Source organism: Hevea brasiliensis, chromosome 11, assembly GCF_030052815.1.
Source record: "Hevea brasiliensis isolate MT/VB/25A 57/8 chromosome 11, ASM3005281v1, whole genome shotgun sequence".
Taxonomy (NCBI): domain Eukaryota; kingdom Viridiplantae; phylum Streptophyta; class Magnoliopsida; order Malpighiales; family Euphorbiaceae; genus Hevea; species Hevea brasiliensis.
In genome coordinates, this window is record NC_079503.1 from 46,772,247 (window position 1) to 46,844,335 (window position 72,089).

Here is a 72,089-nt window from a genome sequence, read left to right on the forward strand (position 1 = left end):
TCATACTGGTATCTTGGGTTCTGGCAGATTTTGATCCAACTTTGGTCAGTAATTTGATCAAGTTAAGTTCATAATTTGGTCTAACTTTCTTCATATGAAATGTTCTACTATGTCTTAGGTTTCCATCAGTTAAGAATCGCCTAAATCCGAGTTTCCTAGAGAGAGTTATAGCCATCCAAACATTACTGCTCAAACGAAAATCTGCAGAGTTGCAGGTTTGGTAACTTAACTTTGCTCAATAATTTGAATGGGTTAATGGCATAATTTGGGGTGATGTTCTTCATGAAAGTTTTAGATCTATATCTCCTCTAACCCCTGGCCAAAGTTTAGGTCAATTTGACCTGTCTAACTCGAGTTATGACCAAATGAACAGTTACTGTTCATTTGGTCAGTTTGGTGCAGTGGCAGCCTGCTCTCATTTCACTTTGGTCAATTGTTTCACCCAGTTTTGGTCAGTTTTTGGGCATGGTTCCTTAATGAAAATTGTGCCCTTTTATGTCTATTTTCATCCCCAATTGGTGGCATATCAATTGGACTTGTAAAATTTGAATTTTGGTCCTTCAAAGTGGGTTTGGTCATGCTACCAGCAGCATGACCATTGGACCTACGAATTTGGTTTTCATTCCAACAATTCCCACACAACTTATTTGGTCATAATTGACCATTATTTCATTTCACAATAGGTCAAACATGCCATTTATGCATTTCTCCAAATTTTGGTTCATAAACCCTAGCATTGAAACCCTAATCTCACTAACTCTTGCATTTAACCATTTCAATGCCTTTAACTATCATCACTTAACTCATTAAGGTTCATATTCCTATCCAAGCCAATCAAGCCATGCAAATTACACTCTTCACAATGCTGGCCGAAATTTCCTCTCTTCCTAAACATGCAATATTTTTCAATTTCTCCATATAATCTCATTCATTTCTACCCTAAATCCATCATATATACTAAAAAGAGAAGTTGGATTAACTTACCTTAAGTGAGCAGAATTTGTCTATCCAATTCTTCAACTTTGCTTGATTTATTTGCTCCCAATCTTCTTACCAAAGTTCAAATACAAGTTTTAGTTATGGTATGTAAAGATTTCATGGAAAGATTTAGGGTTTAAGGGAAGATTTAGATGGCTTCAATGGAGGTTTTAATCATGGTGAGGGAGAGGGAAATGGGAGGCAGCAACCAAAGGAAGGAAGAAGACTTTTTTTTTGTTTTTTTTTTCTTTTATTTTCTTTCATCTTTATCACTTAAAGAAGACCAAAAATCTAATTTAATAAATAATTTAATAAATTTGTTTGTTACATCATTAATGATGTCATCAACTTTGACTTTTCCATCTTTTCCCTTTTTTTTCTATTTATTTTTTTTCTATTAGTTCTTTAATTTAATTCTCGATTCCGAAATTTTCTTTTCTCCGATTTTATTGGACAGTTAGGTCAGGAATCAGCTCTCGGGGTCAATTGACCAAATTGCCCCTCGCCGGTTCATCCCGGTTTGCAAATAATCCAATATTTCTTTCGGCTCCCTGACCTAATTATTTGACTGGCTTAACAGTTCTTTTTCGTGATTTTCTCTTTTCCACTGTGTTTATAAGGGTCCTAAGGACCGCAGCGTCACTTTTTACGGTTCGAAATTTGAGTTTAAAACGACTTCACAGTCGTTCCCGAGGAGGTCACTCATCGCTGTGACTCTCGGCTCGTTTAACCTCTTATGTTCTGTTTTTCTTATTTATAGTTAACTAATTAAACATTATTAATTATTTGTGTTTATGGCTTTTCAAATTGTCTTAAGTGTGGCCCTAATCCCATTAATTGTCTGGACCAACACCGGTCACCGAAATATTAAAATATACCAAGCTATACCAATAGGGGTGTTACAATTCTCCCCCCTTAAATAAATTTGGTCTCGAAATTTTACCTGGTATCAATCTCTGAACAGCTGTGGGTGTTGTCTCCTCATGTCCTCCTCTCGTTCCCAAGCAGCTTCTTGGCCCGAATGATGGTTCCACAGCACTTTTACCAACGGTATCTGCTTATTCCGTAACTGCTTCACCTCATAAGCCAGAATCTTTATGGGTTCTTCTTTATATGTGAGGTCTGGATTCACTTCTATTTCTTCTACTGGTAGTACATGAGATGGGTCTGATCGGTACCTCCTCAACATAGACACATGGAAGACATTATGTATCTTCTCCTACTCTGGAGGTAGTGCCAACCGATATGCCAAAGGACCCACTCTTTCCAGAACCTCATATGGCCCGATAAAACAAGGACTTAGTTTCCCCTTTCTGCCGAATCTCATAATCCGCTTCCTAGGAGAAACCTTGAGGAAAACTTTCTCACCCACTGCATACTCAATATCCCTTCTTTTCAAATCAATATATGACTTCTGACAGTCTGATGCAGCTTTAAGTCAACCTCTGATCACCCTGATTTTCTCTTCAGTCTGTTGAACTATTTCGGGTCCAATCATTTTTCTTTCACCCACGTCATCCCAACATAACGGGGTTCTACATTTCCTGCCATACAAAGCTTCATATGGAGGCATCCCAATGCTTGATTGGTAGCTGTTGTTGTAAGCAAACTCAATCAAAGGCAAGTGTGTATCCCAACTACCCTCAAACTCAATCACACAAGCCCGTAGCATGTCCTCCAAGATCTGAATTACCCTCTCGGTCGCCATCCGTCTGCGGGTGGAATGCAAGATCTTGAAGTTCAATCTAGTTCCTAGGGCTCTCTGAAGACTACCCCAGAATCTAGAAGTGAACCTAGGATCTCTGTCTGATACAATGGATACTGGCACTCTATGAAGTCTCACAATCTCATCAATGTACAACCTAGCCAATCTGTCTAAAATGTAGTCCATTCGAACTGGCAGAAAATGAGCAGACTTAGTTACTCTGTCGACAATGACCCATACTGCATCATGACTCTTCTGTGTTCTCGAAAGTCCCATCACAAATTCCATTGTTATTCTTTCCCATTTCCATTCTTGCACTGACAGTGGATGTAATAACCCAGTTGGCACTTGATGCTCTGCCTTTACTTGCTGACAAGTTAGGCATTTTGATACAAACTCTACCACATCTCTCTTCATACCCATCCACCAGTAATGCTCCTTTAGCCCTCTATACATTTTTGTACCACCAGGGTGCATAGTAAAAGGAGACTCATATGCTTCCTTCAAAATTATCTGCCTCAAAACAACATCATTAGGAACACATATTCTACCCTGCTGTAGCAGTAAACCATCATCTCTGATTGAGAACTCTGGTTTCTTGCCCTGCCGAACTTCTTCCAACAACTTCTGATACTTTTCATCATTCTGAGTAGCCATTCTGATCTGATCAATCAACACTGGCTGTATATGCCATGCAACTGCTGCCTGCCCATCATCATTAATCTCTAAACTGGCATGTAATGATCTCAACTCATGTATCAAAGACAAAGGAGTAACTTGTAGACTTGCCATAGTCTTGCGACTTAGGGCGTCAGCCACAACATTAGCTTTGCCTGGCTGATAGTCTATCAGATAATCATAGTCTTTTATCAACTCTAACCATCTCCTCTGTCTTAAATTCAACTCTTTCTGGGTGCCCAAATACTTCAAACTCTTATGATCTGTGTAGATGTAACATTTCTCCCCATACAAATAATGTCTCCAGATCTTAAGAGCAAACACAATGGCTGTAAGCTCCAAATCATGTGTCGGATAATTCCTCTCATGAGGTTTTAGCTGGCGTGATGCATAGGCAATGACATTTCGATCTTGCATCAACACACAACCTAACTCTGTGAGAAGCATCAGAATCAGTATATTCTTTACCCGGTGTGGGTAAAGTCAGGACTGGAGCCTCTGTCAAACATCTTTTCAATTCATCAAAATGTTGCTGGCATTTGTCCGTCCACTGAAATTTCACATCCTTTCTAAGCAGCTTGGTCAATGGAGATGCCAACATGGAGAATCCCTTCACAAATCTACGGTAATATCCAACTAAACCCAGAAAACTGCGAATTTCTGTTACATTTCCGGGTGGCCTCCAATTAAGGACAGCTTCAATCTTACTTGGATCTACCTTAATGCCCTCTTCTGATACTACATGCCCCAAGAAAGATATTTCCTTCAGCCAAAATTCACACTTTGATAATTTGGCATATAGCTGTTTCTCTCTCAAAGTCTGCAGTACAATCCGCAGATGTCTATCATGCTCTTCTGCATCCCTCGAATAGACCAATATATCATCTATGAATATCACAACAAACTGGTCGAGGTATGGTCTGAAGATAGTGTTCATCAGATCCATAAAAGCAGCCGGAGCATTAGTTAACCCGAATGGCATAACCAAAAACTCATAATGGCCATAGTGGGTTCTGAAGGCAGTTTTAGAAATACTCTGCTCTTGTACTTTCAGCTAATAATAACCTGATCTCAGGTCAATTTTGAGAACATACCGCACCCTCAACTGATCAAACAAGTCATCAATGCGGGGCAATGGATATCTATTCTTTATTGTCACCTTATTCAACTGCCGATAATCAATACACAAACGAAGAGTGCTATCTTTCTTCTTTACAAACAACACTGGCGCTCCCCAAGGTGACACACTAGGGCGGATAAAGCCCTTGTCAAGCAGTTCTTGCAACTGCACTTTCAACTCTTTCAATTCTGCTGGTGCCATTCTATATGGCATTATGGAGATTGGGTCCACACCAGGCATAACATCAATTTCAAACTGCACTTCTCTTTCTGGAGGTAATCCTAGCAATTCATCAGGAAACACATCCGAAAAGTCACACACAGTAGGAATGTCCCTCAGTGCTGGACTCCCCACTTGGGTGTCTATCACATGTGCCAAGTATGCCTCACACCCTTTTCTAATCATTTTTCTGGCCAGTGCAGCTGAAATGATGTTTGAAGGCAATAACTGTCTCTCCCCATGTATTACTACATCACCATACTAAGGAAGACCAAAAGTGATTGTCTTCAGTCTACAATCAATCATGGCGTGATGCTTGGCTAACCAATCCATGCCCAAGATAATGTCATAATCTCTGAAGGGCATTTCAATTAAATCAGACAGAAAAGTGTGTCCTTGGATCACCAAAGGACAATCCCTATATAACCTATTTACCCTGACCTCCTGGCCTAATGGACTAGTTACTAGAACATCATAGTCCATTGGTACACACTGAATAGCAGTAGAGCACATCACACTAGCACTAACATATGAATGTGTGGAGCCAGGATCAAATAACACATACACATCTTGGTCAAGGATGGAGAAAATACCAGCTACAACATCTGATGTTTCAGCCTCTTCCCTCTGATGCATAGTATACACTCTGACTGGTGCGCCACTAGGTATTGGCTGGTTAACAGTGCTCTGACTTCCAGGAGTGTTACCAGGACCCCTACCTCTGCCTCTACCTCTACCTCTAGCGACTGACGGTGACCCTCTAGGTGCAGAGACTTGGGTTGATCCTTCAGATGTGGCAAAAGATCCAGACCGGCGCGGACTAGTGCAATCCTTAGCGAAATGTCCGCTTCCTCCACAGTTAAAACATGCACCAGTAGCCTTGAAACAAACCCCACCATAAGTTCTACCACAAGTTTCACACTGCCGAACTGATAGAGCTCCTCGAGGTGTCTGCTGGGTCTGCTGACCGGACCGGGGTGGTCGTTGGCTAGAAAATCTGCCTCTGCCAGATCTATGGGAGCTGGATCCCCCAAACTGTTTCCTCTTTCCAGAACCACTCTCAGATGCTTGTCCCATAGTCTTTTCAGTCTTCTCTTTCTCTTGTGTACCCTTTTTTACTGCCCCTTCAGATTCTATCCTTTCCAGTTCCAGGGCCTGTGAGATCAACTCAGCAAAATTCTGATGTATGAAACCCACAACTTGCATTCTTAGACTCTGCCTTAGCCCGGACTCAAACCTCTTGCATCTGTCTCTGGGGGTGGAGACTAAGCTTCCAGCATAGTGGCTTAGCCTTGAGAAATCTCTCTCATATTCTACTACAGTTCGGTTCCCTTGTTTCAAACTCAAAAATTCTTGCAACTTCATATCCACATATGCATCAGGAACCCATTTCTGCCTGAATTCCCTCAGGAAGTCTGTCCATGTCAGCACAGGTGGCTCAACCAGGCTGTGGGGGATGGTCTTCCACCATTCAAACGCATCCCCTTGCAACAAGGAAACAGAATACTCAAACTTCAATTCTTCTGTACACTATAGCTTCCTGAAAACTCGTTCCATTCTTTCCAACCACTGTTCTGCCTCCAGTGGATCCACAGTGCCTTTAAACTCGGTGGCCCCAAATTTCATCAGTTTTTCATATTGCCGAGCTGAGGGCTGTGGTTGTGCTACAGTGCATCGCATCCGAGCTTGGGGTGGCACATTACCCGCCATTTGTTGAAAGAAGGCGACCATCTGCTGCATAAATTGAGCAAGAAATCATGGTCTTGGAGCAGGAGCTGGAGTGGCTGACCCACTCACATTCTGGAGTGCTGGGGCTTCGCCTTGAACCTCAGCCTTAACAGATTGTTCTTCGGAATGATCTCCTCCTTCCATTCCGTTTTCTCAAAATTTCTACTTCCTGAGATTAAACACAAGGAGGTTAACCTCCGTTAGTGCATATTCATGATGTAAATATGTCATATGTATCAATTAAAGACACTTGAGCAGTTGTACTTATCAATAAAATATTTGTACACAGAGTCAAAACTTATTGCAAAATCATGCTCTGATACCACTAAAACATGTCATACCTTACGCCTCCGTAAGGCATAACATGATCCCGTAGAATACTTAATGAACTACCGAACTTCACCTACTGATAACTCATTAAGTACCCTACAAGGGATTTTAAAACGATTTTCAAACGATTTTCTTACATTTTGGAAGTGGTGAGCATTTTAGTGAGAATTAAAAAGTCATTTATTCAAAGCTTAAGGACTAGTAAAAATTTTTGTCCATTTAATTTTTGCTGCAAATTTTATAAAAAATTTGACAGAGTTTCCTCTGTATTTTGAGAAACCAGTTCTTCAAAGACCTGAAAAAAAACACTTCCAAAATATTTCACAACTCCCAACCACCAATAATTCTCAAATCAACTCAATACAAGGCACTTCAAATAATTTCACAATACAAATCAAGATTTCTCATCTCAAAATATTTAATATCTTCATTAACAAAACATAAAGTAGTAAATTCATATGTACAAATATTAGATTTACAGAAGAAAATCAAAGAAAAATATTATTACAATTTATTTACAACTGCTCAATTTATATTGATACTTATGACATTACAGTATTTACATCAAAATAACCATAAGGGTATAAAACAATACCCGTACAAAAGGGATCAAGAAGTTCTTGTCAATCCCGCAGCTTACTCTGCTGCTTTCTCCTTGTTCTTATCTGCGATAGTAAATTAAACTATCGCTGAGTATAAACATACTCAGTGGTGCACAATAAAAATTTAAAATGCGATACATAAATCATTTATTGATGAAAGATAATTTGAATACTTAACAATCACATTTCACAAATATCAAAGCTCATAACAACTCATTTTGTCAAATAATTTATTAAACACAGTTTAGTCAAACAATTTTATAAACACAGTGTTGCCAAAATCATACACAGCTTAAGCCATGACACAAAATTTCCGATCAATGCCTTGTTGTACACCACGACAAAGCAATCTACAACCCCATTAATCGAAATCAATGAGGGAGGTGGCTAGCTAGCTAATGAGTACTCATCCGATCTACAACCTCAACTGGCAAGCCAGAGAGGGAGGAAAATAAATGATCTCAACTCCATAAATGGAGGAGGAAATGTGATACAGTCATGCTAAGTGTGAATCCAAAATCAATTTAAAACAATTATTTTCAATAATTTATGAGAGATCCCAAACAATTTTCAAGTCATTTTTGTCGTCACAAAGTGGCAACACAATTCATAAATAACGCAGAATAGCAATTCAAATTTTCAATTGGAAAACAATTATATAAATTTATTATGCACAAACCTGACTAGAGTCGCCTCTAGGCCTTCACTCAGTCTCTCCGAGCTTCCAAGTATTTTTCAGCTGAAACACACAATTTCATAGTGTTTCAGTACCATAACTTAACATAAGTCCAAAAATTAATTTAACTTCACTTTAACTAGCTCTATTGCGTTAAATTCGATGTTCTCAAAGTTTTTGTGTTTCGGGTTACTATTCACTATACTATTCAAGTCAAATTGTTGACTTTTTAAGGATTAATAGGTATGGGAACTCCAACTTCACCTACATACCACATTTTGGTCACCAAACTTGTTGGTTTCGGTCATTTTTTTAAAGCATAGATCATTTTGGCAAAATTGCCAATTTTTGGTTTTGGTGCTCCGAAGTTGCACTGTTCCATTGGTCAATCTACTGTTGGAATTTGCCAAAACTTCCTTCATAGAAAATGTTCCTTATTGTCTTAAGTGTATTCTCATTTTTGGATCACCTCAATCGGAGTTTTTTAGCTCAAGTTATGGCCAAAATAAATTTATTGTTCACGTGTACTGTTCATACTGGTATCTTGGGTTCTGGCAGATTTTGATCCAACTTTGGTCAGTAATTTGATCAAGTTAAGTTCATAATTTGGTCTAACTTTCTTCATATGAAATGTTCTACTATGTCTTAGGTTTCCATCGGTTCAAGAATCGTCTAAATCTGAGTTTCCTAGAGAGAGTTATACCCATCCAAACATTACTGCTCAAACAAAAATCTGCAGAGTTGCAGGTTTGGTAACTTAACTTTGCTCAATAATTTGAATGGGTTAATGGCATAATTTGAGGTGATGTTCTCATGAAAGTTTTATATCTATATCTCCTCTAACCCCTGGCCAAATTTCAGGTCAATTTGACCTGTCTAACTCGAGTTATGACCAAATGAACAGTTACTATTCATTTGGTCAGTTTGGTGCAGTGGCAGCCTACTCTCATTTCACTTTGGTCAATTGTTTCACCCAGTTTTGGTCAGTTTTTGGGCATGGTTCCTTAATGAAAATTGTGCTCTTTATGTCTATTTTCATTCCCAATTGGTGGCATATCAATTGGACTTGTAAAATTTGAATTTTGGTCCTTCAAAGTGGGTTTGGTCATGCTACCAGCAGCATGACCATTGGACCTACGAATTTGGTTTTCATTCCAACAATTCCCACACAACTTATTTGGTCATAATTGACCATTATTTCATTTCACAATAGGTCAAACATGCCATTTATGCATTTCTCCAAATTTTGGTTCATAAACCCTAGCATTGAAACCCTAATCTCACTAACTCTTGCATTTAACCATTTCAATGCCTTTAACTATCATCACTTAACTCATTAAGGTTCATATTCCTATCCAAGCCAATCAAGCCATGCAAATTACACTCTTCACAATGCTGGCCGAAATTTCCTCTCTTCCTAAACATGCAATATTTTTCAATTTCTCCATATAATCTCATTCATTTCTACCCTAAATCCATCATATATACTAAAAAGAGAAGTTGGATTAACTTACCTTAAGTGAGCAGAATTTGTCTATCCAATTCTTCAACTTTGCTTTATTTATTTGCTCCCAATCTTCTTACCAAAGTTCAAATACAAGTTTTATTTATGGGATGTAAAGATTTCATGGAAAGATTTAGGGTTTAAGGGAAGATTTAGATGGCTTCAATGGAGGTTTTAATCATGGTGAGGGAGAGGGAAATGGGAGGCAGCAACCAAAGGAAGGAAGAAGACTTTTTTTTTGTTTTTTTTTTCTTTTATTTTCTTTCATCTTTATCACTTAAAGAAGACCAAAAATCTAATTTAATAAATAATTTAATAAATTTGTTTGTGACATCATTAATGATGTCATCAACTTTGACTTTTCCATCTTTTCCCTTTTTTTTCTATTTATTTTTTTTCTATTAGTTCTTTAATTTAATTCTCGATTCCGAAATTTTCTTTTCTCCGATTTTATTGGACAGTTAGGTCAGGAATCAGCTCTCGGGGTCAATTGACCAAATTGCCCTCACGGCTCATCCCGGTTTGCAAATAATCCAATATTTCTTCCACTCCACGACCTAATTATTTGACTTGCTTAATGATTCTTTTCGTGATTTTCTCTTTTCCACTGTGTTTATAAGGGTCCTAAGGACCGCAGCATCACTTTTTACGGTTCGAAATTTGAGTTTAAAACGACTTCGCAGTCGTTCCCGAGGAGGTCACTCATCGCTATGACTCTCGGCTCGTTTAACCTCTTATGTTCTGTTTTTCTTATTTATAGTTAACTAATTAAACATTACTAATTATTTGTGTTTATGGCTTTTCAAATTGTCTTAAGTGTGGCCCTAATCCCATTAATTGTCCAGACCGACACCGGTCACCGGAATATTGAAATATACCAGGCTATACCAATAGGGGTGTTACATTTGTAATAGTCTTAAGGACCGCGGTGTCACATTTTATGGTTCGAAATTTGAGTTTCAATTGACTTCGCAATCCTTCCCGAGAAGGTCATCCATCACTGTGACTCTCGGCTCGTTTAACTTTTTATGTTCTGTTTTTCTTATTTATACTTAACTAATTGACAATTACTAATTATTTGTGTTTATGGCTTTTCTAGTTATCTTAAGTGTGGTTCTAATCCTCTTAATTGTCCGGATCGACACCGGTCACCGAAATAGTGGAATATACCAGGCTATGCAAATAGGGGTGTTACACAATGAGTTTCAGAATTTACCTGAATTACTTGTTTCGACTGTCCATCCGTCTAAGGATGATAAGTCGTACTGATATCTCTAAACTTATAGCAATTACTGTGGTACAAGTAGTTCACATTATTATAATCGAGTTACTGACTCCAGCTACCTTACAAGTGTAGTCTTTCGACAGGCTAGCTCTGAAGTTTTAAATTTCTCACTAAAATTTTCACATTTATTTCCCATAATAGTACTCTATTCGGACGTAACTGTATCAATTTATAGATTACTTACAAATATTCTTATTTTATTGTACCACGAGGAAGCACGTAGCTCTACACAATAATCTTGTGTCGGTACTGTAATCTGCAGCTTACAATACAAACATCAAGAACATTACATAGTCACTACGTTATAACCTCATGGACTAGGTTTTCTAACATCTTATCTTTCTCGAATCCACTAATATCCTAAACCGATTCTGATTACAATATCCCTTGAAAATTACTAACAGTAACATCTTTGCCCTCATCCAGAGCAATTCTATTACTGTAACTTACTTTTAGATCCTCTTGCCTTACATTAAGTAGGCTCGCCAATTAGCTTTATAATTTATGGTGTGTTAAAAAATACTTTTAGCTAACAATTCTTTCAAAATTAATGTCAATCATACTTGTTATTATAGTTTTTATCCTAAATGACTAGTCACTAATACATCAAAATTTATTCCCATGTACAGGAATAGCAACAGAGCATATAGTTCTAACACTAGCACACAACTAAGTAGTGCTGGGATCAAATAATAACCAAATATTTCTTTCAAAAATTAAGAACTTACCAGCAGCTACATCCGAAGTTTCTGTTCTTTCTCCTTGGCGCATAGTGGACGCTCTGACTAATGCGCTACTATGTTCGGGTTGATTCACTGTGTTATGGTTGTGAGGAGTACCAACTCTATTTCTATCTCGACCTTTACTAACTGTCTGTGAACTTTGGAGAGTAGATCGAGGTGCTCTAGTACAATCTTTAACAAAGTGTCCAAGCTTTCCACAGTTGTAGCAAGCTCCAGATGCCTTACGACAAATACCTCCATATAGCTTACCACAAACATGGCAGAAACGGGCAGAATAAGAACTTCTGGTTATTCGATGACTAGATCTTGATGTTCTCTGCTCTGATGATCTGTCTCTGTCATATCCCTGAGCTCGGGGTTCCTCAAATTCTTTTCTCTCCCCCAAATTATTACTCGAGCTCTGACCCATATGTTTCTCCCTCTTCTCCATTTCACACTGCCTTTGTGGGGGTTAGGTTTGTGCTTGAGCTTGAGCTGACAGAGTATCAGCCATTTGTTGAAAGAAAGTGGCCATTTGCTGGGCCATTTGTGTAGTAATTTGTACCGGTAAAACTAGTACAGTCAGGCCTTCGACACTTTGTGGGGCTAGGGGCTCAACTTGTACTTCTGCCATTATAGACTATTCTATTGTCTCATTCTTCTCTTCCATATCTTTTCATAGGATTTTCTATTCCTGTACAACCAACACAAGGAGATTCCTCTCCATTAGTTCATATTTATGATGTAAATGTACTATATGTATCAAACATTTGAGCAGTTGTAGTTACCGACAAAAAGATTTCAAATTCACAGTTTGAAATTTACTTTAAAACCATTGCTCTGATACCACAAAATATGTCACACCCTACTCCTCTGTAAGATGTAACATGATCCCGTAGTACACTTAATGAATTTTCGTACTTCGCCTACCGATAACCCATTAGATATACTACAAGGGATTTTAAAACAATTTTCATGAAATTTAAATCATCGATTAAAATCTGGTGTTATAAAAAATTTTTCAAAATTTCGGCAAAGTGCCGGCTGTATTTTGAGAAAATAGTTCTTCAAACCTGAAAAGGAAAACACTCCCCATATGTTTTCTCAAACACAACTCCAATAAATTTCATTTCATCTCGTAACTCAATCTCAATAATCAAGTCATTTCATTTTCAAACCAACCTCATCACAAAAGAAACATTTCATTGATTACAAGACTCAAAAATTAATATTACAAAACTATACAAGTAAATGAAATCTCAATTTTACATTTGCAATAATTTAAATTTAATTACATACCAAAATATTTTACAAGATTTTTTATACAACTGCTCAAATAATTTACATACATATTATTACATGCATACATCAAAACCTGTGTACATGGGTATACCTGGAGCTGATCTGAATGTCTCTTCAAAGAAGCTTACTCAATTGCTCTATGCTCTTTTCACCTACGACAGCATATAAAGCTATCGCTGAGTGGTGAACTCAGTGGTGCACAACTATAACTTAAAACATAGTTCAATATACCTTAGCAAAATTACAGCAAATAATTTGGAAATCAGGATACTCATCAAATTCCAAAAATCAAATTATTCATTGCCAATAACATAAATCATTTGTATGAAAAGACTTTGATCGTGAAATTCAATTTATCAAATCACAACCAAACATTTAGGTAATTCCAACAAAATCAATTATACATAAATCATAATTGAAATCACAATTCTTTACTATTCAAAACCATTCTTTATCTCAAAAATCATTCTTTATCTCAAAAGCCATTCTTTATCTCACTAACTATGCAAGACTAATCCGCAAGGACCATCTTCGGGGTGATTTTAACACCCTATGGTCGGGGAGGTCGAATCATTGTGCACAGTACACATCACAATAATGAAACTTCCGAAAGGGCCATAACATAAAAAAAAAAAAAAAAAAAAAAAAAAACTTAGATCTAACCTCTAATAAGAGGAGAATCAAAGCCTGTGCACGTACAATGGTAATCAAAACACAACTAACTCCATTGTCTTCTCAACAAATGAGAGAGACGGGTAATAACCTAGTCAAGCATCTATAGTGAGATATAAAGCAATATCACAATCCTTTTAGTGAGCATAAATCATAATATAATTCGATTCAAAGTCAATTCTAATATCCAATAATTTTTATGCTCATCACAATTCAAATCATAAATTTGCATTTCCATGCAAATTGCCCATCACAATTCAAAACATGTTCTATCACAATTTTTCAAAATATAATTTATTCAATCCACAACAATGCTTAATACTTGTTGAAATACCATTTCACAAAGCTAAATTCATACATACTATAACAATTTCAATAATCATTGAATTAAATCCAATACTTGATAAACATAATACATAAGAAAAATATGTCATTTAATCATATGAAATATTCATAACAAAATCAATTAAAAACTAGTTGTGCACAAACCTGATTTGAGTCACTCCTGGGCCTTGACTCAATGTTCTTTATGCTTCTCAATATCCTTATCAACTGAAACACACAATTTAAAGTGTTTTAGTACTCAATGAATTTGTTTCCAACCATAAAATCCAATATCTAAATTTTCTTGGTACTATTCCCTTTAATTTATTTCATTAGTCAACTTATAATGTTGACCCTTGATGCACTTTAAGTGAATCAATTCCAACGTTACCAATATGTCACATTTTAGAGCCCTTTAGTGTTGGTATATGTTACCAAATTCATTTTCAAGCGTATTGCATTTTATTGCAATTTACCGGATTTCGGTGTACTATTTTGACCTAGCCGGACGACCTAGTTCCCTCAGTTTTTGGGTTTTGATCCAAACTACAAACTTGTAGGTCTATGTCTTATTGCACGCGGGGCAAAATTTCAGATCATTCTGAGTTATGTAGACCAAGTTATGGTCAATTTACCAATGCTGGACAGAATGCACCAAAATGGTAACTTTATGTCATTTTTAGGTCACTTTTGGTTCGGCCAGTTTTGGTACCTGAAATTGTGCAAGCTATTTGGCTTGATTCTGGCTATTTCTGGGCTTTGGTGTCTTCATAAGAATTGTAAATATATGTCTAAACTATTCATGGTAAAAATTTCAGGTCATTTGGACCTGATTTGAGTGAGTTATGGCCAAAATACTAACTTCTGTCCAAATGGTCAATTTTCAGGCTTTCAAGTCACTAATTTGGATTTGGTCATTTTTCAAGTCACCTTCTAGGCAGAATTTTGGTAAGCTTCCTTCATAAAAGTTGGCACATTTTGTGCCTAGTTTCCTCCAATTGGTCTCATACCAATTGGAGTCACACACTTAAGGTTCTAAGCTAAAACATACACTGCCCTACTACACACTTCTCATCACTTACCAATTACATATTCAACACTTACCAAATTACTTCCTTCATGCCAATTCTGGTTTGTACCTTACCATTAACACCTTTAACAACACATTTTTTGTCATTTTGGACAGCTTGTAACCATTCTCAATATGCACACTATAATACAGAATTTTCCAAAGTCCATTTACATCATTTAACCACATGAACATACCCCATTTACATATCCAATTTCAAACCATTATACACATATCCATGCTGCCATCAATAACAACATCTTAAACAACCATAAACAAGTAAAAACAAGCTACATATACTGAATTTCCGTAGCTGCCAAAATGTACATCTCCATTAAAACTTCAAACTTCAAACTTCAAAAATTCTTCCATAAATCAACTACCCACAACTTTGGTTACACTTTTAATGAAACAAGAATTAAAAACACTCACTTACCACTTTTGAAGTTCTTCAAAACCTCACCCAAACTTCTTCTTTTTGCTGCCAATGTTTTCCCTAAGCTGAGTATGCAAGGTTTAATGAAGGGTTTATGGTGAAAGGTAGCTTGAATCATGGATGCATGGGTATGGATGTGAGTTTGGCCATGGAGTCTCCCATGGAGTTATTTTCGGCCACTCTTCCAAAGGTTGAAGATGATGGATTAATTCTGTCCCAATTGCTTATATAGGTGGCCCAAGATGAGAGTTAGTGGAGCACTAAGTGAGTTTATGATTTATTTAATCCAAACTTTCCAATTTCCCACATTTAACCTCTTTTCTTTTACTATTTAGATTATGCACCACCATTTTAATTTTTCATGACATTTTCAAAGTGTAATATTATTTATTTTTAATGAACATTTAGGTCAAAAGGCAACTTAGGGTGTCAAATGACCATAATGCCCCTATTCGAGTTGCATTCCCAATTTTTCAGTAACACCGAGTTTTGTCGTTTTCTCGATTTCTCATTTTTCTTTGTACTAATTAATTAATTTTTATTTGATATTTCTAATAACATTTATACTTCAATAGACGTTTATTTATGTCTTAAAAATATTTTCTAGGGTTTCCCGCGGTTCAGGGCTAGTCAACAATCCACGCCACAACTTCCCAGTGCGGTCACCCATCGCTATGGTTCTCGGCTCATTTAACTTGGTTACGTTTCATTGCTATTATTTTTCCTTTGTTTTTCTTGTATTTTCTTTTCTTGTATTTCATTATTTTATGTCTCACTAATATTTAAGTGTAGTTCTAGGCATCCTAGCTGTATGGACCACACTGGTCACCGGAGCAGTAGAACGCACTACCTAACATAGGGGTATTACAGTTCTGAATCTCAAGTTATGGCCAAAACATTAGACACTATTTTGGGTGTCATATCTTGAAATTCCAGGTTTGTACCTTAAAATTTTATTCTATATCCGGGCATCTTAAGCTCATAATTTGGCCCTAATCCCTAAAACAATGTTTTAGTCCCTTGTCTTAGGTTTCCAAATCATTTTGAATCACTTCAATTGCAGTTTTGTAGAGGAAGTTATGGCCTAATAACCATTAGAAGGTCAGAAGGCCAATTAGCTAAGGTGTAGAAATTCCAAATTTGGGATTCCTAATTTATCCCAATAATTCCCCTACTTTGCCCTAAAAACTGTGTTTTAGTCAAAATATGAAGTTTTTAGTTCTATGTCTTATGAAAATTTTAGCTTTGGAATCACTTAATTTGCATTTATATAACTCCAATTATGGCTATTTTTCCAAAACTGGTCAGATGTCTAATCCTTCACATTTTCTAGGTTCAGTCTAGCACTAAGGCAGATTTGCTGGACTAAATTTGTCTAGCAATTTGATTAGGTTAGGGTCATAATTTAGCTCTATGGTCTTCATAAGAATTGTTCTCCTATGTCTTAGGTTTCCATTGGTTCAAGAATCACCTGAATTGCAGTTTTCTAGAGTGAGTTATGGCTAATTTACTAAATATTGTTCATATGGTCATTTTCTCTAAGTCCAGAATTGGTAACCCAGATTCAAGCCTTAATTAGAGTAACTTATGGTCATTTTCTGGGCAGGGTCTCTTCATGAAAATTCTAGCATTATGTCTTAGGTTTCATTTTCAATTGGTTTCACACCAATTGGAGTTGTATAGCTCAAATTATAAGCATTTAAGTGCACTGGACACAAACTGTCTAGAATTCCAGCACAATGACCCCATTTCTATCTCATTTATTATTTCATCAAGCCATTTCATTTTTCATCAATATACCATCAATTGGTCATAATTCAAGATTAAAGACATCACTTACACTTCATTTTCCAAAGCCCCAAATTTTCCAAAGCCCTAATCTTCCATCTCCCAAATTCATGCAAATTCAACACACCAATCATGTATACTACTTCATTTAAGCTAGAATTCATGATCAATTTAATTAAAACGCATCAAAACCCTAACCTATTCCAAGCTAGCTGAAATTTAGGTTTAGGTTTCATGCATAATTTTTATGATTTCTTAAGTAAATCCCCATATCCAAGTTTAATTCAATGCATACATTGCTAATTAAGCTTAAGAGGAAGCTTACCTCTAATAAAGCTTTTCTAATCTTCAATTTCCTTCAAGATATCTTGTTCTTTTTGCTTCAATTCTTCCAATCAAGTGTCAATTTGAGGTCTTATATGAATTTACTATAAGAATTGTGGAAGAAGTTGGGGTTTCAAAAGCTTGGATTAGCTAAAATGGAAGAAGAATGATGAGGAAGAGAGAGAGAAGGAGAGTGCCGGCCAACACTTGAGGAAGATGATAGATTTTTTTATTTTAATTTATTTCTTGTCTTCTTATATGGATATTTATCCCATAATTTAATTAATTTAAATTATAATTTTAATTGTATCATGATGATGTGATTATGATGTCATAATTGAAAATTTCTAATTTCCTAATTTCCTTTCCATACACTTCCTCATTTTTTTTTTTTTATTTCTTTTCAATATTTTAATTTCACTCATTTTAATTGACATTTAGGTCAACCGTCAACTCTTGGAGTGAATTGATCAAAATGTCTCTCATCTGGTTATAATCCATCTTTTTTCATAATACCCGATGAGTCCATAGGTTTTGATTCACTTATTGGCACTTATTCTCTTTTCAATTCTATGATTTTCACATTCCCAATAATTTCTCCATTAAACCTCAGTTAAGGATTCTATACGGTCTCACTCATTTTTAAGGTAGCAACTGAATTTATAGTCGCTTCCCGTATCGGTCACTCATCACTGGGGCCTAGGCTCATTTAACCTATTTGTGCTTCATTACTCTTATTTTCATCCAACCTCATTTGATCTTTATTAATTTTGTTCATAACTTCTTTATGTAGTTTAAGTATAGTTCTAGATATTCTAGCTGTCCAGACAATCATTAGTCACCGGAACAGTAGAATGTACGGAACTATTTAGTATGATGGTGTTACACTTTACATGCTTGAAAACAACAAAATCTAAAACTGAACTTATATACAAAACATCTACAACAATGTTGGCATGATATGGGGAAACTGGGCTCCACCTCTCAAAGCATCGATAGTGGTCTTAGCATCACTCTCTACCTCCAAACTCTTAAATCCCGCATCTATTGCAAGGGAAACAGCATACCGGATGGCAGAAATTTCTGCCTGAGCTGGATCATTAGAACTCTCAGATATTGAACATGTCCATGAAGATCCCTGACCACAATGCCATATCAAATACGACCTGCCCCAGGGATACTTGCATTCACATTAAGCTTAAAGTTACCTTGGCCTGGAAATGACCACCCTTGGACACTTGAATCTCTGCTGTTAAGTTGAAAATCATTGTTAGAACACTCTTATTGAAATTCATTCCAGTACCTAGAGCTTTTAGAAATGATTTGAAGAACATCGAACATCCCACTATTAAAAGCAACGTCATTCCGAGCATGCCAAATGGCCCATGCCATAATGACAAATAACTCAAGGAAATCACGGTCATGCCCGTATACCAGATCCAAAAGCACTTGACACATAGAGCCCCAGTTTTCCAAAGTCTCTTAGTAGACGCAATGGTCCTGTGCTAAATTGGTTTCAAACACAGATCAATGGCAAAAAAATAATTCATATAACTAATGGTAACTAGTTTGAAATTAAAGTTTAGTGATTATTGTTTAATTTATCTATTTTTATTTCATTTCTAAAAAGTTATTATGACATTATTTATTAATCGTATTTTCTAATAAAAGTTTTTTTTTTTAATTCTCTTTTCAAGTTCGAAAATTATACAGTTTGAAAATTGTTGTGATATAAATATTAATTAGTTGTGTTCCCGCATTATGTGTGGACTAATGTAAAAGTTATATAAATAAATTGTTTAATAGATTAGCTACCTGGTATATATATTGCTGCTATTATGGAAGATGAAAAAATTATTTTTAGGTTAAACTTTTTTTTTTTTATTTTTAAGACGCCGAAAAAATAAAAATAAAAAAGAATACACTTTTCTTGCAAATGTAGTTTTTGGAAGGGCATTGATGCCCCTTGAAGAAATTAGCTTTGATTTCGCCCTATTTTTGTAAAAATGTTTGCGTTTCATTTATGTGATAAATAATTGCGTATAAGTCCAAAAAAAAATAACTTTTCAAGCAACTATTTTTAAATTATTTTAAAGTTCGTTAAATCTTTCTATTTTATTTGTATTTGTTTAAAAATAATATTAATAAAAATAACGTTTCAAATACTTTTAATTAATAGTTGTTTATTAATTTTTTTTCCTTAATTCATTGGATATTTCTTTTTTATTATGACAAAAAAATAATATTATAGAATATAATTCATTGAAATAATTCATTTATTATTAATATCTTTTAATTAATAATTCATTTATTAATTATATAAAAATTCATTAATATTTTTTTACTAATAATTCTAAAAATATTTAATCTAACATTTAATATTAATTCTTTGATTTCATATTAATTGCATTAATGAAATAAGAAAAAATAATAATTAATAATTATACATAGATATAGAAGTAGTAGATTGGTACGAAATTAAAATTTACTATTTCTTCATAAATATTTAAATTAGAAAAACGGAGAATGGTCTTTTTTTTTTTTTTTAAATCAGTATAACCCTCAAAAAATTTTATATATATATATATATATATATATATATATATATAATGTAATAATTAATAATTATATAAAATATTAAATTTTTAATTAAATTTAAATATATATTAATATTAATTAATCCACTAAAAATGTAGAAAGATACAGTAAAAAAAATTCCTCTCTCTCTCTCTCTCTCTCTCTCTCTCTCTCTCTCTCTCTCTCTCTATATATATATATATATATATATTCAAGAAAGAAATTAGATTGTTACTTCATTTATAAACCACAGTTTAAAATGCAACCCGGAAAACAACAAGAAAAGCCTCATAGAAATAACAGCTAAATTGCAACTCCAAAGAACTAAACTCGAGAAAAGCCGCTAGTGCAGGCTACAACTTATAGGAATAGTGCCATCTCGTCACAATGCTCAAAAAGATGCATTAAAACTGGTAAGTTGTTCACAATATTGAAGGCTTAAAGAGAAAATAAAGAGGAGAAAATGATATAATCAGGCTTCAACGAGTTTGCTTAAAAATCTTTAACCAGGTGGCCATTTCATTTGCCTGCCCCCAAGGACGTGCAAGTGCAGATGATAAACAGATTGACCTGCAGAGAAAGAGAGAGGGAGAGAGAGTAAGCACAAGTATTTATCAGGAAATTACATTAAATCGCAAAAACAAGATTAATACTTACAAGCACTGGGACCGTTGTTGATAACAACACGAAAGCCATCAAGGATGCCTTCTTTTTCAGCCACTATTTTGGCAGCATAGAGAAGTTCACCTAGGATCTCCCTGTGCCTTCTTTCAGCCTGACAAGGAAGCAAATATCAATCTATAAGAATTCTGATTTTGCAAAGCTGAGCAAAGTTCCCACCAAAGCACCAATTTCTGGTACGCCTCATTTATAATGACTCAATTGAAATTAGAGGACTCTCATTTCAACTTATAGTTAAAAAAATAATAATATAAAAATTAAAAAAATAAAAAAATAAAAACTATACTGTTTTGAAAGAAAATGAATGAAAGAGTATTCAGCATGTAATGCGATATTTGGAACATGTTCAAGTTGACTATATTTAACATGGAGAAGAAAGGGAAACAAAACAAACATTTTCAAATATATTTGTTCAATTACATGCAATAAAGCAACTTGACACAGCGTGAAGCTTACAAAGAACACATATATTCATACTAAGTGAAAATAAAGAGATATTCTCTACATAAGTTTTATTGATGAAAATCTAAACTTAAATTACATAAGGATATTTTATAGAGTTTTTAGACTCTAAACCTAATAGGAGAATATCCCTACTAAATAGGAAAATTAAATAAATCTAAATCCATTAGAAAAATATAGATAAAATAGGAAATTAAAGTACTTGTAGAAAGAGATGATTCTCATTGATTTCAATTAATCTGTACATCGGTATATATATACAATTGATTCCTATAATTGTGTTCTACTAATTAGGAAGAAATCCTAAATAAGAAATCCTAAATAGGAATACAGAATACAAAATATACAGAGAAATAATATAGTGATTAACTTTCCATAACATAGTGATTGACTTTCCATAACACTCCCCCTCAAGTTGGAGCATAGATGTTAATCATGCCCAACTTGTTACAAATGTAGTCAATTCTAGCTCCATTCAGAGCTTTTGTGAAAATATCTCCTAACTGCTCTCCAGTTTTGATGTGTCCTGTTGAGATGATCTGTTGTTGAATCTTTTCACGAATAAAATGACAATCAATCTCAATATATTTGGTCCGCTCATGAAACGCCGGATTAGAAGCAATATGAAGAGCAGCTTGATTATCACACCACAATTTCACAGGCAGGGAGGTCTTAAAACCTGTCTCATCTAGTAATTGAAGTATCCACATTACCTCACATACTGATTGTGCCATGGCTCTGTATTCGGATTCAGCACTAGATCGAGAAACTACACTCTGCTTCTTACTTCTCCAAAGACACCAAATTTCCTCCAATAAAAACACAATATCCAGTAGTTGACCTCCTGTCAACCTTAGATCCAGCCCAGTCGGCATCTGAAAAACATTCAACATTCAAATGCCCATGATTACCATATAGCAAACCTCTTCCTGGAGCGCCCTTCAGATAACACAAGATTTGTTCCAAGGCTTCCCAATGAGGCAACAGTTGGGGAAGACATAAACTGACTTACCACACTAACGGCATAAGCAATGTCAGGACGAGTGACTGTAAGGTAGTTCAATTTTCCTACAAATCTCCTGTATCTCTTTGGATCTTCAAACAACTCACTATCCCCTGCTAACAATTGTAAAGTTGGAGTCATTGGTGCGCTACAAGGCTTAGCACCTAATTTTCCTGTCTCTGTCAATAGATCGAGAACATATTTTCTTTGAGGCAAGAAAATACCCTTCTTACTTCTCATAACTTCGATACCCAAGAAATACTTTAACAATCCCAAGTCTGGTCTGAAACTGAGTTTGGAGGAAAATTTTAAGAGATGAAATACCTGCAGAGTCACTCCCAGTGATGATAATGTCATCCACATAGACTACTAAGAGAATTAGACCAGCCTCAGATTGCCTATAAAATACTGAGTGATCACACTTACTCTTTTGCATACCAAATTCCTGTACTGCTTCACTAAATCTCCCAAACCATGCCCTAGGACTTTGTTTCAAGCCATAAAGAGACTTCCGAAACCTACAAACTTTACCCAACTCCCCCTGAGCAACAAACCCAGGTGGTTGCTCCATATACACCTCCTCCTGAAGATCACCATGAAGGAAAGCATTCTTGATATCCAATTGATGCAGGGGCCAATCATATGTAGCTGCTAAAGAGATAAACAAGCGAATAGAAGTAAGTTTAGCTACAGGAGAAAAAGTATCAGAGTAATCAACCCCATGTATCTGAGCATATCCTTTTGCTACAAGGCGTGCTTTTAACCTAGCCACAGAACCATCAGGATTTACCTTTACTGTATATACCCATTTGCAACCAATAGCTTTCTTACCAGTGGGCAAAGGCAATAGTTCCCATGTACCATTAGCATCTAAAGCCTCCATTTCCTCTTTCATAGCATCACACCAGCCAGGATGAGACAGTGCCTCATCAACAGTATTAGGGATAGGAACAAAGTCTAAAGAAGTAACAAAACACCGAGAACAAGAAGACAATTGATTATAAGAAACAAAAGAAGAGATAGGGTAAGTACATGAACGTTTACCTTTACGAAGAGCAATGGGTAAGTCTAGATCAGAATCATGATCAGTATGAAGTACAGGATCTCCCAACGAAGTAGCTGGTGGAGGATCTGAGTCAGGAATCTCCAATCTCCTGGAATAAATATGAACAACGGGAGGTCGAGTAGGTCTAGAGACAGAAGGAACAGGCTGTGGGAGAGGACTAGACATTGGTTGGACAGTATATATTAAGAGATCATCCTCCTCCCCCTGACTCTCATACACAGATGATGGAGGAAAAAATGGAGTGGACTCAAAAAATGTGACATCTGCAGAAACAAGATAACGATTAAGAGTATGAGAGAAACAACGGTACCCTTTTTGGAGTCGGGAGTACCCAAGGAAGACACATTTGAGAGATTTTGGATCCAATTTAGTAACCTGTGGACGAACACCACGCACAAAACAGGTACAACCAAAAATACGGGGTTTAATAGGGAACAAAGATTTTGTAGGAAACAAAGTAGTATAAGGAATATCCCCATTAAGGACAAAAGACGGCATACGATTGATCAAAAAACATGCCGTAGAAACTGCATCCGCCCAAAAGTGTTTAGGTACTTTCATCTGAAAAAGAAGAGCACGAGTTACCTCAAGAAAATGACGATTTTTTCTTTCGGCCACGCCATTTTGGGATGGGGTATCCACACAGAAAGACTGATGAAGAATGCCATTGTGTGTCATATAAGGCTGAAATTGTGCTGAAAAGTATTCTTTGGCATTGTCATTTCTTAATATGCGCACAGAAATATTAAATTGAGTTTTGATTTCATTACAAAAAGCACAAAAGATAGAAAACAACTCAGAACGATTCTTCATTAAATATAACCAGGTAACACGAGAGTAATCATCAACAAAAGTAATAAAATAACGAAATCCAATTTTAGATGTAACAGAACAAGGACCCCAAACATCAGAATGAACTAACTCAAAAGGAGATGAAGCCCGTTTATTGACTCTAGACACAGAAGGCAAACGATGATGTTTTACAAACTGACACGACTCACATTCTAGTACTGATAAAGACTGAAATTGAGGACAGCTTCTTCATGGTAGACAAAGAAGGATGACCCAATCTATAATGAGCTTCAAGAGGTGTTAAGGTACTGGAGCAAACAAGCGACCGCGGTACATGATTTTTCAGAATGTAGAGACCACCTGACTCACGTCCTCTACCAATAATCTGCTTCGTCGTAAGATCCTGAAACAAACACTGGTCAGGAAAAAAAGGAAACAGAACAATTTAAGGTACGAGTAAGTTTACTAACAGAAAGTAGATTAAAAGAGAATTTTGGTAGACACAAAACAGAAGATAAAGAAATTGACGAAGTCGGGCTCATGATTCAGAACCCATGACACAAGAAGTAGAACCATCACTAAAGTAATGATGAGGAAGTGAGATTAGGTAGCGGATAGAAGACTAGAATTACTCATGTGATCCGCATGCACTGCAATCAATAACCCATTTGGATGAAGAAGACACAAGGCATGTAGTGAATTTACTCGACTCGTGATCGCGATGTGAGAGGAACCGTAGGCTTTAGAGATGCACGATCTTGGGAAAATTGTGCAAAATCCTCTGCAGATACCAAAATAGTTTTCTCGGAGGAAGATCATAGAATTCTCTGCTGCCATATTTGCCATCTGTGATCGCTGATTTTTTCTCTGAAGTTGCGGACAATTATATTTTGTATGGCCAGGCTCATGGCAATAATAACAAATGACTCCTCTTGAGTCCTGATTAGAACTAGCCTCTCCATTACGCTGATTGCTTATGTTGCCTGTAATTCCTCCTCTACTTCCTCTTCTATTACCCTGTTGTCCATTTGGATTACGGCTAATAAGAGCACTACTGGCAGGCTGTGAAGATTGAGTACTCTCTGTATGAAGGACCCGTGTGAACGTTTCATGCAAAGAGGAAATCTCAGAACTGGAGAGGATCGAGATTTAGCGATCTCATACTCAAGGAAGGCCTGCAAGAAAACTCATAATAGCCGATTGCTCCCATTGGGCTCTTGAACTTTCACATCAGAACTAAAAGGCAACAATACATTAAGTTCCTCATATACCCGTTTAAAATCCATAAAATAAGCCGTGAGAGACTTATCCTCTTTCTCAGCACGGTAGAATGCCTCACAAACATCATAAATACTGGAGATATTCCCTTTACCAGAATACAGAAAATCTAAGTAATCCATCAATTCCTTAATAAATTCACAGTGATTAATTAAACTAATTACCTCACTATGAATCGAGTTCCGAAGCTGCAAAAACAACCGAGCATCCTCCCTTAGCCAAGTTTGTCGTGTATCATCAGTGGGTGGATCTTTAGTAAGGTGATCATCCTTATCAATGCTACGCAAATAGACCCTAACACCTTACTCCACCTGTAATTCGAACCATTAAGTTTATGTTCCGTGATCTTAGTCATCACCGGAATCACATCAGAAATAACATTCTTATTGTCTGCCATTTGTTGAGACAAAGAAAACTAACCGAAACGCTAATCCAAAGTGCTTATAGCAGCAAAATAACCCAAAATCACAAATCAAGCAAATACCAAAATAGGATCTGAGAGCCAAACCTCAGAAGTCCTTTAATGGTTATACTGGATCAGGCAACAGCACACAGTGGTGGAATGAAGGGGTTGAGAAGACGCCGGCGATGTTGATCGGGGTTGAAACGCCTGGCCATGCTAAGGTCTCTCCTGAGCTGGGTAGTGAGAACAAATAGTCACCATAGATTGATGACCTGCTCTGATACCATGTAGAAAGAGATGATTCTCATTGATTTCAATTAATCTGTACATGGGTATATATATACAATTGATTCCTATAATTGTGTTCTACTAATTAGGAAGAAATCCTAAATAAGAAATCCTAAATAGGAATACAGAATACAAAATATACAGAGAAATAATATAGTGATTAACTTTCCATAACATAGTGATTGACTTTCCATAACAGTACTTAACTCAACTCAACTAAGCCTTTATCCCAAACTTAAAAATGTAATATAAAACCCCCTCAACTTTCAAATTTTGCGCAATAAAATCACTTTAATCTCCAACTACCAGTTTGCCGGTTAGAGACTGACCTGAACAGTTCCAGCATAGCGCTTAGTCAACATTTTTCTTCTCTCTTAAGCTATGTGTAAATTGAATACTTCTTCTCTCTACAAAAAGAATAATTTTTCATGTATAGAGAGAATAATTTTACACTTTGCATAAGAGCGGAGAGAGAAAAGCTGACTAAGCGCCACGCTAAAACTTTTCACATGAGTATCTAACTAGAAAATCAGTAATTGGAAGTCAAAGGAATTTTATTAAGCAAAATTTAAAAATTAAGAGTTTTATGTTACATTTTAAAGTTGAAAGACTATAGTGTTACAACTATGTAAGTTCAATGACAGTTGTTGAAATTTATCCTAAAGTAATCCTAATTTGAGTAAGAAAACATTAATAAGTCCTAACTAGAATAAAAAAGCCCCTTCATTAATTCTAAAACAACTATTGCTGCTGCTTGAAAGTCCAAGTTGAACTAGGACTGCTGGAGGCAGAATTTTGCAAAGAAAAATGCAGCTCTCCCTTGTGGCTGTAGACTACACGCCCTGAGGCATGTTGCTGGACTATTGCACACCTTGGAATCATGTACTGGTCTGTGCTCAAAGTGCTACCCCCCGCTGGACGTCCTAGTTTGGCCCAACAGCACCACGTCATACTCCCCTACTTGAAAAAAAATTGTCCTCGAGTTGCAACGAACCAATATAACTCCCTTATCATTCTCCCTCGCTTAAAATATATCCTTGAATTTTGAAGTGGAAGAGAATGAAAATCTTTATTGGGAATGTGCACCATATAGCCTTCTTTGATGAGGTAGTCCATGAAGACTTGAGTAGGATTGAGTTAATCAATTTTACTAGTCTTTGTCTCCACAAAAACACTTAGACAAACAAAGTCAATAGAAACAATAGAGGGCAAAGAGAGAGAGAGAGAGATCTTCATTTTTCATCATCTCCTTGACTTGAATTTCTCCAATGTCCAATATTGTCTCCATGGATTGTTTTTCCTCAGCTACCAATAAAATCTCCATGATATGATATTCATTGTTCCCTAGGAAACTTTATTCAAAGTCTTCATCTTCAACAATAGCAAAAGGAAATTCAATTAAAGTTTTGAGTTCCAATTCTTCAAACCTAAGCTCCTCCACTTCAAGTTGCATTGTTGAATCTTGAAGCTCCCTTTGTTCTACGATTTCTCATTTTCCAACCACTAAGGGCTTTGGTTGGACCTCCCATTAACAACATTGTTTTTTCTAGAATAGAATATGCTCATAATCCAGAGGCAGAAATTCTTGTTCCAACAAGTATTTCATGATGAATCACGTACAAACCGGTCCCCTCCTCTCTTGCTCTCCTAGATTGCAATCGCCCCCCTATGCAGAAGAACCACCCTTTAATCAATATGCCACCAATTTGACTTATTTTTCATTCCATATGGTCGAAGAATCTATCTACCGTCATGATCCAATCTAAAAGTTATTCTATGTCAAGATCCCCATAGAAATTAGGAATACCAATTTGCCATCGATAATCATTGCTTTCCCTTTCGTTATACCATATGAGATATCTTCATTTTTCATTATCTCCTTGACTTGAATTTCTCAAATGTCCAATATTGTCTCCATGGATTGTTTTGCCTCAACTACCAATAAAATCCCCATGGCATGATATTCATTGTTCCCTAGGACACTTTCTTCAAAGTCTTCATCTTCAATAATAGCAAAAGGAAATTCAATTAAAGTTTCGGTTTCCAATTCTTCAAACCTAGGCTCCTCCACTTCAAGTTACATTGTTAAAACTTGAAGCTCCCTTTGTTTTTCGATTTCTTATTTTTCAACCACTAAGGGCTTTGGTTGGACCTCCAACTGACAACATCATTTTTTCTAGAGTAAAATATGCTCATAATCCATAGGTAGAAATTTTTGTTCCAACAAGTATTTTATGATGAATCACATACGAACCGGTCCCCTCCTATCTCTTGCTCTCCTAGATTGCAATCGCTCCACTATGCAGAAGCACCACCCTTTAATCAATATGCCACTAATTTGACTTGGTTTTCATTCCATATGGTCGAAGAATCTATCTACCATTGGGATCCAATCTAAAAATTCTTCTATGTCAAGATCCCCATAGATAATCTTTGCTTTCCGTTTCTTTGTACCCATATGCACCTAACGCAGATTGTATTCCTAGAGATTTTAGAAGTACTTTAGGAAAAAAATATAGAAATAAGAATTTTTAGGTATTTTAGGATTGTGTATCCTAATTGGATTAGGGTTACAAATTAAATTAGGATTCTTAATTATCTAAATAGATTGGGATCCTCAATTCCTAATTAGATAATTAGGGTTATACAAACACTATATATAGGCCTAGTTGTTCTCATTATTTTGCAAGTTTTGTTATGACATTTATTTGAGATTAATATGATTTTTTATAATTAGTTCTCTTTCTCAAGGATTGTTCCTTGTTCTTTATTTGTTCTACATCAATTTTGGTAGTTCTCTATTTTGCAAAAATTTGGATCTAATGCATATTTACTTGACTTACCTAATGATATGAATATTAGTCCGGTTTTCAATATGGGGGATTTATCACCTTATCGAGGCACCTTTAAGCCTCTATTTTGCCTTCTAGTACTTTTGCAAGTCAGCTTGTGCCAAAATTAACATCACTTCCTTAGTCTAAAGATATAATTGGCATTGTGCTTGATGATGAGTTCGTTACTTCCTCACAAGGTGGATTTCGTAGATTCTTGTCAAGTTGCAATGTCGTACTAATTCTGATGCTACTTAGATCACACAATAGGAATTTCAGACTTTAGATCCTTCTCTCTTGGATGCTTATTTGCAAGTTAACTCTACAAAGTCAAGTTCTTTTCAACCAAAGGGGAATGACACATTGTAATCCTAGAGATTTTAGTACTTCAAGAAAAAATATAGAAATAAGAATTTTAGGGATTTTATGATTGTGTATCCCTAATTGGATTAGGGCTCCTAATTAAATTGGGATTCTTAATTCTTAAATAGATTTGAATCTTTAATTCCCAATTAAATAATTAGGGTTATACAAACACCATATATAGGCCAACTTGTTCTCATCATTTTGCAAATTTTGTTATGACATTTATTTGAGATTAACATGATTTATGAGAATTAGTTCTCTTTCTGAAGGGTTGATCCTCGTTCTTTATTTGTTCTACATCGACGCCTCTTCTCCTATCACCACTATACCACTGATGCCTATTGAACCAAATTGGTTCATAGTCATCTTCATCCTTCGAATCATCATCATAGACATATTGCCTACGTGTAAGAAAAGGTCTGTTGATATGGTTACTATGAGTTGCACCATCTTTGGCCTTCTATCATTATACTGATCCTCATTTATTTTAGTTCCCAAAGCACCAAGACAATTTACAATTTCATAGAAACATCTCTCGATATGCTCAAATCTGAACTTTAGACATCGCTCCCATCGTTGCAATGTTTCGTCTCTATGGTAAAGAAATCTAGTTCCTCGATCACTGTCGCAAAACCATTGTCATCATCACTCCCATCAAGGTTAGCCATCTTCACCCTGCTCAAATACCACCCAACACGGCGTGAAGCTTACAAAGAACACATACACTCACACTAAGGATGTGTTTGATAGAAACTTAAAAAATCAAGGGTTAAATGTTACTCTTATAAGTTTTAACCTTTAAAGAGCGTAATTATTAACTTAGGCACCCTTAAGTTAACATTTAACCCCTCAAGAAGGTATAAATATTAATGTGGTGAAAAGTTAACCTAATCTCTTTAAGTATCCAAATGATATTAATGAGGGATTAAAAGTTACAAGGGTGACAATTTCCCCTTGTTAACCTTATACCAAACATCCCTAAGAGTGAAAATAGAGAGATTCTCTGCATAAATTTTATTGATCAAAATCTGAAATGAAATTATATGTAAATAAATATTTATAAAGTTTCTAGACTCTAAACCCAATAGGAAAATATCTCTATTAAATAGGAAGTTTAACTAATTCTAAATACATTAGGAAAGTATAGTTAAAATAGCATATTAAACTAATCTTAGTTTGAATAGGAAAACATTAATAAGTCCTAAATAGAATAGGAAACAATGCTATTAAAGGCGAGCCTGAGGCGCAAGGCGCACCAGGCATCTCAGAATAGCAAAGGCACACAACCTCATTGAGGTGCACCGAGGCGCCGTTAGGCGCACCAAGGAGCTTGGCCCAGTGAGGTCAACCCACCAATTGCAAAGAACAACCAAAGAAAGAAGAAAAAGAAGAAGAAGAAGAAATTACATAGTTGGATTGCCTCTTTGCTCTCAATGAAGTGTTGGTCTTTTAGTTGGAACTGTAATGTGTACTAAGGCTTATGATGGTGATGGGTTGAAGGTGGTAATGGATTGATGGTTATTGGGCTAATAGTTACTGGGCTAACTTACTTTAGAGCTAATTTATTTTATAGTTACTGAGCTAACTTAATTTAGAGCTAATTCATTTTATACTTACTGGGCTAACTTAATTTAAAGCTAATTTATTTTATTAATTTTTTTTTGCATGTACCCCTTTTAATTCTATTTTTCATAATTGAATATTAAATATAAATTATTTTTATATTCAATAAATAATTATTCATAATAAATTTATAAAATTCAATTTAAATTATTGTAAGTTACGTTTAGTAAGATATTATTAAATTAAATATATAATAAAAATTAAAATTATTATTTTAATATTATATTTGATTGAAAATTAAAATTAATATAATATAATTTAATGATAATTTTCACTAATATGTTTAGTTTAATTAACAATAGTGCTAATGCAATAAGGAAAAAAATAAGTAATAAAATGAATAACATATTACATTTATTTTTATATATAATTTATATTTTACTAATTAAATTTTTGTGGAGTTTATTTTTAATAAATTTATTATATAATTTATTTTTAATGAATTTTTTTTTTATTTTTGCGCATTGCCTCACTTAGGCACGTGCTTGCGTCTTGCGCCTTCCGCCTGGGCTCTCAGAGGCCTTAGTGCGCCTTGAGCCTTTAATAACTATAATAGGAAAGCCCTTTAATTAATTCTAAAAAAACTATTGTTGTTGCTTGCTTGCTAAATAGGAAGTCCAAGTTGATCTAGAGCTACCGGAGGCAGAATTTCAAAAAGAAAAGCGTAGCTATCCCTTGTGGCAGTAGACTACAAGCCCTGCTCGTGTACTAGTCTCTGCTCAAAGTGCCCTTGCTGGACGTCCTAGTTTGGCCCAACAGCACCGCGTCACAACTCCAGTGAAGAAGACTGAACTTTCAGTTGCTAGTGAAGAAATATACAAATTTTGGTATAATTGACACAAGATATTGATGTGAACTTGGTATCTAATAAAGTTGAGTGACAAAAAAGAATCCATATCGCCAACCCCAACTAGTTTGGGATTAAGAGTTGGTTGTTGTTGTTGTTACACACCAAAATGCCAAGACAAATTCTAGAAGAACATCTAATGAAGCAATAGAAGCCATAAATTATTGTCATCAACAATAAGTGAATTTTAGGGGGGAAAGAGAAGGGAAAATAATAAAGAAGAAAGAATGGACAAAGGAATTTTTATTTTCATCAGGAATTTTCTTATTTAGTTTGCACTATGAATTTTTCCCATTTAGGTCATAGCCCTAGTTGGAAAAGGAAATTATTTTATAGAAGTATTTAGGTAACCTAGTTATTTTCAAGGTTTTTATAATGGATTTATAGGCAATTGATTTGATTTGAAAGGCCTGTATGCTGCTAAGTGTCTCCGTCCTCTTTCTCTTGTTCTTTTCATTTTCTTTCCTTGAAGAGGTTCTTGTTAGGGTGACCTAAGTTACTATTCACAGGACCTCCAAGCAACCACCAATTCTCTCTCCCTTTTTTTTTCTCATTCTAATAAGCTCTAATTCAACTTCCTAACCAAAAACTCACTGGTTCTTTGAAATCAAACCCTAAGACTCATCAACTGCTAGAAAATTTTCCCCTTAAAAGCTTTTGCAGGCGCATTGCTCAACCTTGTTCTACATCATTTGAGATTTCACAAATTGTGGAATAGTTCACTGGCAGACTATTGAACAAGGAATAGTAGGTTCATAAAGGCTTTAGCTAATCGAAAAGCAAATGTATGCCCTCCTAAGCAAAAGGAAGTTCCACACAGAAAGTTCAAAGTTATTAATTCTGTTGATTTGTGATAGAAATGAAGTTTTTTTTTTTATATATATTTACTAGTTTTTACTATTCCATATGAAATCTCACCTAGTTCCAAAAATAGGATGCAAATAAGCTACCATGAAAAAAAAAAAAAAGGAATTATATTCCTATAGGGAGCGCAGTCATATAAAAAGAACTTATAGGTTCCAAATGACTGATACTGCAAATCTTAAAAACGAAATTGCATTGTATCCATCTAAAGACAGCACAAATAATGTATATATACGCACAAAATAAAACAAATACAAGTAAACCAACCTTCCCAAGTTGTGTCAATCCATCCCTGAACTTTGGAACGACTAAAACATGAACAGGAGCCTGAGGATTAACATCCCGAAAAGCAAGGACTCTGTCATCCTCATATACAATGGACGAAGGTATTTCCTTTGCTATGATCTTGTCAAAACTACAGAGAGGCAAAAAATATAAATAAAGGATTAGAGGGGAAATCTTAATTCCACAAGAAAAGTGCACAATAATCACATAAAATCGATCATCAAACCATAATATTACAAAAGATGCCTTTCAGTTCATCTTCTACATTAGCTCTAATGCAAAATCCAGAGAAAGAGAGAGAAGTAGAAGCCAAGGAAAGACAGAGCCTAAGGAAATTTATTTGGGGAAGGAGAAAAGGGGAGACTGGTCAACAATATGAAGGCAGCTCAAAAGTCACAATCCACTCAAAAGAAGCTAAAAAATTACAGAAATTTCAATTCGCATGTTTAAGGAGGTTTTTGAGATAAAGAAAGATACTTAATATAACAGATTCCTAAGAAACTAAAGTACCAAACTTTTTGCTGATATTTCATTCTTATTTGAAGCTCTCTTTGCTTTTAAAAATAAAATGAGTTTCTTGATATCTCCATCCACAAACAACGTGTTCTACCTGGCAGCCAAAGCTTTCTCTCAAAAAGCACTTAGTTTTTTTTTTTTTTTTATGTTTAAATCATCATCCCATATTTAACACATCACAAGGAAGTAATTCTTCTTTTCTCTACAGGTCGATTCTACTAATGCAATGCAAACAAAGGTTTTTGTCAAAGTCAAAGAAAATGTGCACACTTCAAATAACAGCAAATTTATTGATTGTTTTCGAGGAAGCAAATTTGTTAATATTTTGAATCATTTTTACAAGTTATTATTGCCTAGTTTAAAGTTTAAATTGAGAAGGGTCTTAATGAGAACTTACAAGTTTCTCATAGTTGAGAATTTTCAAGAACTTGTGATCTTAGCAGGGTCACTGAATTTCTAATAGGTCAAAATCCAAAAAATTCACCATAAAATGTTCTTAAACAATTTTTACTGGCTTAAAACATATGAGATTAAACCAGGGTAACAATGTTGCAAGTAATGATACATGGTTGGAGCTCCACTCTCAGCACTGGCTGCAGCTTCTTGGGCAGATGCCTCTTCATCATTAATCACAGTAGTGCGAAACAGAGACCTAAAATAACATCACAAGTCATCAACATCAGGAAACATTCAAGATAGCAATTAATGTGGCTTCTTTCGAACTAAGATGTTGAATCAAAACCACAAAGCTTTTGCAAGCGTAAGCTAAAAACATTAAAGATTTTTTTTACATGGTTTGGGATAATAAACAACATCTCACTAGGAAGATATAATGTCTTGTGCATTGTCAGGGCATCATTCCAGTCACCTGTATTAAGTGAAAGTTGCTTGTAAAAAACATGCCTCTGCAATTTTATGGCTATAAATCAACAAAATTATTTGCTTTAATAAGCCCCTTCTCATAATATAAAATTCGCGTGAATTTCAGCAGAATTGCACTTCATAAGCTATAGTTATTTCACTAAATAGTGGGTTGATGCACATTAAACAAAAAAAGATCCTGAGTACGAGTCTTTGCCAACAAGTTATGGAATTCTAACATAACAGATGGATGAATATGATAATAGTAGAAGAGAGAAGGCTTGATACATGGATTTAAATAATAACCATTATGTTATGTAACAGCTGTAATTTAAAGGGATTTTAGCTAACCATTATTGTTACCAGCATTATTTAACAAATTTTTAAAATTGTAACTATAAAAGCCATTATGGCCGTTATTTAAAGGTAACAGCCGTTAAGTAACAATCGTAATTGCTGTTATTTTTGCAATTGATAATCTTTGACTAATTTTACATCTTTCACGTCGAACGCAGCAAAGGGAAACTTTTTTGGGCAGAAAACTATCTTGGCTCATTCATTTTAGCACCTCATCATTTTCTCTCTAGTCAACTAAGCCATTTTCTCTCAACTTTCTCTTAGTTTTCTCCACAATCAATTCAAGTGAAATCCTTCATTGGTCCACAAAATTTTGAGCTCAAGAGCATAGATCATCAAATAGACAAGGTGATTTTGAAGTAAAGGAGAGCAAAGAGTGAGTTTTTTTTTTTTGGCCTAATTTTTAGCTATTTTTGGAATCATTTTTAGAACTCCGCCTAAGTAATTTGCGCTTAGCTGGTCCCAAGCCCGGATAAAGGAGGAGGGTTGCGGTAGGTGACAACCAGTATAAAAATTTTGTCACACCTTTATGATATGGATTCAAATGATATAAACGTTGGGGCGTCCTCTACTAACGACGCGCTACATCGGAGCCCGGGTGTAGTGAAAAATATGCAAGGATGTAGGGCGTTCACTGAAAGCGACATGTCATGCCAGCGCCCGGGTTTGGTGTTAAGTGAGCAAGGGTTCCCACATCATGGACGGGTGTGAGTAAATAAGTTAGTCCATAGGACAAATAGTGGAACAGAACACAAGATAGACATAGAAAATAATAGAAGAAATCATAGAAGGAAACCAATTAGGAAGGAGCAGGATAGGAGGAGGATCAGGGTTGATACTTGGAATGTTGGATCACTTAAAGGAAAATTAATGGAGCTTGTGGATACCTTGGAAAGGAGAATGGTGAATATTACTTGCATTCAGGAGACTAAATGGGTAGGAGAGAAAAGTAAGGAAGTGGGTAACTCAGGGTACAAACTGTGGTTTACTGAAAAGGAGAGAAACAAGAACGGAGTTGGCATAATCATAGACAGGACATTGAAAGACGCAGTAATAGCTGTGAAAAGAGTAGGAGATAGAATTATACTAATAAAGCTAGTACTAGAAGGAAAAACAATAAATATAGTTAGTGCTTATGCCCCACAAATAGGACTAGACAGTGAGAGTAAACAAAGGTTTTGGAAAGATATGGATGATTTAATGCAAAGCATACCAAATGAAGAGAATGTTTTCATTGGTGAAGATTTGAATGGACATGTAGGAAGTGATAAACAAGGGTATGAGAATGTTCATAGAGGTTTTGGTTTTGACAGTCGAAATGAGGAGGGAAAAAGCATCCTGGATTTTGCTATCGCATACCACCTAATACTAGCAAATACCTACTTTATAAAAAGAAAGTCACATTTAGTGACTTTCAAAAGTGGGCAACATAAAAGCCAAATCGACTTTCTCTTAACCAGGAAGACAAATAGAGCTCTATGCAAGGATTGCACATTCCATGAGAGGCTTTAACAAGTCAACATCGGTTGGTGGTCTTGAATGTTAAATTTAGTAACAATTCAAGTAAGATCAAAAGAAATAGTGTAGCTCGAACAAAGTGGTAGGAGTTCAAAAGAGTAAAGCAAGTGAAGTTCAAAAATAAGCTTCTCGAGTCTGAAGTATGGAAGCTGGATATGGAGGCTAATGATATGTGGATACAGATGGCATCAAAGATTAGAGAATAGCTAGAAAAGTACTTGGAGAGTCTAAAGGACATGGACCACCCTCAAAAGAGAGATGGTGGTGGAATGAGGAAGTACAAAAGGCAGTAAAGAGAAAAAGGGAATGGTATAAGAAATTACTTAAATGTGATAATAATGAGACATATGAACAGTACAATATAGCAAAGAAAGAGGCAAAAAAGGCAGTTAGTCAAGCAAGAGCACAGGCCTTTGAAAAGTTATATGAGAAACTTGAAACTAAAGAAAGGGAGAAAGATATTTATAGATTAGCAAGGATGAGAGAAAAGAAATGTCAAGATCTTAATCAAGTTAGGTGCATTAAGGATAAAGAAGGAAAAATGTTTGTGAAAGATGAGGACATTAAAGAAAGATGGAGAAATTATTTTAATGATCTCTTTAATAATAGTCAAAATGGTAATAGCGTGAATATAGATTATAGAACAATAGAAAAGAATGTGAATTATACTAGAAGGATTAGATCTTTAGAAGTAAAGGACGCACTTAAGAGAATAAAAGTGAGTAAAGCCTATGGACCCAATGAAATACCGATTGAAGTATGGAAGTGTTTGGGAGATATAGGAGTGGCATGGTTAACTAAATTATTTAATAAGATTCTAAACTCAAAAAAAATGCCTGATAAATAGAGGAAGAGTATTTCAGTACCTATTTTTAAAAATAAGGGAGACATACAGAGTTGCTCAAACTATAGGGGAATTAAACTCATGAGCCATACTATGAAGTTGTGGGAGAAAGTTGTGGGAGAAAGTTATGGAGCATCTACTACGTCATGATACTATTATCTCTCTCAATCAATTTAGTTTCATGCCCGGTCGTTCAACTCTGGAAGCGATCTTTCTCATTAGAAGCTTGATGGAGAAATATAGAGATGTGAAGAAATATCTACACATGGTTTTTATTGATTTGGAGAAGGCTTATGATAGTGTTCCAAGAGATGTCTTATGAAATGTGTTAGAACAAAAGATGGTATCTATTAGATACATACAAGTGTTGAAAGATATGTATGAAGGAGCAACTACTATTGTGCGCACAGTGGGAGGGGACACGAGATTTTTCGATCTCAATTGGATTACACCAAGGATCAGCCATAAGCCCTTACCTTTTTACATTAGTTTTAGATGAATTGACGAAACATATACAAGAGAGTATTCCTTGATGCATGTTGTTTGCAGATGATATTGTTCTAATAGATGAGACACGAAAAGGAGTCAATAGAAAGCTAGAACTTTAGAAAAATACTCTAAAGTCAAAGGGTTTTAAGTTAAGTAAAACGAAGACAGAATACATGCATTATAAGTTCAATGAAGACCAAACTGGTGATAGGGAATGAGTTAGTTTGAATGGAGTAGTACTGTCCCAAAGTAGTCACTTTAAATATCTAGTCTTAGTCCTTCAAGTAGATGGGGGATGTGAGGAGGATGTTAGTCATAGGATTAAAGCCGGATGGTTGAAGTGGAGACGTGCCACGGGAGTTTTATGTGATCGTAAGATTCCTAATAAGTTGAAAGGAAAATTTTACCATACAGCCATACGACTGGCTATATTATATGGTAGTGAGTGTTGGGCACTGAAAGAGTCGTATGCGTCTAAGATAAGAGTTGCAGAGATGAGAATGTTAAGGTGGATGAGTGGCCATACTAGACTAGATAAAGTCCGTAATGAGAGTATTAGAGAAAAGGTAGGAGTGGTGCCAATTGAAGATAAGTTGAGAGAAGGGAGATTGAGGTGGTTTGGTCATGTGAAGCGTAGACATACGGAGGCTCCAGTTAGACAAGTAGAGCACATTAGGTTAGAGGATAGAAAGAAAAAAAGGGGTAGAGCTAAATTGACTTGGAGGAGAGTAGTACAACATGACCTAGAAGCATTACACATTTCTGAGGATTTAACCCAAAATCATTTAGAGTAGAGAAAGCGAATCCATATAATCGAACCCAAATTTTTTGGATAAAGGATTAGTTGAGTTGAGTTGAGTTGAGTTAAGTTTGGAATCATTTTTAGGTAAATACATAAATAATTAGAAAATGTTATCAAAGAAAGTTTTAGCATTTAATAATATTTGTTAAGTATAAATTTAGGCTTTAGCAAGATAAAATTTAACAAATAAATAAATAATCATGAAATTAACTCTTAAAATTAATTTTCATCAAGCAAATAGTAAGTTTAAAACCTAAATTTTAAATTAAATGATTAGTTAATGCACAAATAAGTCGGTAATGGTTATAGGTAAGTGTAAAAAAGCTGTAATTTTTTAAAAAAATAAAATAAATCTATTTTGTAATTTATTACTTGCGTTATAAAATTTGAGAAAAATAAAAAATCATGAAATTGAAATTAATTTTCATAAATTAAATAGTAACTTCCTAGACACTAATTTTGATGGTAATAAGGTTAGTTATTTATTATACACTTAGTTATTTTGATTTTGAATTGAAAAATACTAATGATTTATAAGAGTGATGTATTTAATGTCTTTATTTGATGTATTTATGTTTATTATTTAGTTGTATACCTTAGCTTTAATTATATACTAAATATTTATTCATTTTATGAATTTTGCAATTTTTCCAAAAAATTTGCGTGGAACGTTACGGCTATCATAGCTCATTTCCATTACTTACAACCGCGGCCACGACTACAATATAAAGCCACGACTTGATATGGTTAAATAGTTGAATTTAGGACTTATCTTAAGTATACAATAAGGTTATTATAAAGCACAATTCAACCACTAATAGATAAAAGAAGATTTTTATTAAATGAGGAAAAGAAGAGAGAAACATCAATTGGAAGATAATATATTCTCCTCCGAATATCAGAAAGTACATAAAAAATGCAACCCTAACACTCCAGTCATGTTTAACTAATATGAATTAAAGACACTACTTTACTAGTACTACTCCTTGAAACAGAACTTACAAACAACAACAATAACTACTACTACTACTACTACTACTACTACTAAGCCTAAATCCCAAAATTAGTTGGGGTCGGCTATGTGAATAATTTTTTGCTATTCAGGCAGCTTTATTTGAAACTCAATCTGCATCAAATCAAACAGAACTAATAAAGAGCCTTGAAAAACTAATGTCTCCCATAACCATTGCAGAAGAAATTTTGATTCTTTAAGGCTTTGTTTCACAAAAAATATTTTCTTGCAAAAAGTTTCCCACATTTTTCTACTGAAGAAAACTTATCAATAGAAAATATTTTCTTAGTCAAATGGAAAACAAAGCTATTTTCAAGGAAAATGGCTTCCGCTTTTGATCTATGACAGTCACTGAAATGTGAAAAATACTTTCATAAATGCATTACATAAACACTTAAACATTAGTTTATCCACCACCACGGGTGCCATCGGCAACCATCATGGTTACGATCAATGACCATTGACAATTTGACACCACTGGCGATAGGTGATGATGGCTGCCACAAATTACCTTTTCTTTTCTCATATTCAACAATTAATATTAGACAATTAAGTTCTTATAGTTCAAACATTTTTATAATATTATAAATTGAAATAACATTAACATTTTCCAGTGCATTCAAAACACCAGAAAATAATTTCCCTTTGCTGTTCAGCATTACAACCAAACAAACCAAAATAAGTTATTTTCACAGAAAATGCTTTCCATTTTCTTAGACAAATTATTTTCCTTGAAATAAATGAATCCTTAGGAGCCAACTTTTCTCTCTGACCAAATACTTCAAATTAGAGCAAAAATTGCATAGTAACATAATCCACAAAACCTTTACCTCCTGCTATGTTAAAAAGGGAAGTGTAATAAATAGATAAAAATGAGACTCACTACCCTTACACTAGGTAACACATATAGTAAAGAGAAAAAACTTTGGTAATATCTAATAAGTCACTAATATTAATTCTTTTGACATTTGCAAACGAAATGAACCCCTTACTTCATATGGAACTTTAGACTTTCAAATTCTATTTGGATAAGGAAAAAGAATGACAGTAGCAGAAACAATCCAAAATCCCAATTCTCTAATCCCCAAATTTCTCAGTTTGGAGTATTCCATAACTATGATTAAAAAAAAATTTATTTAAAAAAAAGCCAATTTGGGTCACAGATATTGCGGTAATCTAAAAGCTAAAATGGAACATCTACTAGCTTGGATGATTGCTCATAATCTATCAAAACAAGAGCTGCCTGACATATTTTATTGAATAAATGTATCCCAACATTCAAAACCAGCCATAACTGCTTGCCACTATTTGGTGTATTCTACTTCTAATGGATTAGATTATTTGTACAAAAATCTGAAAGAGAAAAAGAAAAGGGATTTTAAGGGAGGAGGAATGAGAATACCTGCGAGACTGAATAGAAAGAAGGAATTTGTAGTTGATATAAGAGATGGGTCTTGGGGAAGATTTCACATTTGAGAATGCCCTTGTACTAATTCCACGATTCCTGCTTACAAACACAAATAATAGCCAAATATTGCCTCACAATTTAAGTTCAAACATCTTATGCAGAGGGAAGGAATGAAGGGAAAGAGTACCGGAGAAGAGTGAAAGCACTAACTGCAGCCATGGCCTCTTTTTTTTTTTTTTTTTTGACAGAGAACAACTGGAAAGAGCTCTTCTCTATATAATATGGGCTAATGGTACGCTGGCCACCGGTCGGAATCGGCAGTTCAGAGCTGGGGAGCATTAAACTGGAATTAGATAGGTTTTAGCCGCGGTTCAAACCGATTTTAGTTCTGGATTCGGTCTAAGTTTAAATAATATTTCGAATTCGATTTTATTTTTAATGATTTGGTTTTGTACCAATAGTTCCAAAATATTTTTTTATAAAAAAATTATGAAAAATTGTATTGTGATCTCTTAATTAAGAAAAAAATAAAAAAAAATAATTGAATAAATTTTAGTAGGCTTCGTTTGTTTCACGAAAAATATATTTTTGAAAAATATTTTTTATATTTTTTGATATTTAAAAGCACTCAGAAAAATTAGTCAATTGAAAATATATTCTTGATCAAAAGAAAATTAAGTTATTTTTAAGGAAAATGACTTCTATTTTTTAGAAAGGAAGTTATTTTTTGTTTTCTAAACTTTAAAAATCTTATTAAAATGTGAACAAATAGACATACATCAAATAAATAAATATTATTAATTTAATATTTTCATGAAAAATACAAGTTATTTTTCGTGAAACAGACAGAGCTAATAGTTATTATATATTATTTAATCACATTGAATAAAGTATAGAAAATGACTATTTTTTTTAACTTTGAAATTAAATATATATATATATATATATATATATATATATATATATATATATATATATATATATATATATATATATATAAAAGAAGCAACACAATTCTTTTTCACATAAGACGGAAAAGAAAAATTAGACTTAAACTTAATTATATAATAATTAAGTTATTTACGTTTTTTTTTTTTGAAATTATAGAAATTGATGTTTTCGTGAATTTTCTGGATACTAGATTTGACCGGATTAAAAGGCTCCTGAAAATCAAAGAACAGGTGAGGGCTGATGGTGGTTGTCAACCACTATGACACTCAAGTTAGTAATCAGGTTATGAACTAAGTATTTAGTATAATAGAAGTGAGAGTTTTATTTGCATACCTGTTTCTGTAGTTTTACTTTGTTTATATGGTAATTTGTATGAAATCTTGGTCAGATCTTCGTCGATTCTCTATTTAAGTTGTAACGATAATCACTCTTAGATTATATTGGGAATTATGCATTATCAGTAGCATGGTCAGTGGAGCAGTCTTTATTTGTCCTGAACTCAAAGACAGTAATGATCTTTCTTATTTTGTCGATCTCTCTTATTTTGTCCCATCTCTTCAAAATGGGTCAGAACGTTCTCAGAGCTCGGTCTCTTTAGGTATCGGTTTTTTAGATCAGATGGGCAAACTCTATCTATTTTTGGGCTCGGATGGATGGGCTATCCGGTTATAAGCTCAAACGGGAGAGCTCTACTCGATTCTGTGCTTAAATGAGCAAGCTCTAGCTGGGTCTATAACGCCACTATTTGCATAGCCTGGTATATTTCACTGTTCCAGTGACCGGTGCCTGTCACACCCTACCCCTCCGTAAGGCATAACATGATCCCGTAGTATACTTAATGAATTACCAACTTCGTCCACTGATAACCCATTAAATACACTACAAGGGATTTTAAAACTTTTCTTACTTCTTTTTATAGTGGTGAGCACTATTGACAGGTGTTAGAAAATTTTTTTTTTTTAACTGAAGTGAAACTAAATAACACGTTTGAAGTATTAACAATTTCTGTAAAAATTTTGGCAGAGTGCCATCTGTGTTTTGAATAAAACAATTCTTCAAAAACCTGTAACAAGCACTTTAAATATATAATTCCTCAATTCCAAACTCCAATAATTTGTTCAACACAATAAATTTCTCAACATTATCAACTCAGTTCAACAATCAATTTTCCAGTGTTTCCAAAAGTTGAGATAAGATAAATTTATCACAATACTTTTATAGGCCAAAATAGTTTACAATTTTAGTTTACAACTGCTCAAGACCAAGTACAATATATACATACAGTGCACATACATTACAACAAAAACTATATAATATGGTATACTCGATATACCAAGCGAAATGTCAAAATGTGGTACAAGCAGCCTACTCTACTGCTCTATCCGTCTGTCTACCTGCGACAGCAATGAAAAAGCTATCGCTGAGTAAAATTTACTCAGTGGTGCACAATAACAATTTAAAATGCTGCATATAAAACTTTTACAATTCAGACAATTCACAATTTTTCAAAGCTCATATAACACAAATTCAATCAAACAATTTAATAACACAGTATTGCCAATCAATAACACAATTTGATTAAATAACTGAGTAATACAGTTTTGCCAATCAATAACACAATTTAAGCCATGACACAAATTTTTCCGAACATGCCATGTGTACATCACGACAAGGCACACTCACCCCAATAATCGAAATCAATGAGGGAGAAAGCTAGCTAGATAATGAGAACTCATCCACACTCACCTCAGACTGGCAAGTCAAAAAGGGAGGAATATAATCACACTCATCCCATAAATGGAGGAGGAACATAGTAATATTGTCATACTAAGTGTGAATCAAAATAATTCCAAATCTAATATTTAAATACTTCATACAAACTATAAATCATATTTTATCTCAAAATTTCCATTTGCAAAGTAGGCAACACAATAATTTCTAATAAAATTTCCAAAGCCAAAACAATAAAAAATTATTCATAACTCATTTCTGTAAATAAATTTTCTGGTAAAAGCAATGAATACAAAAAGTATTGTGCACAAACCTCTGATAAATGCCTCTTGGCCCTGACTCAGTGTTCCTTATGCTTCTCAATATCCTTTTCAACTGAACCACACAATTTAAAGTGTTTTAGTACTCAATGAATTTGTTTCTAACAATAGAATCCAATATTTAAATTTTCTTGGTACTATTCCCTTCAATTCATTTCATTAGTCAACCTATAATGTTGACCCTTGATGCACTCTAAGTGAGTCAATTCTAATGTTATCAATATGTCACATTTTATAGCCCTTTAGTGTTGGTATATGTTACCAATTTCATTTCCAAGTGTATTGCATTTTATTGCAATTTATCGAATTTCGGTGTACTATTTTGACCTAGCCGGACGACCTAGTTCCCTTGATTTTTGGGTTCCGATCCAAACTAAAACTTGTAGGTCTATGTCTTATTGCACGGTGGGCAAAATTTCATGTCATTCTGAGTTGTATAGACCAAGATATGGTCAATTTACCAATGCTTGACAGAATGCACTAAAATGGTAGGCTTAGGTCATTTTTAGGTCACTTTTGGTTCGGCCGGTTTTGGTACCTAAACTTGTGCAAGCTATTTGACTTGGTTCTGGCCATTTTTGGGCTTTGGTGTCTTCATAAGAATTGTAGATATATGTCTAAACTATTCATGGTAAAAATTTCAAGTCAATTAGACCTGTTTTGAGTAAGTAATGGTCAAAACACTAACTACTGCTCAAATGGTCAATTTTCAGGCTTTCAAGTCACTAATCCGGATTTGGTCATTTTTCAAGTCACCTTCTAAGCAGAATTAAGGTAACATTTCTACATGAAAGTTGGCCTATTTGGTGTCTAGTTTCACCCTCCATTGGCCTCATATCAATTGGATTCACAATTTGGCACTTATAATCTAATTTAGGTACTGTCATCAATACACAACCTACACAAAACACTTACACTTCCAATTTGATATTCCTTTTCCTCCTCATTACTTCAATATTCAATCAATGGCACTTCCAAAGATATATTGTACACAATTCTAGCAAGCATATTGGGCAGAAAACTCAAGTGCTCAATGTACACAATTCACCATTTAAGCCCAACATTCACTTCCACCAAAATTCAACATATCTCAATATCAATATTACACATACACTTCAATATACTCATACTTCAATATCACTTACAGATGCTGCCCATAATTTAACACTATCATATTTCATTAATAAACTTCATATTCACACACAAATTCATGATATTATAGGCTGCCAAACATGACAGTTTGCCAAAGCATCAAGGTCTCATTTCAAACCCTTAATTCAAGCACTAATATGCACATACTTGGACATTAACCTACTATAACTTTTATTTGAGTTAATAAACCTTAATTCTGTGACACCCCTTACCCGGCTACAGTATATCCGAGTAAGATATGTCACACGGTGTACCGGCACACTCTATTTTACCTTAATTAATTTTTTTGTCATAATTTTGAATATAATTTATGAAGTATAATTTATTTAAGCCATTTATCAAAAGTATTATTTATTTGAGGTTCCAAAAATTTTAAAGAAAATCCGGCAGAGTACTGGCTAAAAATGGAGAAAACAGTTCTTCGGAACCTGTGAAAAACACTTCCAATAATTATATTCAATCATCTCAAACTCTAATATTCAAATCTCGATATGATTCTCAACAACTTTTTCATTTCTCAAACATTCATTTCTCATAATACTCATATACAAACAATAAATAAATGCTCAAATTTTGCATTCATAACCATAACTTTCATTAATTACATGAACATCAAAATACATTACATAAATCCAAATACATATGAGAAAATAAAAATTTAGTTACAAAATGACAAAATGACACCTAGTGTCCTACCAATGCACTGCAGAAGTTGAGGTGACACGGACACTGTGCAGAACTGCAGGATGGACTCACCCAGTCTGCGGTCTACTGGGCTCACGATCTGTATCTCCAGTACCTACGCGTGGCAAAAGCAACGCGCTAAGCAATAATGCTTAGTGGTGCAATAATAAAATAAAAGAAATAGCAAGAAAATAAATATGTAGTGAATGTATATGTTTTATTTGTTTTGAATTTATATATCATTAACTTTGTCCACTTTTATTCATTTGGTTGCCCCAAGTAACCTACACTAGACGATTAGACTGGATAGACGGGTAAACTGGCACTGGGTATCTAGTACCTCGGGCCGTCACACCATCGGTCACATATGCATCTCCCGGTGTGCAACAGAACAGCTAACTAGCTGTAAATACATCAGGCACAAGGCCAAATTTCAATACAAGGTCAGAATGGCTAAAAGCCATAAAATCACAGAATGGCATATTGCCATGTGCAGTACTGCTAACTGAACCCTATTGGCATGCCAAACTATCCAAACCAATCTTGTTAAGTATACTAGGGCATTTGAAACTTTTAAATTCTTCACTTTGTGAATTTCAAGTTTTGGTGTCACTATTCACCTCATTGGTCAACAAAAATGTTGACTTTTAGGTAGAAATTAGGTACATTGGTTTTGGCACTCCCAAAATACCACATTTTGCATTTGAAACTTGTTGGAATTGGTCACCATTACCATTTCTAACTTAAAACCAAGAGGGCAGAAATTTCAATTTTCGAAGCCTAAGTTTACTATTCCATTAAGCACTGTTACAGTGGGAATTTGAAGAAATGGCAAACATGAAAGTTGTTCCTTATTTTGTCTAGTTGAATTTCCTTTTTTGAATCACTCCATTTGGAGTTTTGTAGCTCCAGATATGGTCCAAAAACCACAGCTGGCCAGATTGCCAAAACTGCAGAATTACCAAATCTACAGTACCATGAACAGTGACTGTGATTGCATTTTTGAATAGGTTCTGGCCATAATTTGGGGTAGGTTTCTTCATGAAAGTTGTTTGTCTATGTCTTAACTTGTTGCTGTAAAAATTTCAGGTCAATTGACCATATCTACAGTGAGTTATGGCCAAATGAACAGTTACTAGTCATTTGGTTATTTCTGCAGGTGCTGTTGTAGGGTATCCGGATTGGGGCTAACTTTTGGTCCACTTGCTTTGGTCTTTTGGGCATGGTTTCTTCAGCAAAAATGTGCCATTATAAGCCTAGTTTCATGTCCAATTGGCCAAACACCAATTGGACCTACACAGCCAAAGTTATGGCTATCTAAGTGGGCTGGAATCATAGCCACCCTTCTTTCTGTCCTAGGCGAGATACTCATTCACTTTGTCATGCTATATTTCAGTCCAAATTATGGTCAACTTACCTAAAATGGTCACTAATTGACCATTAAAATGTTCTCTAACAATTTCCTAAGCCAAGCCAAATTTTCACTTCTCAAAACCTTAATTTCCATATGAGTTTTCACAACATGCTTTAATTAACTATCTCATTCACTAACCACATGCATATATGGTTTAAACATAATCTCTAATCCACTTTAAATCCATCAAAACACTCCATTATTGTTCCTTCAATAGGGCTGCCGAAATCCATGGTATGTATACACATAATTTTTGTTCATTTATGTTACAAATCCTTACTCAATTCAAGTCACTATCATGGAATATAAGAGTTTTAAGTAAATAGGTGCACTAACCTCTTGTAGGTAGATTTTTCCCAAGTTAAATCCTCACTTTCTTTCCTTTTCTAGGCTGCCAAACACTCTCCCAAGATGAGTGGACAAATTTTAATGAAAGGGGTTTAGGGTTTATGGTGAAAAGAAGAGAGAAATTGAGCTTTGATTGAAGTTGTCAATGGAGGTTGGGCTATGGGCAAGGGTTTCGGCTGCATGAGGAAGAGGATGGCTGCTGTTTGCTTTTGATTATTTTGGTCTTCATTTTGTCTCTTTTATTAGTTAATGAATTGGTTGTTTGAATGCAATTGGTTATAGCTTTTAATGACATCATCATGATGTTATAAATAAGCCTTTTTCCTCATTTTCTTTTCTTTTCTTCACAACTCATTTTTAATTTAATTTCTAGTAATGTTTATTCATATTTTATGTCATATTAATTATTTACTCAACTGGACAAGTCGGCCAAAAATCACCTCTGAAGGCGAAATGACCAAAATGCCCTCCGTTTGGCTTAACGGGTCAAAATTGTCTGTATCGATTGAAAAATTTTTCTAAGTATTTTCTTGGCATTCTAATGCTATGGGAACCTCAATAACCCTTCTCTGGAGTCCCAAAAATTATTTTATAATTTTTCCCCCGGGTCTAGGGCTCCTAGTTGCGAGAACCGCAACTTCCCTCTAGGTTACTCATCGCTAGGGCACCGGCTCGTTTAATTTGGTTGTATTTTAATTTTAAAATTTTTACTAAATTTTTCTTATCAATATTTGAGTTGATTATGGTTCTTCACTTTAGTTTAAATATTTTTCCGGACATTCTAACTGTCCGGACCGACACTGATCACCGGAACAGTAGGATGTACGGAGTAGTTACCGGGAGGGTGTTACAACTCTTCCCCTCTAATTTAAATTTCATCCTCGAAATTTACCTGATGCAAACAGTTGAGGGAACTGTTGCCTCATCGTCTCTTCACTTTCCCAAGTTGCCTCATCGGTGTTGTGATGCCTCCAAAGCACTTTCACCAGTGGAATCTGTTTGTTCCTCAATTCTTTTACTTCCCGAGCCAGGATCCATAGAGGTTCTTCTTCATATGTCAAATCCGGTTGTATTTCAATTTCTTCCCTGGAGATGACATGTGAAGGATCTGAGCGGTATCTTCTGAGCATGGACACGTGGAACACATTGTGGATCTTGTCCAACTCTGGAGGTAAAGCTAGCCTATAGGTCACTGGACCCACACGTTCAATGACTTCATATGGGCCAATGAACCTAGGGCTTAACTTACCTTTCCTTCCAAACCTTAATACTTTCTTCCACGGTGACACCTTGAGGAACACTTTGTCGCCAACCGCATGTTCTATTTCTCTTCTCTTTAAGTCGGCATAGGATTTCTGTCTGTCTGAGGCAACCTTCAGATTGACTTTGATTAGTTTCACTTTCTCCTCAGTCTGTTTAACCAGGTCTAGCCCCACCAGTTTGTCTTCGCCCAATTCAGTCCAGCATACTGGAGTTCTGCATTTTCTCCCATACAGTGCTTCATACGGGGCCATTTGGATGCTAGCTTGGTAGCTATTGTTGTATGCAAATTCTGCCAGTGGGAGGTATCTATCCCAACTTCCCTCAAACTCGATGACACAACTCCTCAGCATATCCTCAAGGACCTGACATATTTTTCATGTTATTGTTATCATTTTAATTCAATATTTGTATCAATTCCATTGGTTTCAATTGTTTACCTGGATTACTCTTTCTGATTGCCCATCCGTCTGAGGATGGAAAGCTGTGCTGAAGTGGAGTTGTGTACCCAAGGACTCATGCAACTTCTTCCAAAATCTCGATGTAAACCTTGGGTCTCGATCAAATATGATGGAAAGTGGAATTCCATGCAGTCTAACTATCTCACTGATATACAATTCTGCTAACTTCTCCAGTGAGTAGTCAGTCCTAATCGCGAGAAAGTGTGCTGACTTTGTCAATCTATCAACTATCACCCATGCTGCATCATGTTTCTTCTGGGTGAGAGGTAGACCACTTACAAAATCCATGGTGACCCGATCCCATTTCCATTCAGGTATGCGTATAGGCTGTAGCAATCCTGATGGAACTTGATGTTCTGCCTTGACTTGCTGACATGTCAAGCATTTAGTCACGTAGTCAGCTATGTCCTTTTTCATACCAGGCCACCAATACTGAAGCTTCAAATCATGATACATCTTTGTACTTCCTGGGTGCATAACATATACACTGGTGTGTGCCTCTTTTAGAATACTGGTCTTCAATTCCCCATCATCTGGTACACACAGTCTTCCTTTGTAATACAGACACCCATCTGCTTTCACCTCATAGTCAGTTGCTTTTTCCTCTGAGATTTTGCTCATAATAGCCATTAACTTTTCATCTACCTTCTGCCCATCTAAAATCTGCTGTAACAGGGTTGGCCTCACTTGCAACTCAGCCAAAATAGCTCCATCTCGAATCAAAGTTAGACGGGCATTCAATGATCTCAAAGCTGTCATGGACTTTCTGCTCAAAGCATCAGCTACTACATTTGCCTTCCCAGGATGGTAGTCAATTACACAATCGTAGTCCTTCAGGAACTCAATCCATCGCCTCTGTCTAAGGTTGAGCTCCTTCTGGGTTGGAAAATATTTTAGACTCTTGTGGTCTGTGTAAATGTAGCACTTTTCACCATACAAGTAATGCCTCCATATCTTCAGTGCGAAGATAATTGCTGCAAGCTCTAGATCATGGGTAGGGTAATTCTGTTCATGTGGCCTTAGCTGCCTGGAAGCATAAGCAACCACCTTCCCCTCTTGCATCAATACACACCCTAACCCATTATGAGAAGCATCATTATAGACCACAAAGTCCTTTCTTGACACTGGCTGTGTTAACACTGGTGCCTCTGTCAACATAGCCTTCAACTTCTCAAAGCCCAGTGCGACACTTGTCATTCCATCAAATCGACATTCTTGGGTAACAACTTGGTCATTGGAGCGGCTATTAAGGAAAATCCCTTCACAAATCTTACGTAATACCCACTAGCCCCAAGAAGCTTCGACCTCGATTGTATTTCCGGGAGGCTTCCATTCCATCATCGCTTCTATTTTCTTGGGATCCACCTAATCCCATCGGTGACACTATGTGTCCAAGGAATGCAATCTCATTCACCAAAAGTCACACTTGGACGACTTAGCATCTGACTCCATTTCTCTCAGGGTTTGCAGAAAAATCCTCAAATGCTCATCATGTTCTTTACTAGTCTTGGAATACACCAGAATATCATCAATAAAGACCACTACGAACCGATCTAAGTATGGATGGAAGATACGGTTCATAAGGTCCATGAATGCATTGGTGCATTTGTTAGGCCAAAGGGCATCACCAAAAACTCATAAATGCCCGTACCGGGTCCTGAATGCAGTCTTGGGCACATCTACATCCTTCACCCTCAACTGATGATACCCAGAACTGAGATCAATCTTAGAAAATACTCCTGCTCCCTTCAAGCGATCAAGCAGATCATCAATTCTAGGCAACGGATATTTGTTCTTCACGATCACTTTATTCAAGCTGCCGTGTCGATACATAGCCTCAAAGTCCCATCCTTCTTTTTCACAAAGCGACCTTTGGAGCTCCCCATGGTGACACCTTTGGGCGTATGAACCCCTTATCAAGCAACTCTTGCAAGAAGTTTTCAACTCCCTCAATTCGATGGGTGCCATCCTATAAGGAGCAATGGAAATGGGTCTTTGTGCCGGCGTGTCTCAATAGCAAATTCAACATCCCTTTCTGGCGGCAAACCAGGCAATTCTTCAGGAAATACTTCTGGGAAGTCTCTTACTATGGGTATACCACTCAGGTTTGGCTTAGCCTGCCTAGTATCAACCACAGGTGCTAGGTAGGCTTCACGACCTTTCTCATCATTCTTCTTGCAACGGTGGTGAGATGACATTGGACAAGAAATCATCCTTTCCTACAACTGTGATCTCATTACCCTCTGAAGTTTTTAGAGAAATTCTCTTCAATTTGCAATCAACTATTGCCTGATGACGTGACAACCAGTCCATTCCTAAAATCACGTCAAACTCGTGGAAGGGCAACTCAATCAGGTCTGCCACGAATTCATACTCCTGAATAAATAACGGGCAACACTAGTATACTTTGTTCACCACTACTGCTGTGGCCCAATGGATTAGTGACCGAGAATGTCTTGGTCACTCTCCCTACTAGTATCCCCCTTTCTACGGGTAGGTTGATGCGGATGTATGAGTGAGTGGATCTGGATCCACCAATGCATGCAGTGTATTGTAGAGGAGAACGTACCCACGATGGCGTGCAGGGCATCTTGCTCCTCTGAGCTCTAATAGCATAAGCTCTTGCGGGTGAGTGCGCTGCTCGGGCCTCTCTGTGGCTCGGATCTGAGCCTCTGTGATGGTCCTACAGCCTTAGACTTGCCAGATTTTCTACCCCTCTATGGTGCAGGAGTAGGTCTGTCTGCTTGTGTTGGAGCAGCTGTAGTAGTTCTACGTGGGCAGTTCCTTAACTGATGCTCTGTCAACCCACATCTTAAGCAAGCACTAGTTACTCTCCAACATTCCCCCTTGTGCCATTTCAGGCAATGCGGACATGCAAAAGATGTTGGGGCTGGTCCCCTGAACCCCATCCCTGGAGAGATGCCCACTGATGGTGTGGACTGACCTCTCCTAGGGGTGAGCGTAACTGGGCCTGAGGCCCGACCACGACCTTGTAGGCGGCCGAACTGCGTGCGGATGGACCTCTGAACTTCTTCCAGTGTAGGAGATGAGCTAGGCGGCCGGGCCCCTCTTACATTGTCTATCCCTTACAGTGCGCTCCTTTGATTCTCACTTTTTCAACCCTTATTGCGACTTCCACTAACTTGCTAAATTCAGTGATTCCCAAGGCGGTGAGCTGGATCTTTATGTTGTCATTTAGTCCCTCTTCAAATCTCTTACACCTTTCGACTTCATTAGGGACTATCTCCCATACAGAGCGGCTTAATCGGACAAATTCCTTCTCATACTCACCAGCGATATTGTCTGCCTCAAGTTAATGAACTCTCTTCTTCTCTCTTCCAGGTATACACTACCCACATATTTCTTCTTAAATTCGGAGAGAAAGAAGTCCCAAGTTACTATCTCTGGCTGTACTTCACTGGACACAGTATCCCACCATTCATAAGCATCATCTTGCAACAGAGATATGGCAGCTTCTAGGTTTTGCTCTGGGGTGCAGTGGAGTTGTTTTAGAACTCTGCCCGTTCTGTTCAACCAATTCTACATGCAGTCATCTTCTCTCTTACAGAAAAAGTCCTTTGCTCCAAACTTTCTTAGCCTTTCGGTGTGATTTACTGCTGTGGAGGTGGAGGTGGTGGTGGTCTTGGCATTACTCGGCCATTTGTCTAAAGAAATCGGCCATTTCTTTGGAATATGGCTTGTGGAGGTGGCGAGGCTCTGCTTGAGTGGCGGGCGAGTTCTCCCATACCCCCAGTCTCAGCTGCTGCAGGTGGAGCATGACTCTCCACTTCCTCCTCAACTGCCCTCTGAGATGTAGGGTCCATATCCTATTCAAAATAAGAAAGACAAACAGATCTGCGTTAGTGTCACCTCGACTCTTACAAATGCAATGCATGGTATGGACTCAATCTAGGCCCAGAAACGCCTAAACCGTGCTCTGATACCACTAAATGTGACACCCCTTACCATTCTGATATATCAAGGTAAGATATGTCACCACGATTGTCAGTACACTCTATTTTAACTTAATTAATTTTTTTGTCATAATTTTGAATATAATTTATGAAGTATAATTTATTTAAGCCATTTATCAAAAGTATTATTTATTTGAGGTTCCGAAAATTTTAAAGAAAATCCGGCAGAGTACCGGCTAAAAATGGAGAAAACAATTCTTCGGAACCTGTGAAAAATACTTCCAATAATTGTATTCAATCATCTCAAACTCCAATATTCAAATCTCGATATGATTCTCAACAACTTTTTCATTTCTCAAACATTCATTTCTCATAATACTCATATACAAACAATAAATAAATGCTCAAATTTCGCATTCATAACCATAACTTTCATTAATTACATGAACATCAAAATACATTACATAAATCCAAATACATATGAGAAAATAAAAATTTAGTTACAAAATGACAAAATGACACCTAGTGTCCTACTAATGCAGTGCAGAAGTTGAGGTGACGCAGACACTGTGCAGAACTGCAGGATGGACTCACCCAGTCTGCGGTCTACTGGGCTCACGATCTGTATCTCCAGTACCTACGCGTGGCAAAAGCAATGCGCTAAGCAATAATAAAATAAAAGAAATAGCAAGAAAATAAATATGTAGTGAATGTATATGTTTTATTTGTTTTGAATTTATATATCATTAACTTTGTCCACTTTTATTCATTTGGTTGCCCCAAGTAACCTACACTAGGCATCGGATGGATAGGCGGGTAGCGCGCTTTGGGTATCTAGTACCTCGGGCCGTCAGACCATCGGTCACATATGCATCTCCCGGTGTGCAACAGAACAGCTAACTAGTTGTAAATACATCAGGCACAAGGCCAAATTTCAATACAAGGTCAGAATGGCTAAAAGCCATAAAATCACAGAATGGCATATTGCCATGTGCGATCGCTAATCGAACCCTATTGGCATGCCAAACTATCCAAACCAATCTTGTTAGGTATACTAGGGCATTTGAAACTTTTAAATTCTTCACTTTGTGAATTTCAAGTTTTGGTGTCACTATTCATCTCATTGGTCAACAAAAATGTTGACTTTTAGGTAGAAATTAGGTACATTGGTTTTGGCACTCCCAACATACCACATTTTGCATTTGAAACTTGCTGGAATTGGTCACCATTACCATTTCTAACTTAAAACCAAGAGGGCAGAAATTTCAGTTTTCGAAGCCTAAGTTTACTATTCCATTAAGCATTGTTACAGTGGGAATTTGAAGAAATGGAAAACATGAAAGTTGTTCCTTATTTTGTCTAGTTGAATTTCCTTTTTTGAATCACTCCATTTGGAGTTTTGTAGCTCCAGTTATGGTCCAAAAACCACAGCTGGCCGGATTGCCAAAACTGCAGAATTACCAAATCTACAGTACCATGAACAGTGACTGTGATTGCATTTTTGAATAGGTTTTGGCCATATTTTGGGGTAGGTTTCTTCATGAAAGTTGTTTGTCTATGTCTTAACTTATTGCTGTAAACATTTCAGGTCAATTGACCATATCTACAGTGAGTTATGGCCAAACTGTTCATTTGGTCATTTTTGCAGGTGCTGTTGCAGGGTATCCGGATTGGGGCCAACTTTTGGTCCACTTGCTTTGGTCTTTTGGGCATGGTTTCTTCAGAAAAAATGTGCCATTATAAGCCTAGTTTCATGTCCAATTGGTCAAACACCAATTGGACCTACACAGCCAAAGTTATGGCTGTCTAAGTGGCCTGGAATCACAGCCACCCTTGCTGCTGTCCCTAGGAAGCATACTCATTCACTTTGCCATGCTATATTTCAGTCCAAATTATGGTCAACTTACCTAAAATGGTCACTAATTGACCATTAAAATGTTCTCTAACAATTTACTAAGCCAAGCCAAATTTTCACTTCTCAAAACCTTAATTTCCATATGAGTTTTCACAACATGCTTTAATTAACTATCTCATTCACTAACCACATGCATACATGGTTTAAACATAATCTCTAATCCACTTTAAATCCATCAAAACACTCCATTATTGTTCCTTCAATAGGGCTGCCGAAATCCATGGTATGTATACACATAATTTTTGTTCATTTATGTTACAAATCCTTACTCAATTCAAGTCACTATCATGGAATATAAGAGTTTTAAGTAAATAGGTGCACTAACCTCTTGTAGGCAGATTTTTCCCAAGTTAAATCTTCACTTTCTTTTCTTGGCATTCTAATGCCATGGGAGCCTCAATAACCTTTCTCTGGAGTCCCAAAAATTATTTTATAATTTTTCCCAGTCTAGGGCTCTGAGTTCTGAGCATAACTTCCCTCAGGTTACCCATCGCTAGGGCACCGGCTCGTTTAATTTGGTTGTATTTTAATTCTAAAATTTTTACTAAATTTTTCTTATCAATATTTGAGTTGATTATGGTTCTTCACTTTAGTTTAAATATTTTTCCGGACATTCTAACTGTCCGGACCGACACTGGTCACCGGAACAGTAGGATGTATGGAGTAGTTACCGGGAGGGTGTTACAAATTCCCATCAAATACATATAAGAATAAGTCACTAACCCTGCATTTCCATGGCTGCCAAAATTAAGGTTCACTGATACTCATCATTTCCTTAATTTTTTTTAGCAATTCAACTTGCCCAAAGCTCAACACAAGGATTATTAAAGGAAAATGGAAAGATTAAGCTCTAACCTCAACTTGAGCTTGACAAATCCTTGAAATTTCCTCTTCTTTTTGCTGCCTATAGGTTGCCCATGGTGTAAGGATCATTTTTCATGAAGGAAGCTTGAAGAAATAATGGCTTAATCATGGAGAACTTGAGCTCATGCATGAAACGGCCATGGTGAATTTGGGAGGATTTCATTTCGGCCATGGATGAAAGCTTGAAGAAAATGAGATGGTTTAGTGGAACAATCTATCCTAATTACTTATATAGGTGGCTCAAGATGATAGTTAGTGGAGCACTTAGGAATAATTTAATGGTTATTTATTTAAAGTTTTCCAATTTTTGCAATTTGGCCACCACACTTTCACTATTTACATAATGTATCTCCTTTTAATTTTTCATAACATTTTCAAAGTGTAATATCATTTATTTTTAATGGATATTTAGGTCAAAAGGCAACTCGGGATGTCACATGACCACAATGCCCTTATTCGAGTTGCATTCCTGATTTTTCGGTAATACTGAGTTTTGTCGTTTTATCGATTTCTTGTTTTTCTTTGTACTAATTAATTAATTTTTCTTTGATATTTCTAATGACATTTATACTTCAATAGATGTTCATTTAAGTCTTAAAAATATTTTTCAGGATTCCCCGATGTCCAGGACTAGTCAACGGTCCACGTCACAACTTCCCGGTGCGGTCACCCATCGCTATGGTTCTCGGCTCGTTTAACTTAGTTTCATTTCATTGCTATTATTTTTCCTTTGTTTTTCTTGTATTTTCTTTTCTTGTATTTCACTTCCTTATATCTCCACACTAATATTTAAATATAATTCCAAGCATCCTAGCTGTCTGGACAGACTCTATCACCGGAAGAGTAGAACGCACTACCGAACATAGGGGTGTTACAATTCTCCCCCCCTTAAAATAAATTTTGTCCTCGAAATTTTACCCAATGACCGTCTTACGATATTCACACATTTATTTTCTCCTTTCTATATGATTTTATAATCTTTTTTGCTCTGAATTTGTGTAAGACTTTTAACAATCTAATATAACATTTACTTTGTTTATATAGCACTAATCTTTTCTTATTATCGTTCCGTCTAATATTTCGATTCATATTCCCTTTTTGAAAGACCATTGAGGTCATGTTAAAATTATTTATCTAATCATGGGTCCTTTGACCATTCTAGTCAACAATCTTACTCACATTCGTAACATTTCTTTGTTATATCTGAACTAACTGTTCAAATTTTTACTTCCACAACTCTTTTTATCTATTAATATTCTATAACTTACTTCCTTTTGTACTGAACTATAACCTTTCGATAATCTAATTTTTGAGTTTTAACTCCCTAAGTAGTATTTTCAAACTTATTTCCAACAAGAAAATTCTATCCTGGCATAACTATACCAAAATAGATGTCGTTGGCAACTATTCTCATCTTGGTGTACTATCGAGTAGTACGTAGCTCTACACAATAATCTCAAGTCAGTACTGTAATCTGCAGCTTACAGTATAAACATTAAGAACATTACATAGTTACTACGATACATTCCAATAGATTAAATTTTCCTATATTTTATCCTTTTCGAATTTACTGATATTCGAATCTTATTCTGTTTACAATATCCATTAACAATTACTAACAGTAACATCTTTGCTCTCATCTAGAGCAATTCTATTACTGCAATTTACTTTTACATCCCCTTGCCTCACATTAAGTAGGCTTGCCGTTTAACTTTATAATTTATAGTGTGTTAGAAAATACCTTTCACTGATAAAATCTTCCAGAACTAATTTCACTTATTATCATAATCCTTATCTTAAAGGACGAATCACTAATGCATCAAAATTTATTCCACTGATGATCCGCCTCTGTCATATTCCTGAGCTTAGGGCTCCTCAAATTCTTTTCTCTTCCCTAAATTACTGCTTGAGCTCTGACCCATAGGTTTCTCCCTCTTCTCTATTTCACACTGCCCTTGTGGGGGTTGGGTTTATATTTGGGCTTGGGCGGACAGATTATCAGCCATTTGTCGGAAGAAAGTGGCCATTTGCTGAGCCATTTGTGTAGTAATTTGTATAGGTGGGGCTGGTAATGTCACACCCTACTCCCCCGTAAGATGTAACATGATCTCGTCGTACACCTAATGAATTACCGTACTTCGCCTGCCAATAACCCATTAGATATATTACAAGGGATTTTAAAACAATTTTCGTGAAATTTAAATCATCCATTAAAATCTAGTATTATAAATTTTTTTCAAAATTTCGACAGAGTGCCGGCTGTATTTTGAAAAAACAATTCTTCAAACCTGAAAAAGAAAACACTCCCAATATGTTTTCTCAAATACAACTCCAAGAAACTTCATTTCATCTCATAATTTAATCTCAATAATCAATCATTTCATTTTCAAACCAATATCATCATAAAAGAAACATTTCATTGATTACAAGACTCAAAAATTAATATTACAAAATTATTCAGGTAAATGAAACCTCAAATTTACATTTACAATAATTTACATTTAATTAAATACCAAAATATTTTACAAGAGTTTTTATACAACTACTCAAATAATTTACATACATATTATTACATGCATACATCAAAACCTGTGTACATGGGTATACTTGGAGCTGATCTAAATGTCTCTTTAAAGAAGCTTACTCAATTGCTCTATGCTCTTTTCACCTGCGACCGCATACAAAGCTATCGCTGAGTAGTGAACTCAGTGGTGCACAACTATAACTTAAAACATAGTTCAATATACCTTAGCAAAATTACAGTAAATAATTTGGAAATTAGGATACTCATTAAATTCCAAAAATCAAATTATTCATTGCCAATAACATAAATCATTTGTATGAAATGACTTTGATCGTAAAATTCAATTTATCAAATCACAACCAAACATTTTAGGTAACTCCAACAAAATCAATTATACATAAATCATAATTGAAATCACAATTCTTTACTATTCAAAACCATTTTTATCTCACTAACTATGCAAGATGAATCTGCAAGGGACATCTTCGGGGTAATTCTAACTCCCTATGGTCGGGGAGGTCAAATCAGATTCTAACTCCCTATGGTTGGGGAGGTCGAATCATCGTGCACAGTACACATCACAATAATGAATCTTCCAAAAGGGCTGTCGACACCATATTTTGGCCGATCCCCAGAATCAATAAACTTCGAAACCGATCCCTAGCACTAAGTCTCTTCTTGCCATCTAATCACAGTTCTGATCTCTCTTCATAGAGAGTTGAGTCAATGCTAAGCTCTCGTATCCGTTAAAGCCTTACCGGTCTCTCAAATCATTCACCGATCTCTCAAGCCAATTGTCGAATATCACGACGATTAAGCTGTATTCCGATCTCTCTTGTCGGACAAGATTGAATTAACACGAACCTTCTTTGCCAATATTTATAATCGACCTCTCTTTTAAAAGTTTAGAAATAACCAAGCCAAGGTTCTAATCCGGTTTAATGAAGATCCTGATCTTAGATGTTCAAGCCAAAATTTTCAATTAAGTTCCGTTTAGCAATCTCATGCATGTTGTATTTTCCGATCTCTCACACTTAGGATAATAATAGTTTTCAGTTGTTTCAATATACTCAGACAATCAAGTGTTTAGAAATTTTCCGATCACAACCATTCATCAAACAAAAAGGCATTCTATTTCATTTCATTGCAAAATTTGTACAAGTTATTCGGCTGGGGGATCACCCCCAGCCTGATCTACATTTTGCTCATCCTCTCCTTCCTCTTTACTATCCTCACCCTTGCCCTCGGGAGCCAGGTCGGCCATCCAAGAGAAGTCCTCTTCTGGGTAACGCTTCTGGAGTTCGGCCAAGAGGTCCTTGTGAGCATTCACATAGGCACCAGCTATCCCTGTCACCATTTCTTCGTCTTTCGCCTTAAGCTCCTCGATAAGTTGGGCGACACGAGAAGCCGTTGGCCCGGAGCGCCTCGACTTCCCTGAGAGCACGATCCCTTTCAGCCAGAACATGATTCTGTTCGGCCACTCTGTCTTCATAGAACTTCGCCCGCCCCTCAACTTGAGATATGTAATCCTGAGCAGATGCGAGTTGGGATCAGAGGGAAGCCATTTCCTGATTCTTCTTCTCGACCTCCTTGCCTAGGCGATGAGCCTTTTCCCGAACTATGGTGCGGTTCACGGGCACTCCACGTTCGAGCTCATGGAGCGAGTCAAGATATCGTCAAGGCTGTCGAGGATAGCTGTCCGATCCTCCGGCGGATGGAAGACCCCAAGACTTTGGCAAGCGGGGTTCTCGACGATCAGTCGGTTATTCTTGAGGACTCGATCAACGTTTGGCGCCACAAGAAGAGGATCTCACGAGAAGATTGAGAAGGACCCCTTTACGTGCTTGGAGCAATTGGAGGGTGGAGCGGCTCTTCTGTTGAGGAGGAGATCGGACGGCTTCGGTGATCGGCGGCCAGAAAGGTCGGGGACGAGCCTCCTTTCGTCTCCACAGGTTCATGGCCGGAGTTCGAAGCATTCGACGCTTCATCTCCTTTACTTTCCGGAGATCTCTCTTTCTTTCTTCGCTTCCTAGAACCCTCATCACCCGCCATACTTGCACAAAGAAGAGTCGGTGAGATCGCTAAGGTCCTAAGATCGAGATGTAGAAAATACCGATCTTGAGGTCGAGAGAGAGCGGTTCGCGATCTTGGCGGTGGCATTGTATGGTCCAATGGTGCGGCTCGGCGATCCTTGCATCTAAACAGAATACTTTTGAGTGGCGGCTGATTCTTGAGATCCATCACTATTAAGCTTTCCTCTGGTTCGAGTTAATGCGCTTGAGCGAGGGCCTGGTGCCACCAGCTACGGGTTTTGCTCCTCGTAATGAAGAAGCGGTTCTTCCAATTTTAAGGGAGGAGGCGGATCGGTGAAGAGCCGCAATGAGGCTTCGCTGAAAGAACCAGTGCTCGTCGTCCTTTCGGCAAGTTAGCTTTGTGCGATTCGGCGAACACCTTAGCGTAGGTCGATTCCCTTAGCTCGGCATAGACCTCGGAAGGCTACTAAGATCGCCACGAGTTAGGATGAACTTGAGCAATGCACACCGGTGAAGTTTTAGGACCTCCTTGAAGAAGTCATCCGGAGGAACCAAGACGGCCTTTAAGCGTTCCTCGTATACCATAACGGTCATTCTCTTCAAAGAAGTGATCGGCTCGGTGATCGCCGTGCACCGGATAAGTTCGTGCAATTAGAGGCGAATATTGTACTCTGGCTAAACGATTGTAGATCGGACTCTTGTAAGATCGATGGCGGCTCGTCCATAGGAGATTCTCCTCCACTGAAGAAGGTACGTGCCTTGATGGTCCGATCCGCCCCAGGTGGAGCAGAGGCCCTAGGAGGTTACGTTTGCGCGTTTGGCCCGACCACCTCTTCTTCGTCAGACGACCACGAGGCGAATGGAAGGAGGACTCGCGCTCTTTGACCTTCGGCACGCTCATTTTCAAAAGAAATAAAGAACTTAAACTAAAAGAAGATCAAAGCCCTTACCGAGTCGATGGCGTCGGAAGAACTTGAGAAAGCGAGAGAACTTGAAGTTGTGAGCGGAGACTGAAAATGGAATGAGAGAACAAGCGGCTAACCCCACCCCTATTTATACTAGTCCGAGCATTTAATGCTCACGAGGTTCGAGCGGTGCATCGGTTACGAGATTCGCCGGTGCTACGACACGTCTCTCGAACATTCCAAGGAGATCGGTTAAATGGAGATCGGCATAATAAGTTGAATATTTTGAATGAAGGATTAGTTAAGAGTCGTTTTGTTAGGAACCAGATCGGACAAATATATCAGAGATCGGAAAATAATCAATAAGATAATAATTGGAGAAACAAGATTTTTATTTCCAAAAGATCGGATTACATCATTTGGGCGATCTCTAGGGATCGGATTACAATGAAGGTCTAACTACATCATTTGGGCGATCACTAGAGATCTGATTACATTGAAGGATTACATCATTTGGGCGATCTCTAGAGACCGGTGGAACATCCTATCTAAAGAGTCCCAGGTTTATAACTGATCCCAAGGGTGTCGCCGACCGGAGCTTATTCATTGTCGGAACACCCAATGTGGAAGAAAGCATTGTCGGAACACTCAATGTGGTGAAGCCGAATGAACTTGAGGAAGCAACCGCCAAGGGTCGTGAGCATCGGCAATTTGCTCGGCCAAAATCGGTTTGTCGATCATGCCGGTTGAACAACTTCGGGATCGGCGCGGTCGAAATCCGCAATCGGTCGGTCAATTAACGATCCTCTCACCATCATCAGACAAGCTTATGCTATCACCGGGGTCATAAATTTTCAGTCGATGAATAAGGAAGTCCATCGTAGAGGGATCAAAAACCACAATCATGGCGGAACGATCACGAGCAAATTAGGCGGAAAAGAAAGAAGGAAGAGAGGAAAATCGGATGAAGGAAATGTCTGCGTAAATCGGGGTATATATAGGGAAAGCAGGCATTTATTCTTTGAGCGGCAAGCGGCTTAACGCTTAGAATCGAGGGGAAATTAATGCTTTGACCGGACCGAACCTGAGAAAGGGAAAGATCGGAATAAGAGATCGGAGGATGGGAGATTAGTATGAGAGATCGGAATATGAGCGTGTCAAGAAGAGGGATAGGAAGACAAAAGGAATAAGACAAATCCCAAATAACCGTCATCAGAATCAGAGCCGAGGTAGTTAAAGCGTTGCAGACGAGATCTCCACCGCACGCCTAAGAATCGCCGCAATCTTGGCAGTGCGGGTATGTCATGACAGTCCTGTACATCCCAATCCCCACCGTTGATCTCACTGGTAAGGACAAACCCGGAACCCTTGGATCAAGAGAGAAGACGACAATACCAGCGTCTTTCGCTCTTAGCCCTCAGATCGTTCCGGACGAGAAGATTTGGGACCGTCAGATTGAAAGAAGAAAAGGACAAATATTCTGAAGAGTGATCTCAGCCGTTTATTTTGATTCTCTTTAATTCCTGAACATCCGATCATGTCCTTTGAAATCTTAACCCTCCATCTCCCTCAAAATAAATCCTGACCCTTCATGGGGAGCACCCGATTCCTATAAATACCTGCATGAAAAACTGTTCAAAGGACGGGCAAAAAAGAGAGGTAGTTATTATAGCGGAAGAACTCTGAAACTCGATTCAGTTTGTTACTCTGCTACTTTGAAGTTTTGATTAGAAAGACTTTTGAAACTAGTTTTCTGAAGTGTTTTCTTGAAAAGGATTTTGAATACTGAAACTCTACATTTTCAGTTTGTTCATTATCCGGTCACACTCTCACTTTCAGCCTTTTATTATCTCTGTCTTCGTCCCCATTATCCAAGCTCAATTTCATTTCACTCGGTTTTTATCTTAATCTGATTGCATTTTAGCTAAGTACCCTTGATTCTAGCGACGTCGACCCTCAAGCTAATCGATCTGTTTGTCTTATTACTATTTGTCACCCCGTAGTCATTTCAATAGATTTAGCTCCTTACAGGTAAGAGCTCATATTGCCGTTTTATTAAGTGTTTACGTTTACTTTTCGCATTTTCTTTGCCTTTTTTATGCATGTGATTTTCTCCAAGTTCATTTAGTGCCAAAGAACCTTAAAGAATGTTACTCTCGAGTTTATTTCTTTAGTGATCAGTCTATCGTTTTATTAACCTTCGTCGTTTCTAAATGCAAATTTTCTAGTTCCTAGTAGCGTGTAAGTGGTTGGGTAAAATGTAGATAACTGCAACTTACGGGTCTCTTTTAAGAGAGAGAGCCTGAATAACACGTCAGAAAAATAGCCAAACTATTAGGTTGACGTAAACGGCAATTCAGCAAGATGCCTTAAAGTGGAATAAAACCAAAGTAAACGAAACAGAATAGATCGGACATTAATAGGTACTGGTAAAGTGACCTTAGGGGAAGTCAGCAAAATTCAGTCCAGCTTCTCTTATTTAGTCGCAAAATATCAATTAGAAGCCTTACCCCCTGCACCTTAGAACGTCAGAATCCTTAGCTTTAGGACCTTATGACATGCAGCTGAAATTAAAATTCGGGAGATCGGAAAGATGCCATTCAGGTTCCTGTTAATTTAAAAGAGATCGGAAGAGAGTTCTTATCCGATTCTCAACTCAAAACTTTAATTAAATAGAGATCGGAGGAGAGTTCTTATCTGGTCTCAAATCAAAATTTTAATAAATATTAAATAGAGATCGGAGGAGAATTCTTATCTGGTCTCAAATCAAAATTTTAAATAAATACTTAATAGAGATCGGAGGAGAGTTCTTATCCGGTCTCAAATCAAAATTTTAATAAATATTAAATAGAGATCGGAGGAGAGTTCTTATCCGGTCTCAACTCAAAATTTTAATAAACATTAAATAGAGATCGGAGGAGGGTTCTTATCCGGTCTCAACTCAAAATTTTTAATGATTTAAAAGAGATCGGAGGAGAGTTCTTATCTGATCTCAACTCAAAATTTTAATAAATATTAAAGAGTTCGGAGAAGAGTCCTTATCCAATTCTTAAATTAAATTTGAATAAAATAATTCTTTTAAATAAAATTAACACGCAAACAGTAACTCACTAAGGTTGTCTCATTTACTTATGTATCTGGGTGATCCAAATTTAGTGAAAAATCAAATGTTCCTTTAGTCAAAAGGATTAACATGTCCATTCAAGCCCTTTTAACTAATGCAAAGTTAAATCTACTTACCCTTATTAAGGGACGAGGTGGGGTGCCTAACACCTTCCCCACCCGTTTACGGACCCCGAACCTAGAATCTCTGTCTTGAAGTGGTTTCATTTCAATTTATTTTTCACAAATGGTTTTCTTTAGTTTCCCTCAAAACTAAGGTGGCGACTCCTCACTCTTTCCCACTTCGGTGAGTGATCGTCCAGGCGACCGCAAAATCCTTTGCAACAAGGGCCATAACATAAAAAAACTTAGATCTAACCTCTAATAAGAGGAGAATCTAAGCCTGTGCACGTACCATGGTAATCAAAACACAACTAACTCCATTGTCTTCTCAACAAATGAGAGAAACGGGTAATAACCTAGTCAAGCATCTATAGTGAGATATAAAACAATATCACAATCCTTTTTGTGAGCATAAATCACAATACAATTCGATTCAAAGTCAATCCTAATATCCAATAATTTTTATGCTCATCACAATTCAAATAATAAATTTGCATTTTTTTCATGCAAATTACCCGTCACAATTCAAAACATGTTCTATCACAATTTTCCAAAAACATAATTTATTCAATTCACAACAATGCTTAATACTTGTGGAAATACCATTTCACAAAGCTAAATTCATACATACTATAACAATTCTAATAATCATTGAATTAAATCTAATGCTTGTTAAACATAATACATAAGAAAAATATGTCATTTAATCATATGAAATATTCAGAACAAAATCAGTTAAAAACTAGTTGTGCACAAACCTGATTTGAGTCGCTCCTAGGCCTTGAATCAATATTCTTTATGCTTCTCAATATCCTTATCAACTGAAACACACAATTAAAGTGTTTTAGTACTCAATGAATTTGTTTTCAACTATAAAATCCAATATCTAAATTTTCTTGATACTATTATCTTCAATTCATTTCATTAGTCAACCTATAATGTTGACCCTTGATGTACTCTAAGTGAGTTAATTCTAATGTTATCAATATGTCACATTTTATAGCCCTTTAGTGTTGGTATAAGTTACCAAATTCATTTTCAAGTGTATTGCATTTTACTGCAATTTATCAGATTTTGGTGTGCTATTTTGACCTAGCTAGACGACCTAGTTCCCTCAGTTTTCGAGTTTTGGTACAAACTACAAACTTGTAGGTCTATGTCTTATTGCTAGCGGGGCAAAATTTCAGGTCATTCTGAGTTGTGTAGACCAAGATATGGTCAATTTACTAATGCTGAACAGAATGCACTAAAATGGTAAGCTTAGGTCATTTTTAGGTCACTTTTGGTTCGGCCAGTTTTGGTACCCAAATTTGTGCAAGCTATTTGGCTTGGTTCTGGCCATTTTTGGGCTTTGGTGTCTTCATAAGAATTGTAGATCTATGTCTAAACTACTCATGGTAAAAATTTTAGGTGATTTGGACCTGTTTTGAGTGAGTTATGGCCAAAACACTAACTACTGCCCAAATGGTCAATTTCCAGGCTTTCAAGTCACTAATCCGGATTTGATCATTTTTCAAGTCACCTTCTAGGCAGAATTTTGGTAAGCTTCCTTCATAAAAGTTGGCACATTTTGTGCCTAGTTTCACCTCTAATTGGTCTCATACCAATTGGAGTCACACACTTAAGGTTCTAAGCCAAAACACATACTGTCCTACTACACACTTCTCATCACTTTCCAATTACATATTCATCACTTACCAAACTACTTCCTTCATGCCAATTCTGATTTGTATCTTACCATTAACACATTTAACAACACATTTTTGGTCATTTTGGACAGCTTGTAACCATTCTCAATATGCACACTATAATACAGAATTTTCCAAAGTCCATTTACATCATTTAACCACATGAATATACCCCATTTACATACCCAATTCCAAACCATTATACACATATCCATGCTGCCATCAATAACAACATCTTAAACAACCATAAACAAGTAAAAACAAGCTACATATACTGAATTTCTATGGCTGCCAAAATGTACATCTCTATTAAAACATCAAACTTCAAAAATTCTTTCATAAATCAACTGCCCACAACCTTGGTTACACTTTTAATGAAACAAGAATTGAAAACACTCACTTACCACTTTTGAAGTTCTTCAAAACCTCACCCAAACTTCTTCTTTTTGCTGCCATTGTTTTCCCCAAGCTGAGTATGCAAGGTTTAATGAAGGATTCATGGTGAAAGGAAGCTTGAATCATGGATGCATGGGTGTGGATGTGAGTTTGGCCATGGAGTCGCCCATGGAGTTCATTTCGGCCACTCTTCCAAAGGTTGAAGATGACAGAATTTTCTGTCCAAAGATTGATTAAAGGTCCACTTAAGTGATGTTAGTGGAGCACTAATTAATTAAAAATCTATTTTAATGTTAAACTTTCCAATTTTTGTAATTTGGCCACCACACTTTCACTATTTACATAATGTATTTCATTTTAATTTTTCATGGTATTTTCAAAGTTTAATATCATTTCTTTTTAATGGACATTTAGGTCAAAAGACAACTCGGGGTGTCAAATGACCACAATGCCCCTATTCGGGTTGCATTCCCAATTTTTTGGTAACACCGAGTTTTGTCGTTTCCTTGATTTCTCGTTTTTCTTTGTACTAATTAATTAATTTTTCTTTGATATTTCTAATGATATTTATACTTCAATAGATGTTTATTTAAGTCTTAAAAATGTTTTCCAAGGTTCCCCGCGGTCCAAGGCTAGTCAACGGTCCACGCCGCAACTTCCCGGTGTGATCACCCATCGCTATGGTTTTCAGCTCATTTAACTTAGTTATATTTCATTGCTATTATTTTTCCTTTGTTTTTCTTGTATTTTCTTTTCTTGTATTTCATTATTTTATGTCTCCTCACCCATATCTAAGTGTAGTTCTAGGCATCCTAGCTATCCAGACAGACACTATCATTGGAACAGTAGAACGCACTACCAAACATAGGGGTGTTACAGGTAAAGTCGAGCTTCCGACTCTCTGAGGGGCTGGGGCATTCCCTTGTACCTCATCCTCTATTGATTGGTCAACTGAACGGCTCCCTTCTCCCATAGTCAATTAGAGGATATTACACCTCCTGAACAAATAACACAAGGAGATTTCCTCATGTTAGTACATATTTATAATGTAATGTACTTTATGTATCAAACAATGACATTGAGCAGTTGTACTATGAAGAAAGAATATTCAAATTACAGGTTAAAACAGAATTTAAAAACTAGCTCTAATACCACTTAAATATGTCACGCTCTACCCCTCCGTAAGACATAACATGATCCCGTAGTATACCTAATGAATTACCAACTTCGTCCACTGATAACCCATTAAATACACTACAAGGGATTTTAAAACTTTTCTTACTTCTTTTTACAGTGGTGAGCACTATTGACAGGTGTTAGAATTTTTTTTTTTAACTGAAGTGAAACCAAATAACACATTTGAAGTATTAACAATTTCTGTAAAAATTTTGGCAGAGTACCATCTGTATTTTGAATAAAACAGTTCTTCAAAAACCTATAAAAAGCACTTCAAATATATAATTCCTCAATTCCAGACTCCAATAATTTGTTCAACACAATAAATTTCTTAACATTATCAACTTAGTTCAACAATCAATTTTCCAGTGTTTCCAAAAGCTGAAATAAGATAAATTTATCACAATACTTTTACAGGCCAAAATAGTTTATAATTTTAGTTTACAACTGTTCAAGACCAAGTACAATATAGACATACAATGCACATACATTACAACAAAAACTACATAATATGGTATACTGGATATACCCAGCAAAATGTCAAAATGTGGTACAGCAATGAAAAAGCTATCGCTGAGTAAAATTTACTCAGTGGTGCACAATAACAATTTAAAATGCTGTATATAAAATATTTATTGACAATTTACAATTCAAACAATTCATAATTTTTCAAAGCTCATATAACACAAATTTAATCAAACAATTTAATAACACAGTGTTGCCAATCAATAACACAATTTGATCAAATAACTGAGTAACATAGTTTTGCCAATCAATAACACAATTTGATTAAATAACTGAGTAACATAGTTTTACCAATCAATAACACAATTTAGGCCATGACACAAATTTTTCCGAACATACCGTGTGTACATCACGACAAGGCACACTCACCCCAATAAGCAAAATCAATGAGGGAGAAAGCTAGCTAGATAATGAGAACTCATCCACACTCACCTCAGACTGGCAAGTCAAAGAGGGAGGAATATAATCACACTCATCCCATAAATAGAGGAGGAACATAGTAATATTGTCATGCCAAGTGTGAATCAAAACAATTCCAAATCATAATATTTAAATACTTCATACAAACCACAAATCATATTTTATCTCAAAATTTCCATTTGCAAAGTAGGCAACATAATAATTTCCAATAAAATTCCCAAAGCCAAAACAATAAAAAATTATTCATAATTCATTTTTGTAAATAAATTTTCTGGCAAAAGCAATGAATATAAAAAGTATTGTGCACAAACCTCTGATAAATGCCTCTTGGCCCTGACTCAGTGTTCCTTATGCTTCTCAATATCCTTTTCAACTAAACCATATAATTTAAAGTGTTTCAGTATTCAATGAATTTGTTTCTAATAATAAAATCCAATATTTAAATTTTCTTGGTACTATTCCCTTCAATTTATTTCATTAGTCAACCTATAATGTTGACCCTTGATGCACTCTAAGTGAGTCAATTCTAATGTTACCAATATGTCACATTTTATAGCCCTTTAGTGTTGGTATATGTTACCACTTTCATTTCCAAGTGTATTGCATTTTATTGCAATTTATCGGATTTCGGTGTACTATTTTGACCTAGCTGGACGACCTCGTTCCCTCGGTTTTCGGGTTCCGGTCTAAACTACAAACTTGTAGGTCTATGTCTTATTGCATGCGGGGTAAAATTTCAGGTCATTCGGAGTTGTATAGACCAAGATATGGTCAATTTACCAATGCTGGACAGAATGCACTAAAATTGTAGGCTTAGGTCATTTTTAGGTCACTTTTGGTTTGGTACCTAAACTTGTGCAAGCTATTTGGCTTGGTTCTGGCCATTTCTGGGCTTTGGTGTCTTCATAAGAATTGTAGATATATGTCTAAACTATTCATGGTAAAAATTTCAAGTCAATTAGACCTGTTTTGAGTAAGTCATGGTCAAAACACTAACTACTGCTCAAATGGTCAATTTTCAGGCTTTAAAGTCATTAATCTGGATTTGGTCATTTTTCAAGTCACCTTCTAGGTAGAATTTAGGTAACATTTCTACATGAAAGTTGACCTATTTGGTGTTTAGTTTTACCCTCCATTAGCCTCATACCAATTGGGTTCACAGTTTGGCACTTATGACCTAATTTAGGTACTGTCATCAATACATAACCTGCACAAAACACTTACACTTCCAATTTGATATTCCTTCTCCTCCTCATTACTTCAATATTCAATCAATGGCACTTCCATATATATATTGTACACAATTCCAACAAGCATATTGGGTAGAAAACTCAAGTGCTCAATGCACACAATTCACCATTCAAGCCCAACATTCACTTCCACCCAAATTCAACATATCTCAATATCAATATTACACATACACTTCAATATACTCATACTTCAATATCACTTATACATGCTGTCCACAATTTAACACTATCATATTTCATTAATAAACTTTATATTCACACACAAATTCATGATATTATTAGGCTGCCAAACGTGGCGGTTTGCCAAAGCATCAAGGTCCCATTTTAAACCCTTAATTCAAGCACTAATATGCACATACTTGGACATTAACTTACTATAACTTTTATTTGAGTTAATCAACCTTAATTCCCATCTAATACATATAAGAATAATTCACTAACCCTGCATTTCCATGGTTGCCAAAATTAAGGTTCACCAATACTCATCATTTCCTCAATTTTTTTTAGCAATTCAACTTACCCAAAGCTCAACACAAGGATTATTGAAGGAAAATGGAAAGATTAAGCTCTAACCTCAATTTGAGCTTGACAAATCCTTGAAATTTTCTCTCCTTTTTGCTGCCTATAGGTTTCCCATGGTGGAAGGATCATTTTTCATGAAGAAAGCTTGAAGAAATAATGGCTTGATCATAGAGAACTTGAGCTCATGCATGAAACGGCCATGGTGAATTTGGGAGGATTTCATTTCAGCCATGGATGAAAGCTTGAAGAAAATGAGATGATTTAGTGGAATAATCTATCCCAATTACTTATATAGGTGGCTCAAGATGATAGTTAGTGGAGCACTTAGGAATAATTTAATGGTTATTTATTTAAAGTTTCCAATTTTTGCAATTTGGCCACCACACTTTCACTATTTACATAATGTATCTCCTTTTAATTTTTCATGGTATTTTCAAAGTGTAATATCATTTATTTTTAATGAAAATTTAGGTCAAAAGGCAACTCGGGATATCAAATAACCACAATGCCCCTATTCGGGTTGCATTCCTGATTTTTCAGTAATACCGAGTTTTGTCGTTTTCTCGATTTCTCATTTTTCTTTGTACTAATTAATTAATTAATTAATTTTTCTTTGATATTTCTAATGACATTTATACTTCAATAGATGTTCATTTAAGTCTTAAAAATATTTTTCAGGATTCCCCGCGGTTCAGGGCTAGTCAACGGTCTACGCCGCAACTTCCCGGTGCGGTCACCCATCGCTATGGTTCTCGGCTCATTTAACTTAGTTTCATTTCATTGCTATTATTTTTCCTTTATTTTCTTGTATTTTCTTTTCTTGTATTTCACTTCCTTATATCTCCACACTAATATTTAAATATAATTCCAAGCATCCTAGCTGTCCGAACAGACACTGTCACCAGAACAGTAGAATGCACTATCGAACATAAGGGTGTTACAGTGTCGGTCCGGACAATTAAGAGAATTAGAACCACGTCTAAGATATCTAGTTAAGCCTTGAATGCAAATAATTATTAATTGCCAAATAGTTAAGTGTAAAGAAGAAAAAATAGAATACAGGAAGTTAAATGAGCCGAGAGTCACAGCGATGAGTGACCTTCTCGGGAATGACTGCGAGGTCAATCTAAACTCAAATTTCGAATCATAAAATATGATGCTGCGGTCCTTAGGACTATTACGAACACAGTGAAAAAGAGAAAATCACAGAAAAGAATTGTTAAGCATGTCAAATTATTAGGTCAGGGATCTCGAAGAAAAATCGAATAACTTACAAATCAGATTGAACCAGCGAGGGGCAATCTGGTCAACTCAACCCTAGAGCTGATACCTGACCTAACTGTCCAATAAAATTGGAGAAAATAAAATTTCAGAATCAATAATTAAATTAAAGAACTAATGAAAAAATAAAGGAAAAAGAAAAGAAAATTTGAATAATGACATCACCAAATGACATAAGATATGACATCAAAATTAGTTTTAATTTAATTAACCAATTTGACTAAGTCAAAATTTGCATAAATACACATAAAATGAAAAAATAAAATAAAATAAAAAGGACCCATCTTCCTCTCTAGCTGTAGCTCTCTCTTTCTTTCTTAATTCTCTCTCAAACCTCCATGAAAGATCACCATTAAAGCTTGATTTTCCATACACATAACCCTAAATTCCCCCAAAATTTTCCATAATTGAATAATTGAATAAATATGATTTGAATTATGCATAAACTGTTATTTTAGTATGTTGTGCACCACTGAGTCATAGTACTCAGCGATG

General features: G+C 36.0%; 1 protein-coding gene across 1 annotated transcript; it reads right to left on the reverse strand.

Annotated features, from left to right (window-relative positions):
* Positions 1 to 20,364: 20,364 nt before the first annotated feature.
* On the reverse strand, positions 20,365 to 41,013 carry LOC110670535 (14 kDa zinc-binding protein). Its single transcript, XM_021832618.2, has 6 exons — positions 40,823 to 41,013; positions 40,630 to 40,731; positions 33,910 to 33,996; positions 32,811 to 32,958; positions 20,697 to 20,814; positions 20,365 to 20,609 (listed from the first exon to the last, which is right to left on the reverse strand). Exons 1-6 carry the CDS (start codon positions 40,972 to 40,974, stop codon positions 20,542 to 20,544), a joined length of 675 nt encoding a protein of 224 aa, XP_021688310.2. The 5' UTR covers positions 40,975 to 41,013; the 3' UTR covers positions 20,365 to 20,541.
* Between the last annotated feature and the right edge of the window lie 31,076 nt (positions 41,014 to 72,089).

Coding starts and splice junctions, on each gene's coding strand:
- LOC110670535 (XM_021832618.2), bottom strand. CDS start 40,974: ATGCTCCCCAGCTCTGAACTGCCGATTCCGACCGGTGGCCAGCGTACC. Junction 40,732..40,822: donor AGTGCTTTCACTCTTCTCCG/GTACTCTTTCCC, acceptor GTTTGTAAGCAG/GAATCGTGGAATTAGTACAA. Junction 33,997..40,629: donor CTTTCTATTCAGTCTCGCAG/GTATTCTCATTC, acceptor ATGTTATTTTAG/GTCTCTGTTTCGCACTACTG.